The sequence below is a fragment of the Peromyscus leucopus genome, chromosome 5, assembly GCF_004664715.2.
Source record: "Peromyscus leucopus breed LL Stock chromosome 5, UCI_PerLeu_2.1, whole genome shotgun sequence".
NCBI lineage: Eukaryota > Metazoa > Chordata > Mammalia > Rodentia > Cricetidae > Peromyscus > Peromyscus leucopus.
Window position 1 is genome coordinate 123,660,756 of NC_051067.1, and position 70,106 is coordinate 123,730,861.

Here is a 70,106-nt window from a genome sequence, read left to right on the forward strand (position 1 = left end):
AAACTCTAAAATAATAAAACTGGGTTTCCAGAAAAGTGGCTGAAAAGGATGCTGAGAATGAGACAGGTGGGATGTGGGTGGGAGTGTGCACACCCTGCACACCCTGCACACTGTGCACAGGCACACATCCACAGTGTATTGGTTATTGTCTCTTTGCTATGACAGAACTCTTGACAAAAGCAACTTCAAGAAGGAAGGATTTATTGTGGCTCACAGTTCGAGGGCGCAGAGTCCATCATGGCAGGGAAAGGCACAGTGACAGGAGCGTCAGGCAGCCGGTCACGTCACATCCGCAGTCAGGAAGCAGAGAAAGATGAACGCTGGTGTTCAGCTCACTTCCTCCTTTACTCAGCCCAGGACCCAAGACCAGGAGATGGTGCTGCCAACCTTCAGGGTGGATCTTCCCACTTTGGTGACCACAACCTAGAAACTTCCTGGCAGGCATACTCAGAGACTTTGTTTCCATGGTGATTGTGAATCCCATCGTGTTGACCCTCAATAGAGACCTTCCCAGGGATAGACACACGTTACATGACTAGAGCTGTTTAAATCCCACCCTCAGCTGATGGAATAAATGAGCAAGATAAACCAGTCAAATCATGAGGCTGACACGGTCCTGCCCATTGTCCTGACCTCAGGGAATTCACAGAGGAACCACCCAGCAGTTGTAGATGCCTCGTTCTTTCTGAGTACCTAAGAAGCCTACGCCAAGACAGAGCACCTTCTGGGTGGTAGGACATTATCATGTGTCACAGGGAGCTGAATGTGCAGCTGGTTCTCTGGCTGCGAGGGGGCTGTCTAGAGAATTTCAGGATAGCTGCAAGTGAAGGAACAAAGGCAAAGCAAGACCTACCGCTGGTGTGATAGTGGCAGGGCAGCCATGGGGTAAACCAACTGTTTCCCGGTGGGATCTGAGGTCTGCTTCATAGGAAGGGATCCAAGTCAAGTACACCTGGTCAAAAGCTGGAGGTCAGGAGGTCACAGGTCATGCTGTTGTTTTGTTAAATGGACATGTTATCAAACTGCTTTAGAAATATTTCTGTTTGTATCCACAAACTAGCTCTGCTCTCAACCTTGGTCAGAGAAGCTTCTCTTTGCAGTGTAGTGGTTAGCGCAGAGAGAGACGCGTGACTTGTTAGAGTGCTGAGGATAAGTGACTGCTGAATTCTCACCCTCAATGGGACATCTACATCCATCCTTTCCCTGCAGGACTCAGGGAACATCGGGGAAAAGGAATCAGGAAGAATGAAAGAGTGGCGGGCTGGGGGAGGGCTGTGACATGCTGTCTTCTGGACACAACACGGCCATTGCACTCATCAACTCACAGCAGCTGTGGTGACCTCCACAGGACCAAGCCATTCAGCATCCCAGCATGGATAGGAGAGGGGCTCATAAAAGCCCGTCCCTAGGTGAGAACCCATTGACAACTGATGGCTGCTAGAAAAGGAGGGCCAATTTTCCTCAAAGGTGTGGCTGCTGGTAGGGTGCCCATGCCCCTTGGATGGCTCAATACTCATGTACATTTTAAAGAAGACTCTGCTATTTTAAAGAAGAGTGGGAGAAGAAGGAAGAAGAGGAGGAGGAAGAGGAAGTACTGAGAACACCTGGGGGAGTGAGAGGGGTGTTGACATGGATATGATCAACATACTTTGTGTACACATATGGAACTGTCAAAGAATAAAAAAAAAAATTCTTTAGAAAGAAGGCAAAAGTCCTCACAGCTCACAGAAGCAAGCACATGAGAGAGGTCGTCCCAAGACCCCTGGCAGCAGAGAAGAGCAAATTCTAATTTGCTGTGTGACTAACATGATCCCTGGAGAGAGAGGGCTCTGGTTGACATGCATGTCAGCTACGAACGACTTTCAAGTGGGTGGTGTTCTCAGCATCTGTGTTATGGAAGAGAAGAGGGAAGCAAGGTCAACACAAGGTCAAAGGAAGGGAGAGCACAGGAGAGAAAATAGTGAAGGGCCTGCAAGGTGGGGCAGCAGGAAAGGGGGCTTGACACGAAGACTGATGACCTGGGTTCAATCCCTGACTGACTCCACAAAGCTGCCCTCTCATCTCCACATGCATGTGCTGGCATGTAAACAAACAGACACACATAATAAAGAAGATATTAAAAAATAAGAAAATCAAGGAAAGAGAGAGGAAAAGAGAAAAAGAACAAAAGCCCAGGGCAGCATCTTTGAAGGAGTTGATACAGGTGATATATCTCTAAATTGAATGACCAAAAAAGAAACAGAAAAAAAAAAAAAAAAAAAAAAAAAACACAAGTCATGCACAGTGGGACAAAGAACGAGACATCACTACAGATCTTACGGGCAGCCTTTTTTTTAATGACCTGCAAAACATGGGAGCAGGTTTGCATTAATAAATTCAATGAGAGATTAAACTGTAGAAACTCTTCACACATACACTTGTATAAAGCAACAAGAGACAGAATCTCTCAACAGCTCCGAGTCTACTGAGATTAGACACAGCCTCCACCCTTCCTTGGCTCTCAGGCCTTGGGCAAGCCTGGGTCCCAACACTCACACCTACCGGGTGACAGCTGTAGCTGACGCACACGGGGCTCTCAGCAGACACCCCCGGGACATACCCTCTTTCCATCCTTACCTCATCCTCATGGAGCCAAGGAGACAACAGAGGCCTGAGAGGGAAGGAGACTCTCCCAGAGCCACACATCTGTTATCAGGGCAGCCTGTCGAGCTTGGAGAGTCCCAGGGCAGCATATGCTCTATCCACCAAATTTTATAGTCTCTTTCCTTCTTCTACATAGGATTCTAGCTAGCTGGCCAGACCTACAGCATAAATCAGTCCTACAGGAGTCCTGCTGGTCAGCAAAAGACACATGTCAGATAGATTAAGTGACTCACTCCCCGCAACACAGGCAGGATCTACATCCTGGTTGTGGAGACTGTCCTTTTTGTAACAATCTATCAAGTTATCCAAGACAGTCAGGCACCTGGCCCTGTACTGAGGATCACTGGGTTCATGGTAGGTACTGGCCCTGGCATCACGATTCCTTGAGAGATGAAAATAAAATAAATTGTCCCAGATGGACAATGGCAGCATCTGCTGACCTGGCTCTACTACCCAGTCCCCAGCAAGTCGCACGTCACCCACACAAGCTGCCCAACAGTGCCAAGTACCATTCTGTTACTGCTGCCCCTCAAAAGCAGCTCAGAGAATTTAATTAACTTGCCTGAGGCACACAGCCACAAGGGAACAATTTTATAAAAGTACTTTAGGAAGCTGGAATGTGTGTCAAACCTCACCAGTCTTGTGAAGGAGCAGAATCCAGCCCACACTCCTTTCACATTCTTTCCAGTCCCTCCTGGAGTGGGTCTTATATCTTCTGTGGTGGTGTGAAAGAAAATGGCCCCCAAAGGGAATGGTAGTATTAGGAGGTGTGGCTTTGTTGGAGTAGGTGTGGCCTTGTTGGAGGAAGTGTGTCACTGTGGAGGTGGGCTTTGAGGTCTCCTATGCTCAAGCTATGCCCAGTGAGACAGTTCACTTCCTGTTGCCTGCAGATCAATATGTCAGACTCTCAGCTCCTTCTCCAGCACCATGTCTGCCTGCATGCTGCCATGTCCAGTCATGATGATAATGGACTAAACCTCTGAACTGTAAGCCACCCAGTTAAGAGTTTGTAAGAGTTGCCATGGCCATGGTGTCTCCTCACAGCAATAGGAATCCTAATAAGACATCTCCTATGTGGCTTCCTGGGTAGAACCATGAAGCGACTTCACGCTGGGCCACTCCCCAGGCAGCCTATGCTCCAAAGGGAATATTCCACCTCCACCCTACTACTTGAGTAGTTTGGATATTTGGAGTAATTTCTGTTCATCTTAGAGGTGCCAAAGTGGGCCAGACAGCAGGGATATGTGATATGGAATGCTGCCTCTGGCCAGAGCACTTTTCTGGGGTGGTGAAACACAGTTCAGTCACCACACTTTGAGGACATCCTCTTCTCTCCCACCCTCCATCTTTCTCTCCTTCCCAGAAACCACCAGTCCGAGCAAGCATCTTGCCAAGGCAGTGGGAAGGCTGCCCTTCCTCCTGGTCTGGGAGCCATTTTGTATGGGAAGCAGAAGCAGCGCTTTTGTTCAAGGGACAGGACGGAGTAAACACCAAGGGCTCAAAATCACTTCTGTGCTGGGAGCCTCCAGCACCCAGGTAACTACGCAGCGGGCCATGCTCTGCAGAAAGCAATTACACAGTGGAGCTTCCCCCAGAGCGCACTCCAGCACACAGAGAACCCAAACTCGGGGGGTTCCAAGCCTCCTCTCATCCCAGGTGCCTGTCCTCCCTCTACCAGGAGCGTGTGTCTGGCTCTTTTCAGGGTGAAGGAGTATTTTGATGGACGACTTGTCACATGACTGACTGGTCCAGAGTCCACAGGCCAGGGGGCCACATTTCTTGCCCCTAATTTGTCCATCTCCACAAATGAACTGGGAGCTCAGAGGCTGGCAGCCTTACTTGTACCTTTCAGGAATCCAGTCGTACCATCTACCCATCCTACGAGGTCCTACAAGGAAATAGCTTTCTAACAGAGAAATCTGTTGGTGCTCTGTTTTATCCCAGTTTACAAGGAATACACAAACCCGCAGCTCCTTGTCCCCAGCATACACATGTGCATGCACACACACATGCATACACATGTGCATGCATGCACTCATGTGCACACATTCATACACATGGGCACATACATGTGTGCACACATGCACAAACACACACTCATACACATGCACACACGAATGCACATGTACACACACATACACATGAACAGACACACACACGCACACACTCATGCACAGACACGCACACACATGCAGCTCCCAGTGCACATAGAAGATAGGGCATGTTCCCAGGAGCCCAGGCCGCTGGGGTCCTGCCCACCCCATCAGCTTCTCTGAAAGGCCCCTCTGTGACAGGAGGGCTTTGACCCTACACAATGCTCTCTTGTCCACTGGCCTCCAGAGAAGGAAGGCAGTAATTTCGCAGCGGTTTCCCCAGCGCTGAATTCTGCTGGAGACTCACGTTTCCCAGACTGATCTGCAACGCAGACTCTGTCCCCAAGGAGACCCAGCCTGAGCCTGGAGAAGGCCAGCAGGGTGGAACACAGGCGCTCATGCCGTCGTCCTCCCTGGGATGCTGAAAAGCCCACACTCTGGCAGGACACTGGAAGCAAGGTACCCAGAGGGAACGCCCAGCCAGCAGGCCAGGCGGCACACCTTTCTTCCTGTGCTCTGAAAGAGGAGCTTTGCATGTTTGAGATTAAACACTGGATGCTCTGTGGTGGGAGTGGACTTCTCATCTCTGCAGCGTCAATCACAGAAACTGCATCCGGGTTACCGCCTGCAGGTGCACTTGGGGACAGGCTGCACCCTCACTGTGGGGCTAGACATGGTTCACTGCTTTAGAACTCCTACCTCAGCCCAGCATTCCCCCCAGATGCCACTGGCCTGTGGTACCCAGAGAGATGGTATGAGCCCCCAAAACCCAACTGAGAGATGATTTGTGCTGGATCTGGCAGGAAGAAAGTCTGGGGTTTTACACTGTCTTTGGGAAAGCCCAAAGCCAACCTATAGCTGATTGAAGTAAACAAAACTGGCATTTAGGAAATTCTTCCCATGCTTCTCCAGAAGAGCAGCAAGAGTGACTTCTCAGAAAGTTCCAGGGAGGGAAGCCTGGGACCAAACTCTCCACTGGGTAAGATCTGCCCTCCTGATTGTAAGAAAAAGTTTGCGAACCCTTCCTGGCTGTCAGCACAGTGTGACACAGAGAAGTGACATTCCAAGATGGCATAGAGACTCACCTGCCTGACTGTGGGCTTCTCTGCATAATGGCTGTGTGACTCTGAGCAACGTGTGTAACAACTGCCCCTGGGTAAACATAAGGGAGTTAATACTTACAGTGGCTGAAGGCTGTTGGTGCATAATCAATGCTCAGCATGTCACTGTGGCTGTCTCCATTCTCTGCACGTGCCATGGCCCCACTATCATCCCATATGCGGGACTCAGCTCTACCAGAAGGGCACAAGAGCCAGTGGTGGAGGCTGGGACTCTGTCCCTATGGCAAGCTCTGTCCTGGAGAACATCAACACAAACTCTAATCAACAACACATATAAGTACACGGGCTGAGGAGCCAGGGGCCAGGCCTGATGGCTGACACAGGCCTGCCCAGTGGCACAAGACTGGGCCTATAGGGCAGAGGAACAGCAACACCCCATGCCTGCAAACATTGGCTCCATGCTTCTGCAGATCCAGGAAGGTCTAGCCAGAAATCATCAGTCACCACCATCTTCCAGCACCTCTCCCCCAATATTGGCCCCTCAAATGATATCTGGTCTGATTCTGGTCACTCTGGATCCTGTTCACCTGTTGGTCTGTCTTGCCATTTTCCTTCCTGTGTGCGATGTCTGGTATGCCGGATAGAGAAGCTGCTGGACATGGGCATGAATGAAAGGGCTGTGCCCTGTGAGCAGGTCTCCAGACTCCCAGAAGACTATGCCTGGACTATGTGTGTCCCATATGTTTCTTGATTCTGTTTCTGTCCCTGACTTCTGCCCTTACGTGGACAGGAAGGCTGAGGCCCCGGAGTTGATACTTCCCTTCCTCCAGGCTCACGTGATGGAGGCTCAGTCCTCTATGTGACAGAACTGGGATACGGCAGAGCCTTTAATAGACGGGTCCTAGAGAAAGGTGACTGGGTCACTGAGAGCATGGCATCCAGAGAAGAGCCACAAGAAAGCACGTTACAACCAAGCGAGACGGCCCCTCTTGGCCTCCATCTGCTGTCCAGCCTTGCCACACCTCCCCCCCACCACTGCCACCTCGATGCCATTAGTCACATCACGGCACAGCCAGGGCTTTAACCGCACCACACTCCATGCTGGTTGGTTTTCTTTTGTCAACCTAATCCAGGCTGGAGTCATCTGAGGAGCGGGAGCCTCCACTGAGGGTTTACCTCTACCACACTGTCTACTGACAAGTCTGTGCAGCATTTTCTTGGTTGATGATTGATGAGGAGGGCCCAGCTCACTACGGGCGGGGCCACCCCTGGGCTAATGATCCTGAGTTATCTAAGAAAGCAGGATGAGCAAGCCAGCAAGCAGCATGCCTCCATGGTCTCTGCATCAGCTCCTGCCTCCAGGTTCCTGCCTCGAGCTCCTGCCCTGACTTCCCTCGATGACAGACTTTCACCTGGGATGTATAAGCCAAATAATGCCTTTTTCTTCCCAAACTGCTTTTGGTAGTGGTGTTTATCACAGAAACAGGGGGCAAACTAGGACACGGACGGACACACACACACACACACACACACACACACACACACTGCCATCAACCTCTTCTCTTTATAAAGCGCCAAGCCTCTGGTGTTTTATCATATCAACAGCAGACACACGAGCGCCCACTGCAGGTGGGAAATCTGTCCCTAAACTCACAAGCAGACTCTAGGGGAGCAACATTTGCATGAACTTGCTGGGCTAGCCATATCAGCCAGGGCAGGAACAACATGGTGGCTATGGCACAGTACCATAGGGCTCATTTCTCGGAAAGGCTCCACGCCCATGCCTCAAAGGAACAAAACCCCAAACCCCATAGACCTGCCCCCAGGAAGCTCTGCCTCCTGCTCTCTCCACAGTGCTTGGAAGCTCATCACTGAAGTGGGTTGAACCCTTTCTGTTGGTTTGAAGAAAAATAACTTCTCTTGTTTGTTATAGCCACATTTGTTATTTAAAGGGATGAAATAATTAAAACAAGTGGCCCCATGCAGTCGGGTTTTATCTCCACCATCACATTTGACGTAATAATCGTACTGTAACCGGGGTCCATGAACTCTATCTGTCACCCTTGACTTACAATACAGATCTTTTATTTAACAATACATGGAAATCAGGTTCTTCACTGTAGCCAGCTTCCTGGGACCAGCTTCTCCATTTCTCTCTAAGAGTCTTAGACAACACAGACTATTTTCTCTCTGCTCTCAAGGCCAGGACCTGGAAGGTGAGGGCACACCTGGTCCTTTGGTCGACTCTGAGACTGTTCTACCTCACACCAGCATCCTGTGTCCCCAGCCACCCTAGGCATTCCTCACTGAGATGACCCCTCCAATGTCCACTTCTCTAAAAAAGGGGTGGGGGACTGGATAAATGGCTCAGCAGTTAAATGTGCTTGATACCAAGCGTTTGACCCCTGGACCCTATATGGTAGAAAGAGAGAACCAGCTGGGCATGATAGCACGTGTCTCTAATCCCAGTACTCGGGAGGCAGGGGCAGGTTGAGGCCAGCCTAGTCTATATAGTGAGTTCTGGGATAACCAGAGCTACATAGTAAGACCCTGTCTCAAAAAGAAAGAAGTTTAAATTTTTGTTTTATTTTTATTTTAAAGAACACCATGTGAAATCTTTATTTTTACACTTTTCTTTAAGTCAGAGTTTCATTCTGTAGCCCAGGCTGGCCTCAAACTTACAGTGATCCTCCTGCCTCTGCCTCCTTCCCTTCTTCCCCATATGTTGCATGAATCTTAAAAGTTCTTATCAATAAAATCAAACCTGAGGCCAGTTATTGGGGTGAATGCTGGAAGATCAGAGAAGCAGAACAAGCCACAGCTACCTTACCTTGCCAATTCCTCAGCTGATCCTGCTTCCTCAGACTGAAAACCTCTGAGTCCTCATCCAGAATGAATCTCAGCTGAACTGCTGCTCAAAAGTCTGAAAGCTTAACCAGTCAAATGCTTCTCTTCTAGTTTCTGGTCCTCATGCCTTATATATCTTTCTGCCATCACTCCCTGGGATTAAAGACTCTCTTTCGGCTATTATGTAGAACTGAATAGTATTGTAAAATTTAAAAAAAGAAAAAAAAGACTCTCTTTCTGGGATTAAAGGCATGAATCACTATGCCTGGCTGTTTCCAATGTGGCCTTGAACTCACAGAGATCCAGAGGGATTTCTGCCTCTGGAATGCTGGGATTAAAGGTGTGTGCTACCCCTGCCTAACCTCTATGTTTAATATTGTGGCTGTTCTGTCTCTGACCCCAGATAAGTTTATTAGGGTGCACAATGTTTTGGGGAACACAATACCACCACACCCACAAACAGTTACCCCCTCCTGTTTTCTGGCCTCATACATTCGAGAATGCAGAGAGCATGAAAAGCTACCCAAGATCCCAGGCAGTGGATGAACTCTTGGCTCCAGGTCTCCGAGGTGGCCCCTCTGCCCTGGCTCCATGTTGGGGCATGTCTACATCTCAGTCACTCCTGCCTGCTGCACTGTGCCCTCCTCTGCCTCCATTCCCTGAGCTGAGGGGGCGTGTGACCCTGGCCGGTTACCCAGGGGTGTGCGGTCCTGCACTGGTGGCAGGGCATTCCCAGAAGAGTGGCTCAGTGAGGCCCCTGTGCTGCCTCAGGGACTCCAGCCCAAGCAAGCCTCTAGAGGTGACATTACATGGCACAGAGGGATGCTCTGCCCCATCAGTCCAGAGAACCCGATTTGTGGAGGTGGTCTGTGAAACCCAACTCCATCCACACAGAAATGTGCAGACGGGCACCCAAGGCTCTCCTGTCCCATGGGGTACTACATGAGATGAAATGAAGGAACTACACCTCTGTGTAGAGGCCTGGGGGATTCTTGCTCCCAATACAGGGTGTCCGGCATCAGCACACTCGTCTGTCAGCTTCTACGTACACACGACAGCAGGCCTGTCTCTGGATCTTCACGTCTAGAGGGGTCACCTGTGGGTGGCAGGGTAGGTCTAGAATCAAAATAGAATGTAGACAAACTACATTTCCCAGAATCCTTTGCAACGGGTGCACCGCTGGAGAGGGTTAAGGTCAGTGGTCGCCCCTGGACGTTTTATGTAAAGAGTTCCGACCTCCAGCTGGGTGGTGTGCTGGTGTGGTCTTGAAGTCAACAGTCCCCACGGCCATGTCCTGGTTCTCTTCAGAATTCTTTTTGGAGCCAGCTACAGAGTTCATGCCTCCGGTCTACACGCCTGTATTAAATCCCATCTGGGCAATCCATGTCAGGAAAGATGAAGAGGAAGTGGTGTGTGCACCTACCTGGAGGCTTTGAGTGACCCAAGTATCTGGCTGGACACCCCAGGCTCTGGCACCAGCTCCAGAAACATCCAGACACTTCCATGTGAGGCCCGATTGGTCCAGCAGTCCACCCAGGGTGCTGTGAGTGGTGTATCCCTCCAAATGGCCACATGAGCCAGACGTCCGTGTTCCCTAACCCAGGCGTCCACAAAGAAACCCTCAAGCTCCAGTGATGGCATCGGATGGGGGGGCCTCTAGAAGGAGCCCTGTGGTGGCCCAAGGGCCCCCACGAAAAGAACAGGAAGCAACTTTGTCCCCTTTCTGCCTCGTGGGGAGGTGACCGAGCAACGGGGCCCCTGGAAAGGGGCCTACCATGCACCTGGGCCTGAACCTCCCACCCTCCCAGAACTACAGAGAATGTGTCTGTTTTCAAGTCACTGGCCACTGCCAATGGCACTGTGCTCAGGCAGTGTTGACTGTGAGCAGGGTTAACACGGTCCTCTTCTGGGAGGCCAGATTTCAATATAACAACAACAACAATAACAACAACAACAATAGAAAACTGGGCATCTGCATCAGTTGACCAGCTACAGGATCAGAAAAGCTCCCAGCCTTTCTGCTCTCCCCTTCTGGCCCACTTACCACACACACACACACACACACACACACACACACGTGCACAAGCAGTATTTGGTTTTGTTCCAATGCGGGTGCATGTGGAGCCTCGAGGTTGACGCCGGCATCTTCCTCAGCCGCTCTCCACCTTCTTCTTCAGACAGGGTCTCTCCCTGAACCTGGGGACGATCAGCTAGGCTGCCCGGCCAGCAGCTCAGACCCTCTGGTTTCCACCTCCCTCCTCAGTGCCCAGTACCGGGGCTGTAGGCAGGCACCACATCTGGTTTTTATGTGGGTGCTGGGGATCAGCACACCAGGACTCATGGGGTCCCTATGTTTATACAGCAGGCACTTCACTCACTGAGGCATCTGTCTCCCCTGGCCTTCCTGAAGCTCTAAGTGCCTGGGATTTCTTCACCCGGAGGGCGGCTTTTTTTTTTTTTTTTTTTTTTAAGCATCCTTTTGATCAATGTACTCTGTAGTTCCCGGTTTTCTTCTGCGGTGGTCTGAATGAGAATGGCCCCCGCAGCCTCATGTATGTGAGTGCTTTGTCTCCGGCTAGTGGAACTGTTTAGGATTAGAAGGTGTGGCCTTGTTGGAGGGGGTGTGTCACGGTGGGGAGGGGTGAGATTGGAGGTCTCAAAAGACCACGCCATTCCCAGTGTGCTCTCTGCTTCCTCCTTAGGGATCCAGATGTGAGCTCCCGGCTGTTCCTGCTGCTGTGCCTTTGCTCGGGCATCGTGGGCTGAAACCGTAAACTCAATCAAATGCTTTCTTTCGAGATGCCTTGGTCATGGTGTTTTGCCACACAGCAGAAAAGAAACCAAAGTCACACGTGGTGGCGCACGCCTTTAATCCCAGCACTCGGGAGGCAGAGGCAGGTAGATCTCTGTGAGTTCGAGGCCAGCCTGGTCTACAGTGAGTTCCAGGATATCCAGGGCTTCACAGAAAAACCCTGTCTCAAAAACCAAGAAACAAAAGAAAAGAAACTAAGTCACCTCCCCAGTTCGCCCTGCATGGGACCAGCTCACAAAGACAATCTTAGGCTGTGCATGGTGGTGCATGCCTTTAATCCCAGCACTTGGGAGGCAGAAGCAGACAGGCCTTTGTAAGACCAGCCTGTAGCAAGTCCAGATGAGCTGGAGCTGCATAATGAAACTCTGTTTCAAAAAAGTAAAAGAAAGAAAAAGACAACTGTATCCCTTTTTAATCACAGAAAAATAAATCATAACAACGTGATCATGGTATTCAACCTCCATACCCTGAGCCCAGCATCAGCTGCACCACCCCAGGCCTGTCTTGCTCCTTTTTGCCTTGCCTACATTCTCACCCCTCCCATTAGGCTGGGGTTCACCCTGTATCTGCGGATGGGACTGGCTTCCCTGACAATGCAACTGCTGGTCAAATGTGGGTCACATTCTGACATATCCTGTTTGGAAAAGTGTCCTCTATGAGAGACAGAGGCCTTAATTTCTCAGAAAAAAAAATCACAGGTAGGAACACACGCATTCACTGTGCATACACATGTGTGCATACACATCTACACAGGCATGCAGAAAAGGCATGCAGACACACGCCACATGCACTCATGTTTGTGCACACACAGGCATACAAACATACACACAGGTATGCGGAATGGGCATGCATGCACATGCACACTGTGACTCTAGGTGCTAGGAAGCCTTCGGTCCCCGGGTGTACGAATTAAGGACTCACTTTAGCACCCACACACCCTGGGCCCAATTCCTCCAGAGCCTTTCTGTGAGAAGTCAACTCCAAGGCTCAAGCTCAACCCCTGAAGATCACGTAATTAAAAACACCAGAGACACTGAGCCTCCAGCTCAGCCCCTGGTCTGGATCCAGGTTCCATCACTCCCTGGTGTGAGACCCTGGGGAACCCTCTACCTCCCCCATGTTCTCATCCAATTCCTCTCCCATCAACTAGCCTGGGCCAGCCTGTCTGATGCTCGGAGATGACCCCTAGACATGAAGTCACAGTAGCCAAACTGGCCAGATGCCCTCCTCCTCAGCCCCCTGGGGGTCAGCTGAGATGATCCTGGAAAGCCAGGAGAATGGGCCAAATCCAATCCCAGAAGGGTACAGTCTGCCTGGGGGAGCCTAATCCTGAGTCTTCTGAGTGTTCGTGGGCCAGTCTCCCAGAAAGTCCCACTCTCAGAGGGAAGGAAACATGGGAAACAAAAACCCCTTTGGAACAGAAAGCCCAGGCTCCATCCTGAGGCCTTGATGCTGCATTGGGCACAACACTGCCTTCTTGATGGAACAGCCAGAGGCGAAACAGCTCTGCAAAAGTCACGGTGAGCAAATCTGTCATCTCAGACCTAAAGAGAGAGACCTTCCCTGCCACCCCACAGCCCAAGTGGTAGTGAGGATGCGGAGGTGCTGGCTTCTGATACAAGGAGCGGGTGGCCCAAGGCCAGTGCCTGGACTCAGAGCCTGGTAACAAGGTATGGAATTCTTCAGCAGAGCTGTCACCCACAGCCCGGCCGCGTCTTCAGTTCCTGCCTCACCCCCTTGGAGGTCCTGAGCAATTCAGGACCAGCCTGGTAATCTGGACCACTTCCTGCTCATGACTTCACAGCAATAATCCACATATCCACACCAGCCACTGAAAGATGCATCTGATAACGTGACTTAGCACAAACTCTGACACAGATGAGCGTGTGGAGAGATGATTAAAGCCACCAGAGACTTTGCACCTGGTTCTCCTGAGAACAAACGCTCCGTTCTGATCCCTGACCACCAACCAGCAGGAGCCACACAGGCTGCGGAGGTGACAGGCCTTCTCTCCGAGCAGAAAGCCGTGTGCCCTCCAGCTTACCTCTTAAGTTCTTTCATCCTCAGTTGTACCATCTGAGAAACAGAGAGAATACAGACACCTGCTGCCTCCAAGGCTGTGGGGACTGACCACCTGTGCGGAACCTAGCACTCACTTCCCAGGCTCACACAGTATCGCTACCTCAGAGCTGCCAGTGACCCACCCTGGAAATGCGTGAGGTGTGTGTGTGCCTGTGTGTGTGTGTGTGTGTGTGTGTGTGTGTGTGTGTGTGTGTGTGTAAAGGTGGCAAATCTGCCTCCCCTCACCAAGGCTGGGGTTCAGGCACAGCCCCATCTCTGGTTTTGAATGGGTGCTAAGGAAGGGAATGCATGAACTTTCTGGAGGCCAAGAGGCTGTGTACATGTGTCCACAAGTGTATGAGACACGTGTGCGTGGTGTGTGTGTGCTCCAGCAGGCAGGACCTAGAAGGCCTGCCCTCTAGCCAACACAGCCCACACCACTGAGGCATTCAGAATTCCCAGGAAGGATGGTGGGGTGTTAGCAGAAGATCTGGGATCGTGCCTGGCCTGGAAGCTGAAAGCTGAACCATGGCTAGCAGGGCCAGGGGACGACCTGGCCCACGTTCCTCTAGATCCCAGCTGCTGTGTTGGGGGAGGGGGCTCAGCCTCATGACTAATCTGCCCTCCAAGACCTCAGGCAAACATTTAGACTGGGGACTCCCTCCTCTCCTCCGATATGTCCAAATATTTGTAGCTTGTGGGTCACCCAAGCCACTTCCTGAGAGGCAGGATTTAGGATGCTCCTGCCCACACAATCTGGGTCCCTCAGAGTGAGGCTGAGAACCTTCAGTGTGTCTGGAAGGTTCTGGTTCCACTGGGGCCACCTGTGCCCAGGATGGTGAGGAAGGGGGTGGTAGGTTGAGGAGGAAGCTGGGAGGAGGTGACTTAGAGCGTCTTTTGCTGAGTCCAGGCTTGAGCTGACAGATGGAAACCTGGGGCGTGGACTGGGAGCTGAAGTCCAGCCCTCTACCCTGAACCCTAGTTCTCCACCCTCCTCTCACGAGAGGCTCTGCTCACTCCTTCACTCCTCCCAGCAGCCCAGAGTTGCCCTCTACTCCCTCCCCCTACCTCCTCTCATCTTCCCCTCCTCCACTCCCCCCACCTCTCCTCTCCTTTGTGATGGGATCCAGCCTAGGGCGTCAGGCTTTCCCACTGAGCTGCACCCCCCAATATGACTGACCTCCCTGCCTGCTTCTGGAACTCTCCCCCTGGCCTGCAGCCTTCACTGAGTTCTCTGCCTTAATTCCCCTCAGGGGTCCTGGGAAGAGACTGGCTTCTCCCTCATTTCACAGATGAGGCTGGGTAACCCACCCAAGACAGCCCGGCTGCAGGGGCCTGCAGACCTGGCCCACTCTTACACTGTTGCTGATGTCCCTGTGTACAGCCCTCTGGGGGCTCCCCACAGCAGGCCCAGGGGGCATTTGTCAGACCACCAGCTCCTGCTCCATAGTGGTACAGCAACTCAGAGGCAATGCCAGGCCTGTGGTGGGTACAGGCAATGCCAGAAAGAGCCTGGAAGCCGGCTGCTCCTGCCTGGGTCTCCTGGAAAGCCCAGCCTGTACTTAGCTCTCGCGGTAAATAACAGTCCTGGTTTCTGCTAAAAGGATTCATTCCCAGAATGCAGTCATTTCCATCCCCTGCTTGCTACAACCCCTATTTTATGGCTAAATATACGCCATAATGAGGCTCTGGCCTGATAGCGTTGTTAAGGAGATATTTGACCTTGGGTTTAATTGCAGGATGGAAGAAATGGCTGGGGCGCACACAAGGGACCATGCCAGCGCATTCAGGACTCGGCATCTGGTGTCTCTGGCCCAGGAGAAAGTGGAGAGACTGTGCCTGAGGCCAGTGATGCTCAGCCAGGACCCACCCTGGAGTCCCCAGATCGGCCACATGAGGGCCACCCTAATCCTGAGGGGCTCAATCTCTTAGTCCTTCTTTATGTCTGACCCTGGCCTCTCTGAAGCTACCAGGTGGGGGAAAAGATGCCACTGCACTCCAGGAGCCAAGGAAAAAGTTGGCCACTGTTGGGATAGACTGTACCAGCGTTCAGTATCGTTTGAAGGGGCACAGAAAGTGGCATGCACCTGCTACAGGTCAGGCAGAGATGGACGCAGAACCTGACAATTGAGTTAAGAGGAAAGCCTGGCTGGAAGGTGGGGGCGGAGCTATAACCTAGCTCGCCTGGAGGGCGGGGTCAAGGCCTGCAGCTGCAGAGGGGCTCCCCCCAGCCGCAGAGGGGCTCCCCCCTTCCCACCCCCTTGCTCTGCACCTCTGCACACTCAGCTGCTTCTCTAGGCTGCTCAGTGTCAATGGGGGGGGGGGAGTGACAGTGAAGGCATGACCTTAAAGAATGTCTTTGAGAGACATTAGCTGGCTGCTGCTAACTGTGACTTATGCCCACTTTGTTCTGTTCTGGTGGATTAGGAACCATAAGTATCTGGGGAAGGTCAGGGTGCTGCTGTTCCCCCAATACAACCACACACCTACCTTGCTACCCAAGATCTTTTGATAACCAATTAAGAAAAAAACCAACAAGCCGGGCATGGTGTCATAGACCTCTGAGTTCTAGGCCACCATGGTCTATAGAGCAAGATCCAGTCCAGCTATGGGCCACACAGAGAAACCCTTCCTAAAAAAGCAAAACAAAAACCAAACAAACAGCCGGGCAGTGGTGGCGCACGCCTTTAATCCCAGCACTCGGGAGGCAGAGGCAGGCGGATCTCTGTGAGTTCGAGGCCAGCCTGGGCTACCAAGTGAGTTCCAGGAAAAGGTGCAAAGCTACATAGAGAAACCCTGTCTCCAAAAACCAAAACCAAAACCAAAAAAAGAAAAAGAAAAAAAAAAAAAAAAAGAAAAGAAAAGCCCAACAGTGTCACTGGCTCCATTACAGAAGGTAAGGACACTGAGGGGGCAGCCAGTCCCCAGGAGCTCAGCACTCAGCCCTGAGGTGGCTGAGCAGAGCAGTGGGACCAAGTCCTCAAGTGTTTTCCTGAGTGTGTGAGCATGCTGGATGCCTAACCCTAGATTGGTAATTCCTTCTGGCCTGTAGTCCGAGCCTTCACAAAATGAGGCAAGAGAATCCCAGTGGGTTTAAAGCCAGTGCTCAGGGCCCAGTTAGGCTATAGAGCGAGACCCTGTCTCAAAAGTAAATCCATCCTTTTCCCCGAGACAGGGGTTTCTCTGTGTAACAGCTCTGGCTCTCCTGGAACCCACTTTGTAGACCAGCCAGACTAGCCTCGAACTCACAGTAATCCACCTGCTGCTGTTGGGATTAAAGGCATGTGCCACCACCACCCGTCTCTGCATATATATATATATATATATATATATATATATATATATATATGTGTGTGTGTGTGTGTGTGTGTGTGTGTGTGTGTGTGTGTATACATATATATGTGTGTGTATATATATATACATATATATATGTGTGTGTGTGTATATATATTGGTTTTTTGAGACAGGGTTTCTCTGTAGCTTTGGAGCCTGTCCTGGACCAGCTCTGTAGACCAGGCTGGCCTCGAATTCACAGAGATCCACCTGCCTCTGCCTCCCGAGTGCTGGGATTACTGGCGTGTGCCACCACCACCACCCAGCCTCATAAATATATTTTTAAACCCAAACCTCTCCTCTTGAGCCCTCCACCAGGACAAGGTCATGACAGAACTTCTTATAGCGTCCCCTCTCCCCTTTGGGAAGGTTGTCTGCTGAGCTCAGTTGGACTCCTCTCCTTCGGGCTAAGCTGGCTGGGTCCCCAAGGCCTGCTGAAGTTATTGTGTAGGTGTGTTTTACAAGTGAGAAGACTCAAAGGCCCCCAAATTATGAGGAGATTGTGGCACCCCAAAATTGACCTGAGGCCCAGCTCTCTATGTGGGAAGCCAACCGGGCACCTCCGCCCTGCAGGCATGGGAAGCAGAGCTGAACGGAGGCCATGCCCATCTGGTCTGCACAAACAGCCGTATAAAGATTGAGGAGGTATGTCAGATAACCACCACCCAGTCCAGCCCAGTCCACTGTGTGCCAGGAAAGATTAGACAAGGCTCAGAGCTGAGCAGCTGGGTGGACAGTCCCTGAGTGGGTCTGGCTTCATGGTGTGGCCAAAGTGCTTATCTGGAAAGGGGCTGGGGACACCTTTCCAAAAGCCGTTCCTTCAGCCCTCTGTCCTGGTTCAGGCAGCCACCCCTTGCCTACCCTAGCTAAATCACCACCCACTGCCCAGAGGAACCCTGAGGATCCTGGTATTATTATTATTATTATTATTATTATTATTATTATTATTATTTTGGTTTTTCGAGACAGGGTTTCTCTGTGTAGCTTTGCGCCTTTCCTGGAACTCACTTGGTAGACCAGGCTGGCCTCGAACTCACAGAGATCCGCCTGCCTCTGCCTCCCGAGTGCTGGGATTAAAGGCGTGCGCCACCACTGCCCGGCTATTTTTTTTTTAATCCTGGGTTCTCCTTGACAGAAGAAAATGAGGGGTCAGAAGCCTGCTCCACCGCCACCCATTGGGCTTTTTTTTTTGGGGGGGGGGCAAGGAGGCAGACCAACTGGGTATGTGTTTGGAAAGACCAAGTGCTCTTGGGAAGGGAGGGATCTGGGGGGGGGGGGACAGGAGTCAACCCCCTGGCAAATTCTATTACAAAAAGAAAGGGAAAGTTGGGCAGGGAAGGGTGATCGGCCCTCCCAGGGCCATTCTGGAAAGAGTCCTTTTTCTTCAGCAAACCCAATTGTATGGCCGCTTCGGACACCATGGTTTTCCGGTTGGGAGGGTCGGAGAGTTGGACTGGAGGGTGCACACGTTGGAGTGGGGGTTCCTGCAGCAGCACCCCAGGCTGGGGCGGAGTTCCTGCTAAGTCTCCCAAGGCGAAGCGAGAGCCCTTTCGGCAGAGAGTCCCCAGCGGCCCCTAACTGGGATCGTGTGCTGTTTGTAACCTCATCCTTTTTCCATTAACGTAAACACCACTTGAACAAAAATACACAGGGCCACCTACTTCGCTGGGAAGATGGTCCAGCGCCCACCGACCCGGCTTCTGTCCAGGAGGCGCTCAGGGACGCCAGGTCCCTCTCCCCACCCCACCCCCCAGGCCACCGCACCTCAAGCGGCTTTGAAGCCTGGAACTCCAACCTCCCGAGTCTCACCCCCACGGGCTGGTGGAGTCCGGGTGGCTGGCGGTGGGGAAGAGTCAGCTCAAATTCCTGATTAAACCACTTGCTGATAACACTGGGTAAGCCAGCTCCTCTCTACTGGCCCGCCAGGACACTCCCTGCCCTGCCCTGCCCTGCGGCACAGGCCCTGGTGCCCACCGGCACCTTGCAAGGAGTTGTGTGAGTTAGAGCCGGCCAGACCTTCCTTCAACTGGAGGAAGAGGGGGAAGGGGGTGGGGATAAGGCCGGGCCTGGGACCTCAGCTAGGCATTGGCCACTGGACCTTTTGGTGGAGACAGATCAAATATATGCAGGGGTGAGGGGTGTCTGCAGTCCCGGGTAACTGAAGGCTGTGGCCATTTAGGGGCTCCCTGGCTTCCACTTGGGCCCTGTGATTGCTGAAAACTGAAAACTGAAAGGTACTGGAAAATCAGCCAGACCCCACCAACTTCCAAGGCAGGTCTACAGAGGCCCAAGCAGGTGGAGGAGTTTGAAGCTGGCTTTGCCAGCACCTTAGGGGCTAAGCTTCGATTGACAACACAACGCTTCTTAGCCTAACTTCTAAGAATATTTTCATCACTGGCATCACTGTCTCCCAATTTAAGAACATCTCTTACTTAGTTTTTCATGGGCAAAATCAGACAGAAGCACACCCAATTCACAGACATAGTCACCTCAGAGGCAGCCTGGGTTGCAGAGTCCAGCAGGGAAGCCTTCACCCCTGGCTCATTTCGCACCTCCTGGCCTCAGAGTGGAGGTGGCCTGTACCCCGGGTTGGGCAGACACTCAGACCATGGCCAAAGGGGCAGAAGGTGCTGAACTGGGTTCCCCCTTCCTCAAAAGGTGGCTGATGTGTGCCCCTGTGTCCCGGCTCCTTGGTCCCCCTACTCCAAGGGCTTGAGGCAAGAAAGGCTGAAACCTACCCTAAGCCAGACAGGCGATGCCCTGCTGGTATGTGTGGAGAGGGGATGCATTAGGAGAGTGCCTAAGCCAGTTTCCCAGCAGAACGGTGGGATTTGGGGCCCGAGGGTCCTTCCCCGGATTGCACTCCTCCCCCGGCTGGTGGAGCGAAAATAAACACCAAGTTCACAAAATCAGGACCCGTCATTAGCCCAACCGCAGTAAAAGAACTCTCTTCACAGAGCAACAGAAACCAGCCCGGACTGCCAGGGACCCTCCTGCTGCCTTGCCCCAGGGGACTGGATCCCGCTGCAGCTGGGGCCACCAGGTCAGAATCGAGCAGGACTCAGTCAGCTACTAACGGCACGGCACTTTCTCTGCCTCCTCCAGCATCCAGATCACCGACATAACCGCCTCGGCCGAAGGCCAGCCGGAGTTTTTTGTTTTGTTTTGTTTTTCCTGGGAGACTACGATGGGAAAAAAAAAAAAAAATGTTCCAGACAGACTCACAGAATCGAGGGAGCCTCCACTGCAAAAAAAGGAGAGAGAGAACTTAGGAGCAGGTAGGAGGCGGCCAAGGGCAGCACGGCTCTCACCTCGTCGGAAGGGACTTCGCAAGCTAGCAGAAACCGGGCTAAGCTGGGAGGGAGGGAGGAGAGAGTGCTCGTTCAAGCCCACGAAAGAGCCAATTCGATTCCTAATTAGGTTGGTTTTCATGGTGAATTAAATAGGTCTCGGCCCAATTTGCAGGAAAAATAATGACCCCCTCCGAGGGCATCAGTAGGAGACCGTCTTCAGTTCTTCATAGAGCGAAGGGAGGCAAAAGGGAAGATGACAAATGGAGCTGACCCAGGGATATAACGAAGTATTTGAAATATGTTTGGGTTTCTATTTTCCCAAAACAGCTAATTGTGAACATCGCCCTAAGCCCGGGACAGAATTTTCGCAGGCAATTAATTGAGAACTACTAGAAACACGGGTGTGGGAGCGTCCTCGCGCTGGGAGAGGGAGTGAAGTGCTGCGAGCAAGGCGGGGAAATTCCTCTTCAAATGAACAGGCGTTAGGGGCTGGAAGTGATCGAACTGTAAAGGACTGGGGTACTTCTGAGCTTTGAGAAAACACATTCAAAAATAAAAGGATGAGAAGGCTGGACCACTCTGTCCTGCTTCGGACTCCTTTTGTTTCTTTTGTTAATTTGCAGGGTAGAAAGCGGCTGGCTAGGCTGGGGGTGTGGTGGTGGTAAATATTGCTATCTGGGAACAGGGTGAAAGTTGAGTGGGTACCAAATAATAATAATAGTAGTAGTAATAATAATGATGATGATGATGATGATGATGATAGCTGTAAACAAAGAAAGAGAGGAGGCACGAGAGAGAGAGAGAGAGAGAGAGAGAGAGAGAGAGAGAGAGAGAGAGAGAGAGAGAGAGAGAGAATCTTAAATTGCAAGGGACTAAGGGGCTATCTGTGTGTACTCGTAGGTTTCTGCAAAGGCGCCAGAAGGAGAGCCCGGTTCATAAGCAACCCCTCCTGGGTCTGTTTATGAAGCCAGAGGGAGCTCTGGCCTCAAAGAAGCTAAGCCCGGGTCCCTTCAAGCGCCTCTGCTCAAAGCCCTTCTCTTCCAAGCCCATACCTCGACAGCAGCCTCCACATTAGGGACTCCCTTAACTCCCCAGAAGGGGAGGCCAGAGGGTGAGTCCCCTACTCAGCAAGACCACCAGAGCGACTCTGGGGACGCTGCTGCCCCCAAGGTGTCCAGCCAGCCCCACCCCACCCCGCCCGGGCACTTCTCAGGAGAGAGTGGTGCCGGGAAACCGTTGCTCCCCCAGCCTGCCGGCTCTGCTCCCTTGCCAAGTGAGAAGGCGGGGAAACCAGTGAGGCTTGGGGGGGGGGGGAGGCTGGAGGTGTGATTTGGTTAAGAAATGTCGTGAAAAGCTAGAACAACCAGCACCAAGCTTGCCTTACACCCTGGCAGAGTCCGGGACACCGCACCTCCCAGGTCCTCCTCACTCGCACCGCTGCTGAAGGGATCCGTCCGGCTGCCGGTTCCATCCAGAAGGGAAGCCCCTTCCAACAGCTCTCGGGGTACTGAGACTCTTCTGTTCACCCCTGGGTGACCTGTGCTATCCTGCCCTGAAACGGGGCTCAGAGCTGGCAGGTGCTCAGAGCTTCTCCAGGGTCAAGGCTGTCCTCCAGAAGTCTTCAGAACCCTAAGGGGAAGCCAAGCCGGCTGCGGTGATTCCGCCTCTCAGCCCCCTGGAAATCGCAGCCTCTGAACGGAGAAGAAGCCTGCTCCAAGAGAACACCCTGACACACACACACACACACACACACACACACACACACACACACACACACACACACACACACCCCAAGTGAGGAACTCATCCAGTCTGAGGCCAGGACTAGCTCTGTAGAAGGGGGTACCTGAGATGGCCCCAGCTCTCTTTCCTCAGAAACCAGGCAGGGATACTTGTCCCTGAGAACCCCTCACCTGTCTTCCCACCTCCAATTCTCCTTCCTACTAGCCCATAAGGCCAGGCTAAGACTCCACAGACTTTGGGAAGCTGCCTCAAAGCAGCAAGGCTCCAGGGATCTCTGCACCTTGGGAAGAACAACCCCACCCAACAATTACTATCGTATCTGCTCCTCCAAACCACTCAGAAGAGAGGTGGTATCCTTATTCTTGTTTGCACAGAGAGGCAAGGCCACTGGCTCTGGGCCACAGAGCAGTGGAACCAAATTGTAACCATAAATCGTTACTACGGGACCCAAGTGGTTATGTTTGTTTGTTCGTTTAACGATTTGACATGGTTTGAGTTTACAGTGTCTTTCCTCCCCGACCCACCAGGCTCCTTGAACACTGGTTCTGATGTTTCTCTTCTTATCCATAGGTCAGCTCAGGGATGAGCACGAACAGTATTCTGTTGGCAAGATGAAGAAACTGAGGCACCAGGAGGAAGAAGGGAGCACCTTGACGGGCCTGAAATGTTTGCCTCTGTGTGCCAACAGTGGATACTCAAAGCAAAGTTTTTTACCAATAGGCGCGCGCGCGCGCGCGCGCACACACACACACACACACACACACACACACACACACACACTTCTTCTCCCTCAGGACCCCACCCAGCAGAGGTACAGAATCTTCCTGTGGGTTCTCAGTCAGCCTAGGTTTCAAGCCTCTCTGTGGACACTTTACTCTTTGCTGCTGCTCTAGATGAGCCTTAGTCCTCAGGAGAACCTCACCCCCTGTCCCTGTCTGGAGCAAGCACCCCCATTCTCTCCAGGCGACTCCACTGACTTCCCATCCAAATTTATTTTCTTCATCACACTCCTGAGGATCCTTCTGCCTCAGCCTTCTGAAACTGCAGGTGCCAGCCATCACCCCCCCTTACAACCTCATTTCTTCTCTTGCCACCCTCCCCCAGGCTACTAGTTCATTCTTCAAGGACCCCCCCCCCCCCTGGATCTCGCTCTGTAGACCAGGCTGGCCTTGAACTCACAGAGATTCGCCTGGCTCTGCCAGGGATTAATCTGCTGGGATTAAAGGCGTGCGCCACCACTGCCTGCTCATTCTTTTATCTGAATGCACAAAGCAGGTCTGACCACAAACCCAAATATAAATCCTTCTAACCCGGCTGGGACAAAACAAAAGAAGAGGAGGAGGAGGAGGAGGAGGAGGAGGAGGAGGAGGAGGAGGAGGAGGAAGAAGAAGAAGAAGAAGAAGAAGAAGAAGAAGAAGAAGAAGAAGAAGAAGAAGAAGGATAAGAATCCACACTGTAGCTGGCAGGAGGAATGGGAAGAGGGTGTAACCCCCACTCTCTCAGCCAAGCCTGGGTGGGTGGGCCTCTGCTGGGAGCTGGCAGGTGAGCCCCCTCCTCCCCTGATGGCCTACTAGGCTGGGTGGAGTCTGTTTCTCTCTGCAAAGGCAGTTTCCACCCTTTCCAGTGCCCTCTAATGCGGCACACTGGTGAATGTGCCCAGGCTGAGGGAACCTTGGGAGTGAGTCCGCACAGGAGCAGGTTCCTGGCAGCAAATTGTTGGATTTCAAAAAAAAAAAAAAAAAAACCAAAACCAAATCTGAGCCTGTTCCCTTGTTCCGACTATTTCAGCAAGAGGGCCGTGGCCTCTCCTTTGGGGTGTTCACGCAGACTGTGTGTGCGTGGGCTCTGTTGTTAATGCAGACTGTTATGTGTGGGTTCTGTCTTACTATATACCTCTTAAACCTGAAAAAACATAAAAATAAAAATATCTGATGCTTGACATTTAATGTGTGTTTTCATGTTGGCTTGTTTGGGAAGCTCATTCTCATCTTTCTCTCCCTTTGCCCTCCGACTCAGTCCTACTTTCTCTAGAAAACCTCAAGCCCCTCTCCATCCTCACCTCTGTGATCAGTGATCCTCTGCTCAGATCCGTCCTCAGAAACCCGCTCTGGTGGTCTCAGTCTCTCTCTGTCTGTCTGTCTCTCTGTCTCTGTCACACACACACACACACACACACACACGGCAGCAACATTCTACCTTTCTAAGTACAAATGCTCGGGCTGCCAGAATAAAAAACATTTGGAGATATGTGGGGTGCCTCTGTGGGAGGAAAGAGCTGCCTAGGAACCAGGTGTCAGAAGTCAGCCTGCAGGAGACTGAGTATCCCTGGAACCTTCTCTTTCTTGGAGTAGTGCATCTGATCCATTCAGGAAAGCTCCATTTCTCAGGGAAGAGCTGTGAATTCCGGAGCTGCAATGCCATCAAGTATTTCACTGAGGGAATCGAGCTCAGGCTTTGGCACGGAGTGCTAACCTTATTTACTTGCTTAGACAGAGTTTTCTGTAGCCCAGGCTACCCTTAAACTCACTGTGTAGCTCAGGATGACCTTGAACTTCTGGTCCTCCTATCTCTACCTCTGAAGTGATGGGATTACGGGCTTGTATCAAGCCTGATTGATTTATCTGGTTCTGAGTACCACACCCTGGGTAAGGCAAGTGGGTGTTTTGTTTTCATTTTACTAATTGAGCTATATCCGAAGCCTTTTTTTTTTTAAAAAAAAAAAAAAAGGAAATTATTAACCCATTCTCAAGGTAAAGGGCATTATTGGAGATATAGGTTCTAGAAGCTGGTGATGGCACTTGGCAGGCCACAGACACCGTGAGCCCGCTGTTCCCCTCCTTCCCCAAGTAAGTCCCTTAATGCTTGGCTAGGCAGGCAGAACACCCAGCAGATTCCTGTCCTTACTGCGAGGCGCATCCCAACACCAGTGGCAGCAGCATGCCTTCTCTCAAAGGCACCATACACGTCTGACAGAACCGGCACACAGCACTCTGTATACCTGAGAGCCCTTTTTTCTGTGACCTGCAGAGTTACAATATTCTGCCTCCTGGGCACATGTTTAGAACACACTCCAGAACATTCCACCTGTAACCTGCAGTCCTGACCACATCTCACCACCGAGTATAAAGCAGTTACATTTTGCAGGCTCTTTATAGCCCTCATCTCACGTTCCAGCATTCTGCACACACAACTGTTTGTAATGTCCATATTGTTATTTATTTAGGGGGATGGAGTCTTGGATATCCCAGGCTGGTCCCCAACTTGCTAAATTCAAGGATGACCTTGAACTTCTGATTCTCTTGCCTCCACAACCTGAGTGCTGGAATTACAGACCACTGCTGCCCTGGTTTGCCAGTGCCGAGGATGGAATTGAGTGTTTCTGTACACACTTTAGTTGGTCACTCTACTAACTAAGCCGGTTGATGGATTAAAAAGGAGCCCTGCCCAGTTAGAATCTTCAAATCTGATGGCATGTGAAGCCACACCAGACCCAGGTCCTCCAGTCGTGGGCAGGGATGAATAGATGGTATTTGTTTGTTTGCCTTTTGCCCCGTTACATCCACCTCCCACTCTCCAGTTTTCAGGGTCGTCCTTGGTGCCTGCCCCACGCGCTCACTTTGTCCACAGGTCAGCCTCCGGAGGCAGGCGGTACTCTGGATCCCGGTGCCCAAAGGCTGATTTTCTACCCACGTTCCCTCCCGTTGCCACCCCTGAACTTCGGCCCGCGTGCCCCGTGCTCCCTCCAGATGCCCCGGGATGCGCAATCTCTCGTGGGGTCCTGGCCGTGCTAATGCGCAGCAGGGCGGCCGGCCTCGCTGTGGGTGGTCGGCGGCGCCCGCGGCCCCATGGCCGAAGCAGGATCTGGTTCCGCGCTCGGGTTTCGCCGGGCGCGCTCTCGGCCGGCGGCTTCACTTAAGCAATTAGCCAATGCAGATACCTGGGGCCCCGAGAGTGGGGAGGGGGCGTCCTCCCCGAAACGGGGGCATTCCTGGGGCCAGTGCTGAGTGTAGGGGTTTGATTTGAGATGGGGAAGGCGTCTTGTGAATGTTCAGCTAAGTGCAAGTATCTTCCTACCGACCCGGACCCTGCCTCCCTGGGGACTTTGATATCGTCCTTTCCGGTAGTCCCGACTGATTGCTGCCGCAAACCTAAGAACTCATTGCTGCAGTTGGAGCCCGTATAAAGGAAGAAACTTGGTACGGTACAAAACGGCCTAGTGAGCATCCAAAGTTGTGAGTTCAAGTCCTACACTAGGAATATTGGGGAGAGCGGCTCCCGGAGTCTCTCAGGAAGCGTTCCAAGTCTGCTCCCTGCAGTCAGACTGGATCCCAGTTACACGAAATGACCAAGGGCCTGGCATGGCCTCCCCAGTCCATCTGAAAAGGAACCGGTGGTGCAATTGGCACTTTTTAAAAAGCGTCGGTTGGCAGTAGTTTATGGGTCCAGCAAGGGGAGCCATTGATAGACCCTACCACTGAACCTCCGTTTCCCCTCTTCAAAAGCGTGAGATTTAGGAGTGTCTGAGAGCTAACTTTTCTCAGAACTCATAGGCAAGCTCCCCATTGCGATAAGCGTAGTTTAACTGCACAGAGGGTCCTCCACGCTACAGGACCCGGGCTTCCTAACCCTTCTGGTTCCCCACTTTCACCTCCCTCCTTAGTAGAAATAGGTATTGGGGTGAGCCTCAGGCTGGTGGGCCCCCTTTCTTTCCTGCCACCGGGACTGGCGACTGCTATCGGCCCCACCCTCACAGGCAGCTTTAGGGCCTAGGCCTGGGGACTGAAGGGTAAGGGGAGTCCCGACTTCAGTTTCCTCCCCAAGAAAGGAAACTACCTCACCCCAAACCTAAGGAGTCTCCAAGAGAGGGGTTCTGTGAAGGACTGTGGTCTGTGGCCGTTCCGGAAAGGAGGGAACAGAGCTGAAGGTCACCTATGGATAGAGTTTGTGCCTCTGTCTTTGGACTGCAGACGGAGGCATGGCTGCTACCACCTTCCTGGACCATCCCCCACCCCCAGTGCAAAAACGCAGCCTGTGCGGGCTCCGAAGTTGGCCACCTCCCTCAGCTCACCTCTAGCTAAAGGACAGATATGCAGCACCCTTCTGGAAACTTCCCTCCCTGTTATACAGTCCAAGTCCGTGGGACTGGGGTTGTCAGTGGAGATCAAAATGGAAAGAAAATGAAAAGAGAGGAAAGAAAAGGGGGAAAAGAGAGAGAGAGAGAGAGAGAGAGAGAGAGAGAGAGAGAGAGAGAGAGAGAGAGAAAGAAAAAAACGGGAGTATGGGAGTGAGTGGCTTGGGGTGGGGGCGTGCCCTGGCGTATAGGGCCCATTCTTGTGATAGTGTGGTTATGTGTGGGCGAAGGCACAGTCCAGTAACGTGCAAGCTACATGCAGTGTGTCCTCCCCAGGGTGGCGCCCCTGAATTGTACAGAAGTCCCCTGAGATGGTTCAGGCAGTCTGTGAATGGTGCCGAGGGATGCTGGCTAGGCCAGCTGTGTGAAGCAGAAGCCGTTCTCACAGGGCGTCTATGTGTGCGAACACATAACCACATATAAGCGCTCACATCCCCTTCCGCCCCTTTTCCCTGGTTGGGCCACAGAGTTCTCAAGCCCGTCCTGGAAAAAAGTTCCGGAAAGGCGACTCCAGTCTGCGAACTCGGCCCTACCAAAGGAGGCAGCGACAGAGCGGCAACCTAAGTCAGCAAGCCCCCAGCCTCTTGCACAGATGTGCCAGGCGCCTAGAAGGCGACAAGGCGCCTTCCACCAAAGCTGAAGGCGTGGGGGGTGGGGAGAAGATGGGGAACCAGGAATCCAAAGAAACTTGAGGCCGGCGGGCTTTGAAGGAGACCCGCACACACCTCTCCCTGCAGCTCGCGCCAGGGCGCAGCTGCCTGGCTCCTCTGTGCCTCGCACTGACTCGCTAAAACGTCCATCATCACCCTCCCTGCCAACAAGGACCCGCGCGCGCGCGTCTGTGCTGCGCGAGGCCCGCACTCACCTGGTTTCGGGCGCGCAGACTCCAGCCCGGTCTCGCGCGCGCTGCTGCGCCCCGCACCAGCTTTCCACGGCCGCGACCCTGCAGCCAGGGCCGCTCCCTGCCGCGCTCCCCGCCAGCGCCGCCCGCTTTCCGGAACCGGCCTGGCGTGCAGTGCCGGAGGCCCCGCGGCGGCGGCAGGCCGAGCCCATAGGGGCATCAGGCCAACTCCCCCCGCGCCCGCAGGCTTCTCTACTCTTATTATTAAAGGATCCCCCGGAACGTGTTTACGTTGAGCCTTGTAAACTTCCTGCCCCGGACTTTGCCATCTCTCAGGAAATCAGAACCTGCGCTTGTAAAAGGGGACTCGGGGCCGCGGGGCCAACTAAGCGGATTTCAGAGTTCAGCAGGGGGGAGGGGGCTCCGAGGAGACTTCGCTGTTTGAGTCCAGATCTGAGAGTGGCGTGTGTGTGATTGAGGGCGATCGCAATGGCAGCTCCTGTGGGACCATGGGGTACGTGAGTGGGGTGCGCACTGGGTGCAAGTTTGTATGTCTGAGTTGGTGATTTGGGAATTCGCTTGGGGCATCACTGCGTGTGCGCTCCGAGCGCGCGTTAAAGCACGCGTGTGTGTTTGTGCGCCTTCATGAATGAGTGAGCCGGCCGTCCTGCTGGGGAACCTGCGCGGTTCGTGGCGCTGCAAGAACTGAAGCCACTCGCCGGGTCCCGCTTGCAGCGCTGGAGACAAAAGCGCCCGCGAAGCGGCCTGCGGTTTCGTTTTCCGCCCGCGATCGGCCGGGGCAGTGGCTGCAGCGCGGCTGGGCGAGTCGGAGGACCGCCGGGCGCCGGCGCAGCGCTTCCCGGGGCGGGGAGTGAGGGGAGGCGGTCCCTCTCGGGAACTTACGCCGTCCTGCCTCGAGGGCCGGGAACCCAGTCGCTTGCTCTGCCCACGCTGGTCACGACCCAAGGCCTTCGCCACCGCCGCAGCCCAGTGTGCTGGAAAGACCGGGGCCCCGGGCGCGTGTCCAGCCCAGTCGTCCGGGCCTAGGAGGCGGGAGCCGGCGCACCGGGTCCAGGTCGGCAGAGGCGGGGCGGGCTGTGCAGATCGGGCAGGGCGGGGGCCGAGGGGGCGCGCGGGGAGGGACCTGGGGGGCCTCGCGCTGGCTGAGTAACGGCGGGGGGATCGGACGCTGAAGGCTGCGGGGGCGCAAAGGCGTGCAGCCCCCCGGGGGGGGGGGCGGTGCCGGGCCCCCTAACGCGCGTGGCCTCCCGCAAGGAGGAGGAGGAGAATCGCGAGCCAGGGGAGGGCGGGCACGCGGGGGAGGCGCGCTCGGGAGCCGCAGTGACGGCAGAGGTGCAGCCGCCCCGCGCAGCCCCCTCCCCTCCCTCCCCTCCTGCTCCTCCTCCTCCCGGCTCGGCGGCGCAGAGCAGCGGCGGCAGCGGCGGCGGCAGCAGCCACCCGATGTCCGCGCCCGACAAGCAGCAGCCGCCGCACGGCGGGGGCACAGGAGGAGGCGGCGGCGCGGGCGGCCAGGCCATGGACCCCGCGGCGACGGGCCCCACCAAGGCCAAGAAGACCAACGCCGGCGTGCGGCGGCCGGAGAAGCCGCCCTACTCGTACATCGCGCTCATCGTCATGGCCATCCAGAGCTCGCCCAGCAAGCGCCTGACGCTCAGCGAGATCTACCAGTTCCTGCAGGCGCGCTTCCCCTTCTTCCGAGGCGCCTACCAGGGCTGGAAGAACTCGGTGCGCCACAACCTGTCACTGAACGAGTGCTTCATCAAGCTGCCCAAGGGCCTCGGGCGGCCCGGCAAGGGCCACTACTGGACCATCGACCCAGCCAGCGAGTTCATGTTCGAGGAGGGCTCGTTCCGCCGGCGGCCGCGCGGCTTCCGAAGGAAATGCCAGGCGCTCAAGCCTGTGTACAGTATGGTCAACGGGCTGGGCTTCAACCACCTCCCCGATACCTACGGCTTCCAGGGCTCCGGAGGCCTCTCCTGTGCTCCCAACAGCCTGGCGCTGGAGGGCGGCTTGGGCATGATGAATGGCCACTTGGCGGGCAACGTGGACGGCATGGCTTTGCCCAGCCACTCGGTGCCACACCTGCCCTCCAACGGCGGCCACTCGTACATGGGCGGCTGCGGTGGCTCTGCGGCCGGAGAATACCCGCACCACGACAGCTCGGTGCCCGCTTCCCCGCTGCTGCCGGCCGGCGCCGGCGGGGTCATGGAGCCGCACGCTGTCTACTCGAGTTCCGCGGCAGCCTGGCCGCCCTCGGCCTCCGCAGCTCTCAACAGCGGGACCTCCTACATCAAGCAACAGCCTCTATCCCCTTGTAACCCAGCGGCCAACCCCCTGTCGGGCAGCCTCTCCACGCACTCCCTGGACCAGCCGTACCTGCACCAAAACAGTCACAACGGGCCGGCAGAACTGCAAGGTGAGTGAGTGCAAGGGTCCCCAACCCCAGACCCCTGACAGCCTGTGAACCAGTCCAGCTCCCAGAGCGCTAGCCCCAACTCTGAGGGGGAGACAGCACTCCACGAGGATGCCTTTGGGTACCACTGCTCTCTCTGACGAGTGGGTGTAGTTTGATACCCTCCCGGTTTAGGCTGGTTTAGTTTCTATTCTGGCTTCTCTTTGCTGGCTGCCCTAAGCCTGTCCAGGTAGGCCCCATTCTCACCCGCAGAGAGTCAGAGCCCAGTACTCTTAAGCCCATTAGGGCATGTGGGTTCCTTCACATCTAGCAAAAGGTCCGCCCTGTGTGTAATCAGAGGCCTAACCCTGGCCAGTAGGCCCACCTTTCTGATGGAAGTCCCCATGGAAGGAGTCTGTGTTGGGCAAGAGCTGAAGAGTTAGGCCCAAAGTAAGAGCTAGGCCCAAAGCGGCCTGGGCCCAACACTAAGAGGCTCAGCCCAGGCTCTTCAGGAAACCTGGCCTGGTGAGTTCAGGGGCATTTTGTGCTGACAGAAGCTGGCCCATGTGGTGACCGGGTCTGGAGCTGAGGATCTGAGATAAAGGCCCCAGTGCTCTTTGTCTTTCTGGATCTAGGTTTCAAGGTCCCTCGGTGCCCACCCCAGACTCACCTCACTGAGACAGAAGATAGCCAGCACGTTCTACTCTTCGCCCTTTATGGGTAGCTTTCTCCTTCCGGGCCTAGTTCTGGAAGGAGAAATGGGTAGAGGGGTGGCCAGAAATAAGCTGTCACGAGCCCCTGGGGGGCAGAACACTAGGCAGGACATGGTGGGCCACCTCTCTTCAGGTCAATCTCCAACTTATGCCAAGTTAAAATCCCATTTCCACACATCCTGGGCACTGACTGTCCTTCAGGAGGGGGACCGTTCTGGGTTGAAGGTAATCGAACCTAGCCCATGGCTCTGAAGCTTGCTGACCCATGTTGGGCCTCTCCCTTCACCAGGGTGGAAGTGACAGCTGTAGAAACCTCAGTCTCCCAGGCTCTGGGGCATCAGAAGCCATAAGTGCTTCCTTTGCTGTCCTCTTCGGCTTCGAAGAAGCCCTCAGACAGGCACAGTGTCCAGGCTGGAGAGGCCTGGGGCAGTTGGAGCTTCCCCAAGCAAGACTTCTAGCCAAGTGTTCTAGTTTGGGGCCTGGGATGCACAGGGAGGGGCCATTCCTCTTCCCCAGTTCTGTCCCCACTGAGGGCTCGAAAATGCAGCCGCGGTGTGCCTGGTCAGCACAGGGCTTCTTTGCTCCGGACTCCCGCCTTAGAAGCTAATATCTTGCTCCCCACTCTTGCTACCACCTCACCCTCCAGGCATCCCTCGGTATCACTCACAGTCGCCCAGCATGTGTGACCGGAAGGAGTTCGTCTTCTCCTTCAATGCCATGGCGTCGTCTTCGATGCACTCAACCGGTGGGGGCTCCTACTACCACCAGCAGGTCACCTACCAAGACATCAAGCCGTGTGTGATGTGAAGCTGAGGCCGTGGGCCCTGCAGCCCAGCCTGGCCGGCCCAGGGACCAGGAGCCCACCGCCACAAACTGCTTTACTCCGGAGGTATAACCGTCAGCCAGAGACAAGGGCCCGTCCCCTTCCCTAACGGATTATTTGGAAAGACAACCCCAACACAGACCTGGCCCTGTGGTCGGCGACTCCACCCCCACTCCCTCACTAATTTCTAAAAACACAGTGGCCAGTGGGGCCAGATCGGACTGCAGCTGTCAATAAATAAATACTTATTTGCAGCCCCATTGAAAGCAGCCACGAAGGTGCTGTGTCGGGGATCGCCAGCTACATGGAAAGAATTCTGCCGAGGTCTCTCCACCCCTCCCACACCAAGGGACAGTTTTTAGAAGCACGAACATGTGAGACCCATCATTATCAAATACTTTTATTTTTGATTGAGTATTTATCTTTTAATTTTTAATTTTTTTGAAAGAATGTCTTGAAATGCACAGTTCTCCCCTCAGCCTTCTTTTTTTTTCTCCCCTCCTTGGGAGGAGGAAAGGACCAGGCGTGGCATCCCCCTCTCCCAACCTGGGGTCTCCTCCAAGCAGTCACAGGTGGATCTTCATGGGAATGACTCGGATACCCGGAGCCACTGTCTTTTAAAAAAGAAAACCGGCTGAGAAGCTGCCCCAGCCTCCTTCCGTCCCTTCCATTTTCTTCTTCCTCCAGCGTCTTTCACTTGGTTTGGAGCTACGTTTTGACCTCTTCGGTGGGTGTCTTTCTGTTTCCCAGTCTCTACTGTAACTCTGAAAGGAAACGAACACAAACGGAGGAGGTTTGCTCGATCAGGTGGTGTAATTCAGGATCTCTGACACCGTAGACAGGCTCAGCCTGTTATTTATTCTGCTTTCTTTTCCTAATCAAAACACCACGTAGCTCTGCCCTCTCAGTATTAATGGTGTGACTTGGTTGGCAATATTTGCCGTGTAGAGTTTTTTTTTTTATTTGATGCCCATTGTAAATTTGAAACAAAGACCAATCCGTGTAAAAACAAATTTCCATATGTTTTATATAAATATATATAAAATGAAGGACTGTCCCCCTTTTTAGTATTTCGGCCGCAGACGTGCGGCGTCTGTGACACATATTTTAAACCTTCTGCACTGTATAAAAGGACAATCCGAGAGTATGCTTTTTGTGTATTTTTTTCCTACAAAAAGAACAAAAATAAAAATGTGTAACATTTGTACATGGCCTCTTAAACTCTTGTTGCTAGAAATAAACTCAAGTGGCTACTTTGGTGGGGGTAATAGACCAACGCATTGCGGATCCTGGGAGCTTCAGCTCCCTGGACAAGACAAAAACAAAACAAAACTTGAAGTCTAGGTGAATCTCAACACCCACCCACCCCGTTAGTCCTCTGTTTCACTCTTCATTTCACACTGGAGTCAAACCTGGGTAGGGGTAACTTTTTTTCCTTCCGCTTCTAGTTTTTGAAGATGAGCCCTTGGTTGTCCTAAATGTCGTTTCTTGGTTTGAAGAAATAATCAAACATTTAGAGAAAAACTGTAGTCTTCCATTCTTGGGGAAAAGTGTGTGTGTGTGTGTGTGTGTGTGTGTGTGTACCCAGAGGCTTTAACATATATTTACGCATAACTTTTTTTTGTTTGTTTTTCAAGACAGGGTTTCTCTGTGTAGCAACTCAATCTGTAGCCCCAGGCTGACCTTGAACTCGCGGAGATCCGCCAGCCTCTGCCTCACGAGTGCTGAGATTAAGGGCGTGCACCACCACCGCCCAGGCTACAAACTTTCTCTGCTACCTTGAGCCCAGTTTACTCCAGGCATGAGCCTTGACCCGTCTTGCATTCTGTTGTAGATAATGAAGCAACTTCAAAGGTTTGTTGGTTTTATTTTGTCTATTTTTTAAAATTGCCTGATGCTCTTCTCCGATGGACTCCTGTAAAACCCAGCCAGGAAGAGACCTTCCATCCGTGGGTGCCCACGGCTACATCCATGTTTCCGCCCCTAGCATTATTTGCCTTCCAAATCGTATTTTAACCCCCTCTCCTGGAGACAACGAACAGCTAAGCTCTGGGCTCCCCCGACCACCATCTCCATCACCAACCGCCCACCTAGGAAAACAAACACAATAAGCCGCATTGTTGGTGCAGCGGTCCTGACCCACCGCAGTGTCTGTGCACTGTGGGGTCGCGCCTCAGAAGCTGCTTCTTCTCAGACTTGACATTCTGGACGGGAGGGTAATTTCTCCGGTGCTCTGTTACATCAAAATTATCAATAAACTCGTCCGGGCAATTAATGTCCCAAACTAACAGCTGTCTATAAAACCCAGATAAAGAGGACAGGAAAAGGCCGGAGCTGGGGCGTCTGCAGCATCGCGCGGGGGCTGCGGCCTCGCTGCTCTCACGGTCCTGCGGCCTGGAGCAGGTTCGAAGCCAGGGGGAGGCTCTGTCCTCCGCAGTCCGAGACCTCCACTCGGGCCGGAAAGCAGGTCCAGGGAAAAGTCTTTGGGCCCTAGAGCCGGGAACCTCCCTCCCCAGGGCTGATTGCGCCCCAGTGAGGACAGTGGAAACAAGGAGGCGGCCCGGTGCAGTGGCTTCTGCGCCCCGGATCCGTGCCCCGGCGGCGGCGAGCCCCGAACCCCAGCTTCCGGCTCATCACTAGGCTCCTGTGCGGGTTTCGCGGGATTTCCCAGCTCCCCCACATCAAGGCCAGCTGAGTGGAAGGGACCCAGAGTGGCTCCTGCAGAACTGGCCAGGGCCCGGGGGATGGCGGCCCGGACTCTCCCTTTGGCCTGAACGGACTGACGCTGGAGGGTGGGAGGGAAAGTCCGGCCTTCCCAGGAGGAGGGCCGGGCTCCAGGCAAGCTGTGAGGGCCGGATTCGGCCCGGCAAGATCGCCTAACCCGCTTTGGTTTCCCGCCGCCGCTTTGATGGCGCCAGGGTTTCCCCCGGGCTCATTCTGGCTTAGGTTCGTACAAGCTGGGAAGGGCCCGCCGCTGTGCCCACGAAAGCACTCGGGCACATGCAAGTCACAGGCCTAAAAATTGGAACAAGGGCCTCTGAGTGGCACGGAATTGTATGCGAGTGCTTACTTACTGTTAGCGCAGACTGAGCTGTGTTATCTCCAAGCACCCTTGCAGCACTGCCCAGAGGCCCCGTGTGTGTTTATGGCCTAAGGCAGAAGGCCGGGGATGGACAAGCCACCGCGAGGCACAGAGCTCAGCCCCGTAGGTGAATCACACAGTCTCCTCCACAGCTTCCTCTTGCGGACCTGGGTGCACAGCCTCCTAGGTCCCACAGACCTAGTCGGGAGGAACTGCCGTGGCCAGACCACGGGGACCGAACCCAGGCCCAGCCTGACCTCAGCTCCTAGGATCTAGGGACGGACGACAGGGTGTGAGCTGTGGTGTGCAGGTGCCTGTCCCGAAGAGGTGCGATCTATTGTCCTTTCTCTTTGGGACTGAAGGGTCTAGGGCAGGGAAGGGCTGGTGCTGCACCCAAACCTGGCCCCCTGTCTGTCAGATGCGCATCAGTGACTATTCCTAGGAGGGACTGGAAATTCTGACCCGGAGTCCTTGCCCTGGGGCCTTGGTATTGTGCAAACCAAGTCACCGCTCTCTGCTTTCCTCATCTGACAGTGTCCCAGTGAGATGGGACAGGGATGTGCTCAGGTGGAAGGGGACACAATGCCCTGGCACCCAGAAGGGAGAGGGGCGGCCTTCAGACCCCTGGTGTTTCTCACTGTGGGGATGGGGGGGGGCAGGTCGACAACATGTGTGCGCCAGCCAGTCCACACTGTCCGGGAGCTGCCTCTCGGGTGCTTCCTATGAGCACCCAGGTTGGAGATGGCTAAGCAGGAGGTTTGGGCCTGAGACTCCCACACAGACGACCAGAATATTCTGACACCCCAGGGCCTCGGGTGGGGAGAAGAAAGGATTTCATTCCTGCTGGTGGCTCTCAGCGACCCGCCACATCAGGGTTCTTTTATAGCATGTTGTTCTCTAGAAGAGGGACAGGGGGTCTCCACAACATGACAGGGGTCCTCCCCTCAGCTTGACAGCCGTCCTGGTAAGGAATGAAGTGTGAGCTCCTCCTCAGAGTCCTTCCAACCCCAGGCGACCCTGCTGAGGTGACTTGGTCTGCCCTCTGCTGCCCTCTCCTGCCCGCCCTGGCTCCCGTGGTAGTTAGGGAAAACTGGGTGCCCCGGGGAAATAGGCGGCATTCGGGAGACTCTCGCATCCTGGCGGCCCTCTCCAGAGGGGGCACCTCAGCCCACCCTCACAACACCCCTTAGGTGGCTCCCACCGCCCCTCCCCCCAGGCATGGAAGTCAAACTCAGAGGGGACGCAAAGGTGCTGGTGTAGACTAGGAGGGTGTGGGATTGGGGGCTCGGACCCTGGACTTTGTGACCCCCCAAAGCTCATGCCCTGTTTTCCTGGATAACCCATCATCGGTGGAGAGGAGAATGGTGAAGAGGTGTTTCTGACCCAGCCCGGGCTGGCCTCCACGCTACACGAGGGCCGCCAGACCCTGCCCAGCTTTCCCGCTGGGCCCAGGAAGGCTGCAGGCTCTCAGGGTACACGGTCAGACTGGGGACTCCAACTCTCCCCCCCCCCCCCCGCTGGAGTTACAGAAAGTGCCATTTCAATTTTCACCATGGCGCCCTGCCTACTCCCCTTTCTTCCTGCAACCCCTTGGTACAGTGGAAATAAACATCAAGCAAAAGTTGACACAAGACCAGAGAAGCTGTGGGCGGCAGTCGGGTGCGGCTGCCTGATTCTGTTTCTCCGGGTAAGGGGAGGAAGGGGCCTTCTTTCCTGCAAGGCCAGGTGGGGCCGCTGCCAGCCTCTGGCCTGTTGTAGAGATGAACAGACGGATCGTGGACCTTTAACAGTGAGCTTTTTTCCCGCCTGCATTTCTTCACCCCCTCTCCCTTTCTCCATTACTCCCTCTCCTCCTTTTCGGTACTGAGCTTCATCCCCAGGGTCTCCCTCTTAGGATGCTGTCTACCACAGAGCTCTGCTCCCACCCTTATAACAATTTCTGGTGTGCTTTGGCAGCCCAGAGAGGAATACAACCCGCGAGAAGCAACAGGATGGGTAAAGAGCGACCACAGCTGTTCAACCCACCCACACTGAGTACCTAAAGGGCCACACTGAGCAGCCGCGGATGCCTGGCAATAGACCTGTTCACAGTAGTCAGGTCGGCATAGCCCTGCCAGTGCCAGGGTGCCCGTGGTCACGGACTGGCCATAGGAAAGAAAGAAGCCCGCTCCGCAGAGAGCATGGTAGGAAGATGGGGTTACCCAGGCAGGGCTGCACACCTGTTCTGTTCAGAGCAGGTGCTGGGTCCTGTGGCTGTTTCTCCCACCAGGGGAGCTCATGGGACTCCCCCGAAGGGATGTCACTGGGCCTGGGCCACCCAAGGGACGGTTGGGTGGGGTAGTGTGAACAGAGCTGAAAGCTAGCCCTACTGAGCCCAGCCACAGTGCCTGCACAGCCCTCTCCGTGGGCCGTTTGCCTGGGCAAGGCAGACAGTACTGCTGGGACCCAGTCCATATTACTCTGTCATAGTTCTGGTGTTCCGTGCCCTCGTGGTGACACAGCATGGTCTGGGGGAGGACCGTGTGCTGAGCCTCTCTCGGCATCTTATTAAAACTAGTGACATCACGCCAGGGAGGGGGGGGGGGCCATGTTCCCTGACTGTCCGGGTCACGGCCATGTGGAAGAATGCCAGGTTCTTAGATGTCCCTGAAAAAGGACAAGTCGTCTGTCTTTGGGAATGTATCCCGAAAGCAAGTTCTAGATAGGCACACGGTGTCTCTGGGTTTCTGTGGGACAGGGGCTTGGCAGGACTGAGTCCTCACTGGACCCCCAGCATCGGCTCCAGTCGTCAGGCTGGGTCAAGAGAGCTAGGCCTGTGTGAAGGGAGGTAGCAACAGGGGGGCCCGAGGGGTAAACCCTGGGAGGGGAGGGTAGCGGATGGGCAGGGGGCGGCAGGCTGCACTCTATCTATCGTGGAGTCAGTACAGGAAGAGAGAGCTCAAGCTGCCCTGGGACTTTGCCCCTGGCTATGTCTAACGAGGAGACAGCGCCACCTGCTGTCCATTTCTCACCGTTCCTGCTAGAACTACAGAAAATGGATTTCACCAGCCCGCAGGCAGGCATGCATGTTCAGAGGAGTGGACTCTGTTTCAGACCCTTAGACCTCAGTTTGGGGGAGGTGGGTTATTTTCGTTTGGAGCTGAACTAACTATCTTCTCCTAGTTACATAAACGATAGGCCTTTAGGAAAATGGACTTCAGAAAAGTGGAGTGTAAAGTCACTTCCGGGCCCATCCCAGGTCCCTGAACACATGCCCTGGATACCGAGACCGTGTGGCCCCTGGAGAAGCAGATAATGGACATGCTGATTCGGGGCTCCTAGCCACAAGGTGTGGTTCCAGGCCTAATTCTGCCTCTTCCTCACTTTGCTTCCCTCCTGTGGTGGGTGGGTAGGGTGGGTGAGAAGTATGCTGCCAGTCTCAAAAGGGTTAACTCTGAAGAACTCGGGCACAGAGAGGGTGAGCCCTGTCTGAGGTCACACAGCTAGAGCACACTGCCCCCCCCCCCCCGGCCGTGTGTGACTTTGACTCCAAATTCTTCAACCACTCAATGTTCTCTGTGTTCTGACAAGTTGCTGTGGCTTCCAGTTGGCCTGGAGGCCCTGCTTGTGGTCAGGAGATGAGCAGGTCAGTGTTCCCCTGGGAACAGCCTTTTTGCATTCCACCGGGCCAGGATCCAGGGATCCAGACAGTGCTGGCCTGAGACCCTTATCTGGAAAGCTGCTACCGGTGGGTTTGTCTGAACCGCAGGTGGGAGCGATGTTGGATTTACCCACAGCTCAGCACCTCAAGACCGATGCTGACCGCTTCCAACCACCAAAGTATGGAACATCCACACCACACGGGCATGTGTCAGCTCCCATTTCAACCGCCATGATTTATGGCTCTGGAAAATAAAGGGCTCCATTCACAGGAGGCAGCCCTGCCTCTTCGAAGGAAAGAGTGCAGCTCCTCACCTAAGTCTGCTTGTCTGAACATCTGCAGCAGTTCCCAGTAAAAACCTTGGGTGACCCGGGCTCTCTGGGGCTTGGCAGCATGGAGGGATCAGAAGAGCTCCAGGGTCTTTGGAACCTTTGGTGTTGTCCACAGGAGCACCCGAGAGGCAGGGGCCACAACCTAGAGGGGAGAGGGTGGAAGGATGCAGGATGGACCCTGCACAGTGGGTGACCCTGACAGCCGCGCCACAGACCCAAGTCCACGTGTCCTCTGCTGCGGGAAGACCGAAGTCACCTCACCGGGGAGGGATGATTTTCTCTCCTGTCAAATGGCCTGACTTGAGCCTGACACTGGGGGTAAAGGGCAGCTCGGCTGAGCTCCTGGGACCTCAGCTGCCCGAGGAACCTGCATCTGCACAAATGATGGTTATGGTAAACCCTCCATCTACTCCTGTGAATTACCATTCTTTAGAGGAAATGTATATCTATACTTTAATATATGATTTATGTGTGCTTATCATTATCTGTGATGATAAGTGAAACTGCATGCCTGGTTACCAAGGAAGCATACACTTGCCCTAGGTTTACTGGCCTATAACAATAAGTCATCTCATGAGGTTACAGGGCTGCCTCTCTGGGACCAGTGAGGGCTCCATGCCCCCTTGGCCCGGGATCCCTTCCAAAACAGCACACCATCCTGGCAGTGCTGGATGCCTGGTCCTCTCCATAGGGCAGCCCAGCATCACCACTGCATGGAGCTGGTCCCCAGGTGACAAGCCAAACATGGTGTGACTTTAGCCAGCCGGTGGGGAGAGCTGACGTGCTCCCTTGGCACTGGGAGTCCTTGGAGAATAGAAGAGAGCTCCCCTCGCCCCACTAGCTGCAAGGAAAGGGAGTTCAGCGTGTAAGAAGGACGACAGCAGTACCCACTACAGAGTGCTGAGGACCACAGGCTGGGTGTCTCCTACATGTCAGCCCTTAGACAGGGGTCCTATGAAAGATCTACTTTGCAGAAAGGTTCAACTTTGAAGCTGGGTGTGGTGAGAGACAGAGGCGGGCAGATCTCTGTGAGTTTGAGGTCAGCCTGGTCTATGTAGCTAGTTCTAGGCCAGCCAGTGCTATACAGAGAGACCCTGTCTCAAAACACCAAAACAGAGCCAGGAGTAGTGGCACACGCCTTTAATCCCAGCACTCTGGAAGCAGAGGCAGAGGCAGGCAGGTCTCTGAGTTTGAGGCCAGCGTGGTCTACAGAGTGAGTTCCAGGACAGCCAGGGCCACATGGAGAAACCCGGTCTTAAGAAACAAAACATAAATTTTATTTGTATTGAAATGTGATTCTATTTGTATACTAATAAATAAAGTTGCCTGGGGGTCAGAGCTAATAGCAAGCCATAGCAGAAGTCTGGCAGTGGTAGCACACACCCTTAATCCTGATCACATGACAGGCAGATCTCTGTGTTCAAGGACATCACCAGCATGAAGACACACGCCTTTTTTTTCCATAAAATTTTTTTTTATTAAACATACTAGGTAGGATGTTTAATATCATATATAAAATGAACAAATTAATGGTGCTTGAATTTTGTTTATTTTTAACAAGAAATTCAATTTTTATAGTTTTTTTAAATACATAAAGGCTTTGGAGTATTATTTTTTTCTTAAGCACCAAATAAAAATATGAAAAGGGGCTTAAGAGATTGTTCAGCAGTTAAGAATACTCTTCCAGAACATCCAGATGGGGTGACTACCTGTAATCCAGCTCTGGGGAATCCAGTGCCCGGCTTCTTCAGCCACTGCTGTACATTACACACACACACACACACACACACACACACACACACACACACACACACACACACACAATTAAAAAGACAAAGAAGATCTGGGTTTAAAAATGTAGCATCATCTGACCTGTTGAGGGCTGGACTGTGTGACCCTGTTGAGGGCTGGACTGTGTGACCCTGTTGAGGGCTGGACTGTGTGACCCTGTTGAGGGCTGGACTGTGTGTGAGGCCCTGTTGAGGGCTGGACTGTGTGACCCTGTTGAGGGCTGGACTGTGTGACCCTGTTGAGGGCTGGACTGTGTGTGAGGCCCTGTTGAGGGCTGGACTGTGTGACCCTGTTGAGGGCTGGACTGTGTGACCCTGTTGAGGGCTGGACTGTGTGTGAGGCCCTGTTGAGGGCTGGACTGTGTGACCCTGTTGAGGGCTGGACTGTGTGAGACCCTGTTGAGGGCTGGACTGTGTGACCCTGTTGAGGGTTGGACTGTGTGACCCTGTTGAGGGTTGGACTGTGTGACCCTGTTGAGGGCTGGACTGTGTGACCCTGTTGAGGGCTGGATTGTGTGACCCTGTTGAGGGCTGGACTATGTGAGACCCTGTTGAGGGCTGGACTGTGTGACCCTGTTGAGGGTTGGACTGTGTGACCCTGTTGAGGGCTGGACTATGTGAGACCCTGTTGAGGGCTGGACTGTGTGAGACCCTACTGAGGGCTAGACTGGAGACACACGCCTTTAATCTCAATACCAACCATAGAAGACCTGGAGGTCTGTATAGATGGGCAGTGATGAGGTCATGTGGCTGGGTTTACAACCAATGAGAAGGCAGAACATAAAGTCTATAAAAGGACAGATACACAGGAAGTAGTGCTCTTGCTGAGAGGAAGGACAGCAGTGGCAGTGAAAGGTAAGCTCAGCTCTCAGCTACTGCTCTGACCTCTTGGGCTTTTAAGTCTGCAATTTGGCTCTGTGTTTCTTACTTAATAAGACTGTTCATCTACAATAAACAAACAAACAAACAAATAAATAAATAAATAAATAAAACTGATGTTCTCTTTATGTTCTACTTGGGATGCTAGTCATGGAGCCCAGATAAAGGTACACAAGCACAGACGCCTCCTTCATCGATTTTGCCAGAAGCTGGGGCTATGAGAACAGGAACCTCAGAGGCAGCATCACACACAGGGCAAGTGTCCAGGATCAGGGAAGTCTGCATCAGGCCCAGGTGTCCGTGTGTGTCCATGTCTCTGTGTCTGTGTCCGTGTGTGTTGGGGGGAATCAAGCCCAGGTGATGGGACCCAGAGGGCAGTATCAGACCAGGACTGGGAGGTGAGCCTGAGTGTTGGCTCCTACAAAGACAGAAAACTTCATCTCAGGCCACAGAAGACCAGCAGCCCCGTGCCTTTAAATGTGTTTCCATGGGCCTGACCATCCAGAGTGCTAGGACAGACTGTGAGTGTTTGTTGTGCATGCCTGATGGACAAACGTGCTTCACCTAGTGTGACAACTAGTTTTACATCAACTGGATACAAACTGGAGTCATTTTGGAAGGGGGAACCTCAACTAAGGAAATATCCCCACTAGACTGGCCTGTGGGCAAGTTTTTAGTGCATTTTGATTGATGACTGATGGGGTGGAGCTCACTGTAGGCAGTGCCACCCCTAGGTTGGCAGTCCTGGGTTAAGACACCTAAAGTGACCCCTAGGCTCAGCAACCTCTTCTCTGGCATTCTGTCCTTCAAGCCACCATCCGACTCCTCAAAATGATGACTGCTGCTGCTCTGGCCTTCCCCCCCCCCCCCCCGGGCATCCTGGTTTTTGTATTAAGTGTGGCTTCACCATAACTGCAGGACAGGGGGGAATAACAACAGCACCACCTGGAACTTTGACCCTTGTAACCCCAAACCTCATCTCCAATCCAGGGACTAGAACCACCTAGAAGCCAGCATTGGGAGGGTCGATGCCTTGTGGCGCCTCTGCCAGCCCACTTCATTCTGTTCCCATGTTCATATGTGTGTGTGCATACGGAGGAGACCAGAGGTCACCTTCTGCTGTCCTCTGCTCTTGCTGGTGACAGTTCCCAAGTATCTGCCTGCTGCTTAGTTCCCTGAGGAGCTTCTGCTAGGACCTTGCTGGACATGCTGGAACTGAAGCATCTCTCTGTGGCTCTGTAACCACTTCCTGTAAAACTCATCTCACCTACAGGAGCCTGAGCTGCGTATCAGCCACAGTCCCAACGACTTATGAGTTTTACCACTGTTATTGTGTGTGTGCCTGTGAGTGTATGCTGTGTGTTCAGTACCCATGGAGGTCAGATGAGGCTGTCAGATAACAATAGCTAAAGCTATGTGCTTGTGAGCTTTGTGACATGGGTGGTAGGGGCTGAACTCGTCTTCCAGAAGAGCAGAAAGGGCTCCTAACAACTGAGCATCTCTCTAGCCCCTGCTGCTACATTTCTAAAAGCCTCGATATAACAGATGTTGGGAAAGCCATTGGTTTGCATCTTCCTGCATTAGCTAGTTTCTCATCACTATGAAGATGCCCAGAGGGGTTTGGCTCAGCTTCAGGTATCAGTCCAAGTCATGGCAGGAGGCTGAGGCTCTGTTCTCATCAGAACAGCCAGGATACAGGGCAGGCAAGCACACACAGGAAGAGGCCAGTGTGCTGGCTAGTTTTATGTTGACCTGACACAGGCCAGAGTCATCTGAGAGGAGGGAACCTCAATTGAGAAAATGTCTCCAGAAGACTGGGTGGCAGACAAGCCTGTAGAACATTTTCTTAGTGACTAATGTGATAGGACCCAGACCATGGTGGGTAGTGCTACCCCTGGGCTAGTGGTCCTGGGTTTTCTATGTAAGCAGGCTGAGTAGAGTAAGCCATGTGGAACAAGCCACTTAACAGCACCCCTCCACGGCCTTCACATCAGTTCCTGACTCCAGGTTCCTGCCCTGCTTGAATTCCTACCCTCAGTGCTTTTGATGATCAACTGTTGTATCGAACTCTGAGCAAAATAAATCCTTTCCTTACTAAGCTGATTTTGATCATGGTGTTTCATCACAGCAGTAGTAATCCTAAGACGGTCAGGGTGAGATCCAGCCCAAAGGACCAATTTCTTCTCAACAGCCCAAACCATTGGTGAAGCCAAGTACCATGTGGGTGGGTACCATGGAGGGGCCCAGAATCATGCAACAACACTTACAGCGTCTTTGCCACCTCAGCACCTGACGAGAGTTATTTCTGTCCATTTTTTATTATGTGCTATACAATCACAGCAACAAAGGATGCAATGACTTTGTCACCTGTGGCTCACCAGCCACCCCGGGAACAAGACTTGAAGGCATCCTGAGACAGGGTATGCCCTTCAGCATCCACCAGGGCTGAGACCAGCACTGGCTTCAGTGCTGATGCCACTTTACACAAATACACAAGTGGCTCAGATTGTGTGTCATCACATCTGGATTATTCCGCCCCAAGTGACAAGAGGTCCATACCATTTGGGTGACCTGAGTGATCATTTGACTGGAGTCAGGCTTGGCTGATTTTTGGGTAAGGGTTATCTCCCCACTTCCCAGCTCTGAGGGACATGGGATTTCCTGAGTTGCTCATGCCCTGCTGGTCTGCAGCAAGAGAGTAAAGACAGCTCCATGCTGCTAACATGCAGCCGCAGTCCCACGGGGAACATCAATGCTAAAAGGGACACAAAGGGCAGGCGAGGACCCAAATGCAGGCAGAACAGGGAAAAGGATGGGATGGCCAGTGGTTGTGCTGGGGAGGGGGGGGACCAGGCCAGCAGGTGCAGGGCCAGAGGCCAGCACAGCTCGAGGCCTGCTTCCCATGTCCACTCCTCACAGCACCTGTGACAACCTGGAAGGGGTTACTGAACTAGCACAGTGTGCACGCTCGCTCTCGCTCGCTCTCGCTCTCTCTCACCCCCACCACCGTTTTTCCGAGATAGGGTTTCTCTATAGCTTTGGAGCCTGTCCTGGAACTCGCTCTGTAGACCAGGCTGGCCTTGAACTCATAGAAATCCACCTGTCTCTGCCTCCTGAGTGCTGGGATTAAAGGTGTGCACCACCATTGCCTAGCTCTAGCACAGTTTTTTTTCCCCCCAGAGCTGAGGACTGAACCTAGGGCCTTGCGCTTGCTAGGCAAGTGCTCTACCGCTGAGCTAATCCCCAACCCCCCACCCCTTTTTTTAAACATTTACTTATTTATTATGTATACAATGTTCTGCCTGCATGTATGTATGCCTGCAGGCCAGAAGAGGGCACCAGATCTCATTACAGATGGTTTTGAGCCACCATGTAGTTGCTGGGAATTGAACTCAGGACCTTTGGAAGAGCAGACAGTGAGCCATCTCTCCAGCCCCTCTAGCACAGTTTTCTAAGGCTGGGTCCCTGCAAGGAGACGTGTGTCACAGATTTTTTTTTTTTTTAATACATGAATAAGGCTGGGTAGTAATGGCTTATGCCTTTAATCCCAACACTCTAGAGGCAGAGACAGGCAGATCTCTGTGAGTTCAAGGCCATCCTGGGCTACAGAGCGAGATCCAGGACAGCCAGAGCTACACAGAGAAACCCTGTCTTGAAAAAACAAATAAATAAATGAACAAACAAAAAATATGGGAACAAGGCCTGCCCTTCTGGGGCAAAGGACAATGTTAATGGACACTGTGGAAGACCCATTGGTAAAAATAAGAAACTTCTCAGGCATGCACATTTGAATGAATCAAACTCTCTACATAAATGCTTATTTTGACTTCTGCCTAGGATCCACGGCACAAGTGCTCCCCCTCCTCCTTCCCCTCCTCACCTAGGGACAGTGAAGCCCTAAGCCTGTTGACTTAGAGCTGTGCAGCCTGGGTAGACGTGATCACACACGTGCACACTGTGGTGTTTCTGTGCTCCCTCCTCTCCTGTTCTGCTGGACTGGGGGGTCTGTGATGATCACAAGGACAGCCTTCTGGCTCTGCTGCCTGCCCTCGATCCCTGCCCTGGCCTCTTCTCTGCGGGCCTCTGTTACTTTCTCTCCTATCCTAAATCAGGTCTCCATTCTCTACCCCTTGCCCCTGCTGCTCAGTCCCTAACCCTTCTGCACCCAGAGAGCATCACATGGACTTCACAACCGGAACTGGAACGGGTCAGAATGAGTAAGAGCTCGCAGAATTCTGAGAGTTGTGACGTGTTGCTTGCTACACATCCCCACCCATCAGGAAAGTTTGGCTCTTCCCAGGAAGACGGCATAGGCTTCACAGAGCAGCAGGCTACCATCAATGGCAAACTGTCACATGCCAGGGACATCCCACAAACAGAGAGGGCATGGCTCTTCTGCTGAGGGCTGCTCACCAGGTCACGTATCCCTCTGCTGCCCCAGTGCCACCCTCAAGGTGTTGGCACCTAGATGTAGGCCCTGGAGGCGGGAGGCAGCCTGCCGGGCAGCAGCTGAGTCTGCATAGTGTAGAATGGCCCTATGCTGTGGCCCCTGCCAGGTGAGCCTCAGGGGCACTGCCCCCAGCTCCTGGAGTGCTCTCTTCAGCTCACGTACACGAGCACTGGAGGGCAGGTTTTCCACACGCACAGTGGCAGCCAGTTGGGTGTCCACCCCCTGCAGGGGGCTATGGGACCTTCCTAGGGCACCTGCTCGTGACTGTGGTATATCCTGGGGTCTCCTGATAGTGCCTGGAGCTGGGCACTGGCTGTCAGGCTCAGCTTGAAGAGTGACATCCTTCCCGGCCCGCTTCTCTCGCTCACGGAGGCTCCTGAGTACTGGGATTTTTGTAAGCATCTCACAACTGACCTGAAAAAGACAGTGACCTCAGTTGGTCTTGGGGTGTCCAGGGAGTAGTCACACCAAGTCACACTCAGGAGGAATTCTGGCAATGTAGCACACCATGTGAATGAAAGGATGCTGAAGGGCCCAGTGCAGTCTTTGGGGGAGGTAAGACTCCACTGCATGTTTCATTTATTTATTTCTGTGATGCTGGGGGTGAAGCACAGGGCCTCTCATAGGCTAGACAAGCATTCTACCTCTGCGCCACAGTCCAGCCATTTCTCTTTATTTTGAGACAAGTCTTCATCATATTGTCTAGGCTTGTCTGGATGTCAAGCTTGCCATCCTCCTGCCTCAGCATCCAGAGTGCCTGGATGATAAGCCTGCAATACCAGCCCAGGCCTAGATTCCATTCCTTAACAGAAAGTCACCAGCCTGTAGCTCTGACCCCACAGCAGCTGAAATGAAATCCTGACATCCTGAGGCTGCCCAGGTTGTCCCTTCATGTGCCACAGTGAGGATGGACTCGCCTCTATCTTCCTGGAGGAAAATGCTGGGGTTCCTTTGTGGGCCATTCACTCAGAAGAGACTCCTGCAGTCAATGGTATTAACACGGGCCACAGAGGGCAATCCCTGCCTACCTCCAGGAGAGTGAGGGCTCCTATGATACCTGAAGCTGGGATGGGGTCCTTTACATGCCCAGGAGCATCTCTTGGGTCAAACTGAGGCCTTGGCATACACACACAGTCAGGCAGGTACGACACTGAGTATGACTCATGCAGCACTCTCTAGCAGTGGGCCACCAAGTTGCTAAATGAACAGTTTGTTGAGCTTAGTGTCAGCCTGGGGCTTTTGCACAGGCCACCTGTGGTCCTGCCGAGTTGGTCTAGTTGGTCACCAACATCCCAACCACCTGCAGAGGCAATGGAAAGCAGATCAGCATGTGGGCACAGTGTGCCTTGCAGGATGAGCCAGGGGCCTGATCCGCGAGCACAGACGCGGCTGGGAACATGTGGACCTTCAGCAGCCGGTTTGCCAGTGGGCTGCCTGGCCTGAGCTGGCAGAGCAGCCTGACAGCAGAGTGCAGTGGGTCAGGAAGCAGACTTGTTCAGTCCTTTCTGACACGTCTCATCCATCAGAGACAATCTCTTCTTTAATTTTGGGGACACAATTGGTAAACAAGCAGTTACTGAACTGAGGGAACAGCTGCGGCTCCATGGCAGGATTTCTTTTTTTTTTTTTTTTTTTGATTTTTTTTTTGTCTTTTTTTGTTTGTTTGCTTGTTTTTGTAGTTGTTGCTGCTTTTTTGGGGGGGTGGGGTGGGGGGGTGATTCTCACTATATAGCTCTGGCTATCCAGGAACTCACTCTGTAGCCCAGGCTGGTCTCGAACTCACAGAGATCCACGTGCTTCTGTCTCCCAAGTGCTGGGATTTAAGGCTTGCACCACCACGCCCAGCTCAAGGCAGGGTCTTTACAGTGCACACACCACATCAGCACTCAGGTCTGGGGTTGCTTTCCTATGAAGCCAAGCAGCACAGGAGCCGTGATGATGGCATCTCCTGATGCACAGGCTGCCATGGAGCCAGGCGTCACTCCTTTGTGAACAGCCTGTTCTGAGTAGGGAGTGATGACACCCAGCATGGGGTGGGTCACGTCTCCACAAGTCCCAAGCACACTGGCACTGCCATTGTCTAGCTGCTTACATTTGGGCTAGCAGAACGGGGTTGGCGCCACTGCCCAGGCTGACAGGGCATTCTGTTTTTCCTAGCTGGCAATTAGGAATGGTCATTATGCTTTGTCAATGTGCTGCATGAAATGAAAATTCTACTTGTTAATTAAACAGAAAACAACATTTTTATGTTCTAAAACTAACCATTCCAGCCTCCAAAAATTATAACTCAGATTTGATTTTCATATGTCAATCACCTAGAAGTCTGCAATCCCTTGTGGGGGCTGGCAGTGTAGGCTTGTACTCCTCGATACTCGAGAGGCCTAGGCAGTGAACCCTGCCTCCAAAATAATAATCAGCAAAGGACTGGGAGGTAGCTCAGGAGCAGGGTGCTTACCCAGCAGCACAAGGCTGTAAGTCCAACCCCACAGAACTGCAAAACCAAGAAAAAATAAAAATCTCCAGGGCATGGTGGCACACACCCTGAGGAATGATATCCAAGGCTGACCTCTGGCCTCCACACATGCACACATGAACACAAATGCACACACATACATACACATATACACATAAACACACACACATAAACACACACACACTGAAAAACACTACCACAAGAGCCACCACAGTAGGCCATGCCAGCCACAGTAATGACCCACCTTGGACCAGATGATCCCTGTTGGCTTTGGGCGTGCACAGCCTGTAGCAATGACCCTGGTGGGAGTGATGATGTAGTCGACAGTGAGATCGTGGTCCTCCAGAAGAGCCTCAGGGATGTCAACGACCTGCACAGGGTAAGGAGGTGACCAGTCAAGGTTACAGCAGGGCCCTGAAGGAACTAAGCATCTGGAGAGAGGATCTTCAGTGCCTCATCAATCAATACCTCTCACAGCATGATGCAAGAATAGGTATTGTGGAATATTATTTAACTATGTAAATATGTGTTACATTTGTATATGTTGTGGCATAATACTTTAACTAGGCAAAGATGTGCTACATTTGTTTAACAATGTAAAGATGTGTTGCTGTTTCACCTTGCCTGCCTAAGGGGCCTGAGTAGTCTAATAAAAAGGTGGACGGCCAACAGCTAGGTAGAGGGACAGGTGGGGCAGAGAGGACAAGTGGGGGGAGGGATCCAGGCTCAAGAGGAGAGAGAAGAGAGAAAATGGAGAAAGAGAGGGAGATGCCTGGGGCCAGCCAGACAGACACGGAAGAAGCAGGAAACGCAGGACATAGAGAATGAAAGAAAGGTTAAAATAAGCTATGAGAGCTAGTGGGACAAGCGTAAGCTAAGGCTGAGCACTCATAACTAATAATAGGTCTTTGTGTCATGATTCAGGGGCTGGCAGTCTTAGAAGGCCTACTACAAATAGGCGTCTCTCACCCCCCTTCCCTGGAGCGGCTGAGAGGGGTGCCAGTGACATCTGCAGGACATACCTGGCAGTCATGGACAATGGTGACGACCGGGGTCCCTTCGTGGACAGCTCCCATCGACACCATCATGGCATATTCAAGATCGGCATAGCCTTCTCCCTTCCCAATTCGCCAGCCTACGAGACAAGGCGGGGCACAGCAGAAGTGGGTTCTTGTCAGGCCTCTGCGGAAAGGACGGGATCTAGTGTTCCTGTTGTCCACAGCAACCCACAAGCATCCCTGGAACATGAACCCACGGGCACCAAACAATCAAAGTGCACAGTGAATAGGGGAGTCTCCGAGGCCACAGCGGGGGTCAAGCTGGCACTTGTGTGCCCGTCTTGTCAGCAAGACCCAGTGAAGCGGCAGGTGCTTCAGCACAGCTGCAATCAGCACTGGGAGGCTAAGGTGGAAGGACAGAGAGCTAAAGTCAAGTTCTGAGATCAAAAACCAAGCCACGAAAGGTCAGCGTGTGAAGACACAGAAGAGAGGTCCACTCCAAAGGGCAGGGTGGAACTGCCTGCCTTAGGAAGAGAAGCCAGATGCAAAGAGGAGGCCAGCTCAGCGGGGCTGCATGGTCACAGGCCTGTGCAGGCAGAAGGACAAAGGACCACAGCAGTCAGCAAGCAGTAACAGTCTCTGGCTCCCAGTGCCCCTGGGTTCTCCTCGCCTGGAGTCTGGGTACCATCACAGCATCACCCCAGGAGGAAGCACACCACCAAGATGCCTCTCTAAGATAGGCCTGCCTGAGCTCCTCTGACGGAAATGCGCATGCGAAGGAACAAGACAAAGACAATGGGGCAGAAGGGCAGCAGACGGTATGTGCAGCCTACACAGCGGGGGGAGCTGAGAGGAGTCAAAAGTCGGGCAGGAGGCCCTACTGTCCATGTCAACTTGAGGATTATCCAGACTGCATTAGTTGAGGTACAAGACTCACTCACTAGTCTCCGGTACTCGTGAGATTCTGGACCGACTAGAACAGGACTACACAAGTGACCAGTGCAGGAGCTGGGGTCAGGCATACAGAGCCGAATGACTGTCAAGGGAGAGTGCACAGGACAGGTTTCAGGAACACCAACCGACCGACTGACCGACCGGAACAGCCTGTCTCTAGCTTACCTTTCTCAGACACAGCAACAGATCCCACCACAATTAAATCCACGAGGACACTGGAATCCAAGCTCACAGGGACACTGAAGTTCCGCACACCCTATAAAGGGAATGGGAGGCTGAGCTCATGGTCTCAGAGCAGTCAGAGTGGATGTGACTCCCACACTACCCTACAGGGGGCAGTATCCAGGACAGCCAGTTCCAGGAACAATTTGAGGGTGTGTCTTCTACAACTCCTATCCCAGGAAGATGGCCAGAACAGTAATGCCAAAAGAGCACCCCAGGTAGAATCAGGTGGGAGTCACACACAACCAGGCCAGACCCTGCTGCGTCACAGGGGCTTCATGGCACAGGCACACCAGGATGAAGGTTAGAATCAAGGACCGGGAGGTTATGCACTTAAGCTAGACATGGTCAGTACCCCTGTGTGGCCACAGCTTCATGCACGGCACTCTTGCTCCTGCATATGTTCCCCAAGTACCCCCACCACCCTGATGACCAGAGGCCTGCATACAAAGTGTGAAGGGACTGCACATGTGCAGCAGGCCAGAGACCTGGCAAGTCTCTTCTGGGATCAGTGCACAGCCAGGGTGGTCTCCCTGGAGCACATCACAGTGCATGCCCGAAGCATCCACCCTGTTGGAGCCTTGTGCCGTCCCTCTCAGTGGCCACAAAAATAGGTTTCTCTCCTCAGACCTCTGACCTGGCCGGTGTGAGTTGGGACTACACTTTTTAACTTACCCTCCCTCAACAGAAGATGATGGCCGGCTCCAGCGTGTGCTGCCGGCCAAGCCAGTGAGCCTGCAAGGAGGCGGCAGTCCCAGGAGGAAGTGAGATGAAACACACCCACCCCCCTGAGTGCTGCATAAGATGAGTACAGTATATATATTGTTAAGTGACCTGCCTCCCCCCTTCAAATCCAACATGCCCAAAGGCCTCAGGACCGACCTCCCTCTGCTCTGCAGACCCAGCGAGGTTCTGCTTGCAGTTCATCCCATTTCCGGGATCCCTGGCTTACCCCAAGGCCTTGTCCTATCAGTTTTCCAGCCTTTTTTTTTTTTTTTTTTTAAGAACTCAAAATAAAAGACTTCAAATGTAAAAAGAAAAAGGAAATAGGTTTCTCACTGCCTGAGTTGGGGCCGAGGACTGACCACTGCCCTGTCTCTGAGAATCCTGAGCTGTGGGCTTGGGATTGACCAGAACTATGGTTTTATCTTACTTTTCATCTTTTTTCTTTTTCTATTTCCTTCAGTGCTGGGATGGAATCTGGGGCTTCACACATGCTGGGGAAAAGCTCTAGTGAGCTGAATTCCACCTCATCCCAATATATTTTAATCTGTATTTTGAAATGCAGTCCTGCTATATGCAAGGCAGGTATGACTCAGCAGCCCACCTACCCCAGCTTCCCAAGAGGCTGATTCCAAATGTGCACCACCAAATCCAGCCCTCCCTAACTTGATCCTCTACACACACATATTTTATCTTTATAGCATACTGTATTTTTGTAAGCCATAGCCAATTCTATTTTTTTCAATAAGAAAAGTTATCAAAAAATAAAAAGTCAATCAACTTCAAGGTAAAATCCCTTTACAAGGGATAAGTAAAATGACATGTGGTTTATGGTTCTTAAAAAAAACAAAACAAACAAAAGAAAAACTATCAAATGTTATTTAACGTAAAATGCAAATCCTGGTTCTCTAACATATCAATGAATTTACAGACTCCAGTTTAGCTGGACTGTGAAGTATCTGATGACCTGCAATCATGCTCCTGTCATCAGTTACAACTGACAGGCACTTTCCAGCCTGCTCGGCAAAGAGGGCCCATCCTGCCCTCCACTGCATCATCTAAACAGGTGGGAGCAAGCACAAGTGCACAGCACCAAATCTACCACAAGAGGGCACCGGAGTGCCTGATGCTGGGTGTCACCAGCTCTTGAACAAGCGCTTCTAACTAGCTGAACCAGCTATTCAAATATCTACTGCATGGGCAGAACTGCTGAATACTTTAACACTGCTCTCGTGGCTTTGTATAAACTCCACAGTGTTCTATTTTACAGTAAGCTGACTCATGAGGACGGTCCTCCAGGGAGGGGGCTTCTAGCACTCACCTGAGAGGTGGCACATTTCCTTAGTATGTCTTTAGTGGCTCCAGGAGGTGGTGTGATTTTATTAAACAGCCCTGTCCTCAGTCGTGGTGTTGGGACCAGCAGGGTCTTTTTGCTCTTTGAGGGAAAAGACAATCAATTACACAGCAAATGCATGTTTTCCCCAGGAAGAAAGAGAATCTCAACTAAGGAACCTGAGCACAGGTGGGCCACTGGGGGACTGCTGGTGACAGTACAGTGTCCATCCCCAGTGTCCCCTTCCATCAGCAATGGCTCCCGACGCTCCTGCTGTCCTCGCTGCTGTTGTGGGGTGTCGCTCAAGTTCAAACACCATCTCACTGCCTGGGACGTGAGGCTGACACTTCTGTGCCTCCAGGAAGCCGCCTTGAATCTCACGGGCCAGATCCTGCTCAGCTCAGAGCACCAGAGTAGGAGTTCCACACCACTGGTCCTCTCAGCACAAAGGCCTCATGACCTTCCTTAGCGCACAGTGTGGAAGGCGTCCTATAGCTGAGGCTTCTGCCACGTAATGTGACAGCAATGGGGGACCAGCAAGTCACTCCACGGCATCGGGCAGTCCCAGGCTGGTTCCCAAAGCCCCTGTGCCTGACATTCAGTGCCAAAAGCAGCAGCAGACTTGGTTCAGCAAAGCTATGCCAGTCATCACATTACATTAGCTGTGTCGTTCAGAGAAACCTTTGTGGCTCTGCCTGTATTCACTTTATCTGCTTTCGTTATTATAATTGATTAAGAGCTATGAGCATTAAAATGCACACCAAGCTCTCTTCTCATACTAAATGAGATGACATAAAGTAGTTTGAATCAATGCTGGGGGTGCTCTCTTTTCTTCGAGAAGTGGTCTATACATTTGTTTGTTTGCATTTTCAAGACAGGGTTTCTCTGTGTTGCGCTGTTTGTCCTGGAACTCCCTTTGTAGACCAGGCTCCCTTCCAAGTGCTGGGATTAAAGGTGTGTGCCACTACCACCTAACTACCACCAAAGCAGTATTATATTTATAACTGAGTTTTTTGTTTCAAGGAATTAGAACACTACAAATTAAAATTGCAGTCACAGCATTTTACCTAGATACACTGCACGCACTCAGCAGTCACCTGGAGTGAGCCCTCATGACTGAGGGCAGCTTGGGAACCTGGAGTTACCTGCAGTGCCAGCAACCGGACGCCTTCCAGGGGCTTATCAGGGTCCACTTTCACTTCCTGAGTCCCAGCAAAGACTTCCAGATCTTTGATGCTTTGGCAAGCCAGGTAAGAGCCCTAGTTAGGCAAAGACAGTGCTGTACTCACCTCCAGCACGAGGAAGCGGGCATTTCTCTGAGGAGCATCAGGATTGACTTTAATGGTTCTCGCCACACTGAAAGCATGCAGGTGTGGGAAATGTTCTGCAGCACGAGAAGCACCCTGTGTGAACGTGACTACATGTCACCGTGAGGACACGGGCCAGCTACAGCTTAGGGATCATAGCCCAGCATCTACCCAGATACAGGAGCCCACATTCGCCCAAGGAGACACCTCAGAAAGAGCACAGGATGGAAAGGGACTAACCCAGAACTCAGCTTTTTGTTTGTTTTTTATTTTTTAAAGATTTATTTATTTTATGTGTATGTGTGCTTTATCAACTTTATGCCAGAAGAGGGCATCAGATCCCACTATGAATGATTGTGAGCCACTATGTGGTTGCTAGGAACTGAACTCAGGACCTCTAGAAGAGCAGCCAGTGCTCTTAACCACTGAGCCATCTCTCTAGCCCCAGAACTCAGTTTTTAAGGGAAGAAAACTCTAAAAAAGCACAAATCCCAAGAACAGAGTCTGAGGGATTGCCACAGAACGGAGCTCATGTAAGCACCACCCAGTCAAGGAGTAGGATGCCCAGGGACCTCCTTCGCCAGCATCATTCACTCCAGAGACCATGAGCTCATCCTGAGCTTCCTGTGCCCTCTTCTCTGCATTCCATGTCCATCTGTCTCCCACAAAGCATAGAAACAACTAACACCACAGGGAGGGATGGTCTCCAGGGGCCCTGCAGTCTGAAGCCAGTTCACCCAGAACCAGAGCTAGGCCAGCGTAGGGAGAAGGTCCAGGCAACATGGGGTGCTAGTGGGTACCAGGTCCTAGGTCTATCTTCACAAAGCACTTCAGTTCTTTTAAAAAAGACAAAGCAAAGACCACAAACCATTTATGCTGCAGGCCCCCCTCCCCCCGGCTCCAATCTGTCTGTCTGACTCTCTGAGACAGGGTCTCATGTAGCCCAGTCAGACTTCCAACTCACAATGTAGCTGTGGATGACCTTAAACTCCTGATCCTCCTCCTCTTCTGTCTTCCCAGTGCTGGGATAGCCAGGCTGAGCCAGCACCTGGCTTACATTGCCTCTTTCAGGCAAATTATTTTCCATGCAAACTATCAGCAATAGTTATCTTTGATTGACTTATATTTTGAACAGTTAAGAAACTGAGGCCCAGTATGGGGATTTCGCTCAGTGATAGAGCGCTTGCCTAGCAAGCACAAGGCCCTGGGTTTGGTCCTCAGCTGGGGGAGGGGGGGAGAAAAAAGAAACTGAGGCCCAGGGCTTCAGGTCATATGATGCTTCTCTGGGCACTAAAGGCTGGGCTTCCTTCTGGGGGTTCCATAAGCCCCTCCATAAGTGGCTGAGGGAGGCCAGCTCTGTGAAAAGCACTGGTAGCACCTACAACCTAACCCCTCCACTTCCACAGAGAGGCTGTGCCCCACTGGGTGATGGAGGGAATGTGTCAAAACACAAAGAGCCCTCCAAGCCCTCTTCTGCCTCTGCTCACTGTGCCTCTAAAATCAACCCTAGCAGAAAGCAGAGGGGCTGTGTCACTGACTTTACTCTCTCAGGGAAAGCCTGGCCCCCTTCTAACAACACCAGGAACACTTCTGTACCTTAAAGTTGGGAATCCTGTGATGAACAGGTCTGGGAAAGTCAGCTAAATCATGTGATTCCATATAGTCCCAAATTTGTTCACGGATGCCTTGCTTGGAGACACCTATGACAAAAAAGGTCTGTGACTTACTGATAAAAAGCAATCCACAGTGCACGCGGCCACTTGTATACCTGTCCTTGTGACAACACCCGCTCAGGCGTTTGTGTCCACACCAGACCAGCTTACGGAGCCAAGTCTCTCTTCAGGACAATGGAAACATTAGTTTCCCTCAAGCTCCCTCACCAGTTGAGAGAAGAGCTCCTACTCAGCCTCCATTTCTGCCAGGAAACGGGAGCATGCTGTAAAGCACAGCTGTGAAGTCATTTGTATTTTCTCTGCAGTACTAGGGGCTCCAGCATAAAGCACCCTACTGATGAGCTACAGACCTTTTTGATGAAGGGTGACACTCGGTTGCACAGACAGGCCTTGAGCCTGAAGTGCTCTTGCTTCAGCCTCCCAAGTAGCAAGAGGTACGAGTGTGTACCACCAGGTTTGGCTAGAATGTAGCCTTTTTAATTATTTAGTGGTCCAGTGGGTCAAATTCAGGGCTTTAAGTGCATTAAGCAAGCACACTATCACTGAGCCACACCCCCAACCTATTTTTTTAAATTGTTAAACTTCACAAGACTGGTGTGTAGAAAGCATATTTGTCTTTTCTTTTTTTTTTCCCCTGAGACAGGGTTTCTCTGTGTAGCTTTGGTTCCTGTCCTGTATCTCGCTCTGCAGACCAGGCTGGCCTTGAACTCACAGAGATCCACCTGCCTCTGCCTCCCGAGTGCTGGGATTAAAGGTGTGCGCCACCACCGCCCGTTGTCTTTCTTTTTAAAAAGATTTATTATCTATGTGTGTCCGCGTTTGTTTACGTGTTTATGTGCATAACCAGCAACTGCAGGGGGTGGGGGCACGCAGTGTGCCAACGGAGGCCAGGGGCCAGAGGTCACGGGGTCCCCTCATTGTGAGCTATCTCATATGCTTGCTGGGACTGAACTCCAGTCCTCTGTAAGAGCAGCAAGCGCTCTTAACCACAGAGCTCTCTCTCCAGCCCCAACTATTGTCCTTTGTAAACTCCGTGGCGTCACAGCCTTTGCGAGGGCAGATTCCACATTGGCAAGCGGATGCATTCCAAACTTTCGCTGCTCGGTGCATATGCTTCCTCGTTTAAAATGCTTCGTAGCGCGGGGCAGTAAAAACGCTGCGCGGGTACCCGACGCTGAATGATCCCACCTGCCATCCTCACCCCCGCTCTGGCTAGTTTAAACCCGTCTAACCCCACAGGGTGAGCGTCGGACTGGTTCTCCCTCGCGGCTGTCAGCCTGGGCATCACAGCCCTAACAGGCCGAGTCGCACCCTCCACACGCCACGTTCGGAAACCACGTCCCAGCCTCGGGTTCCCCCACGGCTCTCAGCCTTCCTCACCCGTCAGTGCCTCCATGGCCAACAAACGTCACAGCGCGACGCCTCTCGCCGCTCAAGCTGGCGCTTTCAGTGACGTCAATCGCCTGCGCTTCGAACCGCGCCTGTGCAGACGGGCTGGGGGGGGGGGCACGCATGCGCAGTCGACGCAGCGGGCGGGGTTCCCGCTCTGGGGTCGCGTTCTTCTCTAACTTTCCACTTGCCAAACTCTGCAGTAGCGCTCCACGCCTCAGTGGATTCGAGGTCGCCACTGAACAAGGATGCCCGGGACTTCCCGAGGACACATAAGCACACAGCACGCATGCATTCGTATTGTGTGGAACATATATAACACATATAGGGCTGGCAAAATGGCTCAGCTGGTAAAGGCGCTTGCTGCCAAGCCGAACATCGTAAGTTCCATCCCCTGGGCGCACTGTAAGAGACTGGTATTGACCCAGGACCCCCAAGACCAAGTTCGCAGCACAAAGGAGATTTATTTGCCCCAGGGGGATGGAGGCAGGGAATAAGAGACAAGCACAGGAGATTGAGGACGAGAGAGAAGGACTTGGAAGGGACCAAGGGAGAAGGGGCAGGGGTGTTTGCGGAGGGGCGGGGCATACAAAGGACTGAGACAGCCGTAGCATATAGGACAATGGTGGTTTTGTAAAGGCACAAGGGGAAACCGTGTTAGGAGGGGGTGTTTAATTTTAACTGGGCATGTTAATTAGGTGAGCCGAAGGGGGCTTTTGACCGCTGGACTTCAATACTTTGATAGCTGGACCCTGGTAGTCAGCCTCAGGGGGAGGAAGTGGCCAAATAAGGGAACAGACCTTGCTGGCTAGCTTTAGGGTTGCAATCTAACGGTTTTTAGAAAGGCAGGAGGATGGGGGAGAAGGGCAAGGCCTGACAGAGCCATGTCTGCGATGCTCCAGCTGGCCAGAGTCCCTTCACCCACATAGTGGAAGGAGAAAAAACCTGACTCCCTAAAGTTGTCCTCTGATCTCCACAAACGGTGCTGTATTACGAATCCATACACACATATCATGCGCATACACAAAGAATACGTGGAACATACATACATATCTTGTGTGTACATCTGTAGAGACGTCGCTTGAAATTCAAAGTTAGCAAGGAAACATGTATATAGGAATGGATCTGAGACGGGGAACGCCCGCTACGATTTCCAGCTTCCTGTGTCTCAGAACAAAGAATAGTCCTAGGGACACGTGGTTAGATGTAGAAATAGAGTGTTTATTAAGGAAAGGAAAGACACTCTTGACATGGAGAGGGCGGTAAACTGGGGACAGATAGAAGCTCAAAAGTGCTGGGCCCGAAGGTTTCTGACTCCTTATGGGTCATTTATATACACCCACTTCAGCCTTTATCCATTTCAGGCTTTTTGGGTCATGATGTGTTTCATGCTTGTGACCAGGTAGAGAAGGATTTCCAGGATTTTGTATCAGCTGGTCTCTTTCATATGGTGTGTGTGTGTGTGTGTGTGTGTGTGTGTGTGTGTGTGTGTGTGTCCCTGAGCATGTGTGTGCAGGTAGAGGTCAGGGACAGCCTGGGGTTTTTCACTCTTCCTTCTTAAGCCACTATAGCCTTACCTGCTGGCTTCTGCTGCATGTTTAAAGGTGACAATAAAGAAATAGACTGGTTCCCAATGCAAGGAGGCATGGAGGTGCCTTAGAGGATAACCAAAGCTGCTCTATTTTTGCATGTAGTCAGCATACTGTGCATCTGGAGCATCTGAGTGGCTAGGGATGTCAGTTCCAGTCTGTGGTGGCTGCCCAGCTCTCACCCACCCCAGCCTCTGCTGGAGGATTCTGTTGTTTGCTTTGCAGGTTACCTTTGTTTGTGCCTTGAAGAAATAAGGCTCCCCTGAACTGTTCCCTCCTTGTGAAATGTGGCCTCATGGCTGCCATCTCCACCAATTCCCCAGTTGGTCAGAGTTTGTTAGCACTCTGCCCTTCCTGCCTACTGATCACCCGAATGATTGGTGCATTTTTTTTTTTTTGAGACAGGATTTCTCTGTGTAGTTTTGGAGCCTGTCCTGGAACTCACTCTGTAGCCCAGGCTAGCCTCGAACTCACAGAGATCTGCCTGCCTCTGCCTCCCGAGTGCTGGGATTAAAGGCATGTGCCACCACCGCCCGGCCATTTTTTTGAGACTGGATCACACTATGCAGCCCTTACTGGCCTGCAACTCCATCATGTAAACCACGCTGGCCTTGAAATCACAGATCCACTTGTCTCAGCCTCCTGGGTGAAAGACCCTAGCCCTTCAGGCTTACACCCCCAAGCCTCAGGAAAAGAGAAACTTTAAGCACCAGGAAATGAGAAACTAAAAATCTAGTTCCAAGGACAACCTGATTTAGCCATTGTTCAATCTCCCTGCAACCATATAACAATGTAAAAAGATTTCTGTTAAGAGATGTGCTCCAACAATTAATAAACGGGACCTCTCGAAACTGAGAAGCTTTTGCAGGGCAAAAGACACAGTCAATAAGACAAAAAGACAGCCAACAGAATGGGAAAAGATCTTCACCAACCCCACATCTGACAGAGGATTGATCTCCACAATATATAAAGAATTCAAGAAACTAGACATCAAAGTAGTGAACAGTCCAATTAAAAAATGGGCTAAGCTGGGCGGTGGTGGCGCACGCCTTTAATCCCAGCACTCGGGAGGCAGAGCCAGGCGGATCTCTGTGAGTTCGAGGCCAGCCTGGGCTACCAAGTGAGTCCCAGGAAAGGCGCAAAGCTACACAGAGAAACCCTGTCTCGAAAAAACAAAACAAAACAAAACAAAACAAAAAAAAAGGGGCTAAAGAGCTAAACAGAATTCACAAAACAAGAACTACAAATGGCTGAAAGACATTTAAAGAAATGCTCAACATCCTTAATCATCAGAGAAATGCAAATCAAAACAACTCTGAGATACCACCTTACACCTGTTAGAATGGCTACGATCAAAAACACCAATGACAACCAATGTTGGAGAGGATGTGGAGCAAAGGGAACACTCCTCCACTGTTGGTGGGAATGTAAACTTGTACAACCACTGTGGGAATCAGTATGGCGGTTTCTCAGAAAATTAGGAATCGAACTACCTCAAGACCCAGCCATCCCACTCTTGGGCATATACCCAAGGAATGCTGATTCATACCATAAAGATACATGCTCAGCTATGTTCATAGCAGCACTATTTGTAATAGCCAGAACCTGGAAACAACCTAGATGCCCATCAGCGGAAGAATGGATGAAAAAAATGTGGTACATATACACAATGGAGTACTACTCAGCAGAGAAAAACAATGAAAGCATGAAATTTGCAGGCAAATGGATGGAACTAGAAAAAATCATCCTGAGTGAGGTAACCCAAACCCAGAAAGACAGTTATGGTATGTACTCACTCATTGGTGGATTCTAGATATAAAATGAACAATCAGACCACAACCCATAGAACCATAGAGGCTATATATATAGCATGGAGGTCCCTAGGACGACTGTGGCATATAATAAATTTCAGTTTTACTCAATTATTGAAAAATAATAGCCAAATGAATGGAAACACATGAACTATGAACCAAAGGCTGAGGGGCCCCCAGCTGGATCAGGCCCTCTGAATAGGTAAGACAGTTGATTGGCTTGATCAATTTGGGAGGCTACTAGGCAGTGGTACCAAGTCCTGTGCTCATTGCATGAGTTGACTGTTTGAAACCTGGAGCTTATGCAGGGACACTTGTCTCAGTCTGGGAGGAAGGGACTGGACCTCCCTGGACTGAGTCTACCAGGATGATTGCAGTCCTCGGGGGAGGACTTGTCCTGGAGGAGGTGGGAATGGAGGGTAGGCTGGGGGTAAGGGGAGGGGGTGGGAGAGGGGAGAATAGGGGAACCCATGGCTGATATGTAGAACTGAATGGTATTGTAAAATAAAATATATATATACATATATACATATATATATATATATATATATATAATAAAAAAAGAATACCAGAAAAAAAAAAAAGAGATGTGCTCAACTGTGACTGGGATAGTTGCAGGTGTTCCAGGAAGGACCACTGTGACCTGTGTGTAAACTCCACTCCCACCTTGATAGCCCCCCTCTTGAGGTTTCAGGAAGAATGTACCTGTTGACATAACTGTACCCCCTCTGTGATCACTCTGTGATCAGACCATGATCTTGTGAAACGAAATTGTATGGGAATTGTAATCTTATGGCTTTTGTGGGTTTTTCCTTTAAAAACCCCCATGTGGCTGCAGTAAGATGTGGCTCTTGCTCTTAGGAGCAGAGTTTGCCCTTCTATATAGAAGCTTAATAAATCTTCCTGCTATTGCATCAATTGGACTGGAGTCTGGGTTCTTGGGGCGCCCACTTGAGACCCTAAATTTTGGGGTCCAACACTGAGTACTGGGATCAAAGGTGTGCACAGGATTTAAATGCAGGGTTTAATTTTTACTGTTTATCGGGTTTTTTTTTTTTATCACATCTAGGGTTTTAACTAATTAATCTATTTATTTATTTATTTATTTATTTATTTATTTATTTATTTTTATGTGCATTGGTGTTTTGCCATGGGTGTCAGGTCCCCTGGAACTGAAATTACGGACAGTTGTGAGTTGCCATGTGGGTGCTGGGAATTGAACCTGGGTCCTCTGGAAGAGCAGTCAGTGCTCTTAACCACTGAGCCATCTCTCCAGGCCCCGGTTATCTTTTTTTTTTTTTTCTGAAGTTTTAGGTTCACAGCAAAAGCCACAGGGAGTCCTCTATGCTCCTTCCCCAGTGTCACACCTCTGCCAGAGTGGGAAAGCTGTCACAGGAGCAGCCCACACAGTCAACTCACGGTCACCCTGGTACACAGCACTCTGGGTGGGGTACTCTAGTTTCCTGTGAAAGATGGGAGTGGGGGAGGGGACAGTGTTTCAGGGATGGGAAATGGGGACAAAATGAGAAGGGAAGAGAGTAAACTTGAATTTGGATCCAGCAGAGACGTGTTGTGGCTGAGAGCTGAGGGTGTGTCTGGACATTGGGATGAATCAGGGTCACGGCTGCTCATGGAAGATCACCAACAGGAAGCTGCTAAGTCATAGCTAGAAGGTCTATACAGGGTGTGCAGGCAGGTGGAGGGGCGGGGAAACAAAGTCAGGAGAAAGGAGAAGGAGAGTGGTGGCCTTAGGAGGCTGATAGACTAAGGGGTGTTACTACTCGGGCTGGCTGACGGCAGCAAGAATGTCTAGGAATCTTCGTGATGCTTCAGGATTCCTGGTCTTGCCAAAATGTGCAGTCTCCCATGGCAGGCCAGGCACTGATGGCTGCTGCCCCGAGCCCAGGAGAAGGACATCATGAAGAACAGAATGGGGGACGGGGGGGGGGGAGGAGTGCCCAAGAGGAACATCCTAGTCTCAGGAACTGGGCTTGCTGTTAGAATTCCCCAAGACTAAGTGTTTTCCCTTCTCCTCCTCCTGTTCCTCCTCCTCCTTTTTCTTCTTCTTCCTCCTCATCTTCCTTTTCTTTTTTTCTTTCTTTTTTTTTAAAGATTTATTTATTTATTATGTATAGTATACAATATTCTGTCTGCATGTATGTCTGCAGGCCAGAAGAGGGCACCAGCTCTCATTACAGATGGTTGTGAGCCACCATGTGGTTGCTGGGAATTGAACTCAGGAACTCTGGAAGAGCAGTCAGTGCTCTTAACCTCTGAGCCATCTCTCCATCTCTCTTTATTGAGACAAGATATCTCTACATAGTCCTGGATATTCTGGAACTCACTAAGTAGACCAGGCTGGACTTGAGCTCAGAGATCCATTGTACCAGGCTTTCTTTTGGGCCACCAACCAGTTCCCAATACATGGAGATGTATTAGTTATGAATGCTAGGCTTTAGCTTAGGCTCGTTTTTCACTAGCTCTTATAACTTAACCTGTTTCTATTCATCTGTCTGCCTTGGGGATGTTTACCTTCCTTTCCTTCTGCATATCTTACTTTCACCACTTCTGCATGTCTGGCTGGTGGCTGCCTGGCTTCGGGCTCCGGTGTGTCCCTCTCTTTCTCCCTCATTCTATTCTCCTCTCCTCTCCTCTTCTCTTCTCTATTGAGCCTAGATTCCTCCTCCTATTTATTCTCTCTGCCCAACAGCCATGCCTGTCCCTCTCCTGCCTAGCTATTGGCTGTTCAGCTTTATTAGACCAGTCAGGTGCCTTAGGCAGGCAAGGTGAAACAAATGCAGCACATCTTTACATAATTAAACAAATGCAGCACAAACAAATGTAACAATTCTTACATTATGGAACAATGCAGCAGAAACAAGTATAATACACCTTTACATAGTTAAAGTAATATTCCACAGCATAAACACATGTAACACATCTTTACATAGTTAAGTATTCCACAACAATCCATCTGATTCTACCTCTCAAGCGCTGGAATTAAAGGTGTCTGCCATGTCTTCCATCATGCCTGGCTAATGGTTTCTTTTCTGCCCCTCCCTATTCTGGTCTTCCTCTTTCTCTTCCTCTTCCTCCCCCTTTTCCTCCTTTTCTTCTGCCTCTTCCTGCTCCTTAAGGGTTTTGAGACAGGGTCTTATCCTGTCCTGACCTTGAATTCACAATCTTCCTGCCTCAGCCTCCCAACCTCCCAAGTGCTGGCATTACAGGCCTATACACCACACCTCAGTTTGCATTTTCTTTCTGCTTTCGAGTGTGTGTGTGTGTGTGTGTGTGTGTGTGTGTGTGTGTGTGTGTGTGTTGGTATTTCCTTTGTGTGCACATGAGGAAGCCGTTGCCATCCTCATGAGCCATCCAGCCTGTTTTTTGATTGTCCGGAGGAATCTGCCTGTATCCACCTCCTGATGGATTTCCAAATCCTGCTGGATTTCCAAGAGCACACTACCACACCCAGATATTTATTTTTATTTTTTAACATGGTTGCTGCTTACAAGGCAAGAATTTTACCAACTGAGCCAATTTCTTACTCCAGATACCTTCTAACTGGAACATGTGTCATGAAGGAGGGAATGACCGTGTCCTGTCTAGTGTCCTCTGGTTTCTAGGATTGTCATTTACTATGGGTGACATGTGAGACTGTCCCCTGAGAAAAGACTGGGACCTGGGCTGTTGACCAGCACCCCTCTGTACAGACATCTGGTTACCTGGCCTTCCAGGACCAGCTCACTCTCCTGAAACACTCTTACATGAAACGTATTTCCCTGGAAGTGGGGGAGGACACCTCTCCAGCAGATTTTAGCAGCCATTCATTTATTTATTCTGGATTGTGAGGCAGGACCTCAGAGCCCAGGACCTACATGGTGGAAACACAGAACTGACTTCTGATGCCTGAAAGTTGCCCTTCGACCTCCACACAGTCACCGGGCCCACATTCCCCTGCCCCACATACATAAATGCAACACATTTTTAATTACAAAAGGAAGAGATCCTAAGATGGGGGATCTAGGTTGCCCTGCCCCCACTGCCTTCTGCTGTGTGTGTGGCCTGTCAACGAATGCAAGCAGATCCTACCAGCCTGACTGGTGTGGCTGAGAAATGGAACAGGGTCAGAGGTGTGTGTGTGTGTGTGGAGGGGGAAGTAGGCAAGTGGTCCTCACTGGAGGCTTCAGAGGAGGAAGCTGGGGAGCAGACACCTGAACTTGAGGGACAGCCAAAGGCTCAGCAGGTGCTGTGGGCCTAAAGAGGGTCCTGGAGGAAGCAGGGTGAGGGCAACCCTAGCTTTGTCACCCCTAAAGGTAAGGGGGAATCCCGTGGTACAGGACAAGGGTCCACTCTGCCCCTGCCCTACTCAGCCCATGAGCATCCCGTTGTTCCTGTGAGGTCTTTTTTTTTTTTTTTTTTTTGGTTTTTCGAGACAGGGTTTCTCTGTGTAGCTTTGCGCCTTTCCTGGGACTCACTTGGTAGTCCAGGCTGGCCTCGAACTCACAGAGATCCGCCTGGCTCTGCCTCCCGAGTGCTGGGATTAAAGGCGTGCGCCACCACCGCCCGGCTCTCCTGTGAGGTCTTAATGACCACTTTGAGTCACTGGTCCAAACTGGGCCATCTGAGTCCAGCTCAAGCTCGGAGCTAGGAATGTCAATCTGGTAGGCTGCAAAGCCCATAGAGACCGAATGTCCACCTCCTTACCCTTTTCTCTCCCTGCCCCTGGAGATGGTCAAGTTCCTTTCTGACCTCCCAGTGCAGGCCCCCACGGGGGTCCACAACATCACAGCCATTCATGGCTGGAGTTTTAGAAAACCCCAAAACAGTGGCAGAGGAGAAACTTGGTGATTCTTGATAAGCAGTCTCCATTCACTGCTGTGGAAAGATCTTTGTTTTCTGTCATTATTTTATTCTGCTTTCAGAGTTATAATCATGTTTTGATTTTTATTCCCCCCAGAGCTGAGGACCAAACCCAGGGCCTTGAGCTTGCTAGGCAAGCACACTACCACTGAGCTAAATCCCCAACCCTGATGTTTTGATTTTGAAAATTTCCAAGAAAAATTTCCAGAATGCTACAATGGAGGGCCTAAGTTTAAAAACTGCCATTTTGTTACATATGTAGGACTCTTTCCAATTCCTGTCACCTGTGTTAGTGTTGATTGTCAATTTGACAGAATCTATGCTCACTTGGGAGTATATCTTTTTTCTTTCTTTCTTTTTTTCTTTCTTTCTTTCTTTCTTTTTTTTTTTTTGTTTTTTTGTTTTTTGAGACAGGGTTTCTCTGTGTTGTTTTGGTGCCTGTCCTGGTTCTCGCTCTGTAGACGAGACTGGCCTTGAACTCACAGATCAGATCAGAGATCCGCCTGGTTCTGCCTCCCAAGTACAGGGATTAAAGGCGTGTGCCATCATCTCTGGGCTGTGGGGTGATTATCTTGATGGCCTTAACTGAGGTGGGAGGATCCAACACTGTAGACAGCTGCATTCCCTGACTGGAGTTCTGGACTGTATGAAACATAATGGAGCTGAACACTCGAACTGTGGCCACCTCAAGTCCCTGCATGGTGACACGCTCTCCCTCCCCCTGCAAGACGAGGAACTGTGAGCTGAAATAAACTCTTTCCCCCTTAAATTACCTTTGTCAGAGTATTTTATCCTGGGCACAGAAACCAGGCTAAGATGCCATCATCAGGGAGTATTTACCTCCCCCTCCCTTCGCTCCTCCTCCCTCCTCTCCCCTCCCCTGCCCTCCCTTCCTCCTCTCCCTCCCTCCATCTGTCCTCTCTCCCTCTGCAATGCTGGGATGGAACTCAAGGCCTTGTATGCCAGGCAATCACTCTCTTTGCAGCACACCCCCTTTCAAATCTTTCCAGAGTTGCAGAGCCTAGACCTCAGCCCTAAATATGCCATGTGCCAGCTGCAGGCAGGACGCCTTCTTACCTGAGCACAGCCCTACCTCACTCAGGGATCTTAACCTGGGGAAGATGGCTGCACTACACACACTCTGGATTCCGATTCCCTTGGACCTGTCCTTTATTTGTTTTAAACTTTCTACCACCTAGCATCAAACATTGCATATAGCTGTTGAGTTTCCTTAATGCCCTCTGACCAGAGAGAACGGAGTAGATGCCATAAGAAGCTGCTCAGTTTTCTCTTAGAGACCAGGCCTCAATGTCGGTTTCCTGAGACTGAGTAAGCAGTTTCTGAGGGAGTCATGAACAAAGGACAATCAATCTCCAACATCCCCGGCAGCAAGGATGAGGAGGCCTGGTACATGCAATACCAGGCCAGGCCAGACCAGGCCTGAGCCCTAGTCAGCAGATAAGCAAATAAGGACAAAGCTTGGGACTTGTCCAGGCCTGCCCCCAAATGGAAAAACTGTAGCCTTAACCAACCCCTACTAGCCCTGACCAATTAGAACGTACTAATATGACTGCCACTTGCTTAACCCCACTGCTCTAGGAACTCCCCTTGGTTATACTTAACAAGGGCCTGCGAGCTCCTCTGGGGTCATGGCCATTTTGCTTTTGTGTGGGATGGTCGGCTCCAGCATGCTGGGATGAAAAGCACCTCTTGCATCATTGCTTGCGTGGATCTTTTGTGGGACTTCTCCCAGGACCCTAACAGACCCTCCCACCTTCACCCCTGCCCCCTTTCTTCACCATCTCAACTCCTGAAAAAGTCATTCTCAGTAAAATGAGTTTGAATCCACCAAGGGCTGAAACTTCTGTCCTGAAAAGGGTAATTTCTAGAAGCCAACTCACAGGGCTGTTTAAAAAGTAGCTCTGAGGCTGGGCAGTGGTGTTCTACACCTTTAATCCCAGCACTCTGGAGGCAGAGGCAGGTGAATCTCTGAGTTCGAGGCCAACCTGGTCTACAGAGTGAGTTCCAGGATGGCCAGGGCTACACAGAGAAATCCTGCCCAGATAAAACAAAATAAATAAAAAGATAAATAAATAAATAGCAGCTCTGATGGGCCACGATGTACACCTTTAATGCCAGCACTCAGGTCAGGCAACAGAAACAGGTATATCTCTGTGAATTCCAGGCCAGCCTGGTCTATATAGTGAGACCCTGTCTTGAAAAGGGAGGATGGCTCTCCATCTTTTATTTTTTTAAATGAAGTACAGATGACTAATGCAATGGAATGTACTTTTGAAAATTACTTCATATATATATATATACATATACACACAATATATATACATATACATACACACCCACTATATATATATATATATATATATATATATATATATATATATATATATATATAGTGTGTGTGTGTGTGTGTGTGTGTGTGTGTGTGCGCGCGCGCGCATGCGCGCGCAGGTTTGGATACACGTGGAGCAGAGAACAACTTGTAGGAGTTGGTTCTTCCCTTCCATGTGGGCTCCAAGAATAAAAGATGGAGAGCTACAGAGGAAAACACCAAATGTTGACTGTGCTGGCTGGTTTCACGTCAACTTGATGCAATCTAGAGTCATTACAGAAAGGTGCCTCAGTTGAAATGCCTCCATGAGATCCAGCTGTAAGGCATTTTCTCATTTAGTGATCAATGAGGGAGGGCCCAGTCCATGGTGGGTGGTGCCATCCCTGAGCTGGTGATCCTAGGTTCTATAAGAAGGTGGACTGAGCAAGCCATGGAGAGCAAGCTAGTAAGCAGCACCCATCCATGGCTCTGCATCAGCTCCTGCCTCCAGGTTCCTGCCTGCTGTGGGATGTTCTGTATGTTAAATTGCTCTGACTGGTCAATAAATAAAACACTGATTGGCCAGTGGCCAGGCAGGAAGTATAGGCGGGACTAACAGAGAGGAGAATTGAGGGAACAGAAAGGCAGAGAGAGACACTGCCAGCCGCCACCATGACAAGCAGCATGTGAAGACACCGGTAAGCCACAAGCCACATGGCAAGGTATAGATTTATAGAAATGGATTAATTTAAGATGTAAGAACAGTTAGCAAGAAGCCTGCCACGGCCATACAGTTTGTAAGCAATATAAGTCTCTGTGTTTGCTTGGTTGGGTCTGAGCGGCTGTGGGACTGGCAGGTGACAGAGATTTGTCCTGACTGTGGGCAAGGCAGAAAACTCTAGCTACACCTGCCCTGAATGAGTTCCTGTCCTGACTTCCTTCAGTGATGAACAGCAAGGTTGAAGTGTAAGCTGAATGTAATGTGTAACCCCCGACACACACAAAAAGAAAGAAAGAAAGAAAGAAAGAAAGAAAGAAAGAAAGAAAGAAAGAAAGAAAGAAAGAAAGAAAAGAAAAGGGGGGGATGGTTCTCTGCTCATGTCTAACCCACAGGTCAGTTTCCAAGTAGCCTAGGAACCTGGGACTCTTCTGCTATCTCGTTCCTAAAACTGAAGGCATCTCCTGAGGCCAAAAGATGCTAAGCAAAGAACTGAAAACAAAATCAGCTTCCAGCTTTTCTGCATTGGTCCACGCTGAGCCTGGAAGGCAGAAGTCTCTGGACCCTCCAGACCCTGCCTGTCATCACACATCCCAATAGTCAGCTCTCTGCTCAACTTCCCAGCCCTCCTACAACACATCTCCAAGGGCAGGCAATTTGTTCAACAGCCCTGTGGGATGAATCCAGCCTTCTAGCCAGCTAGGATGTGCAGAGCCTCCTTGCTTCCCTGGAAACTTCCAGAAGTCTCAAAAGATGTTTTTGTCGTTCAGCAGCCTTGACACATGGCAAAGCTATGGAAAAATGACTTTTTGTAAGCTAAGTACCAGGCACAGTTGACTTAATCTGAGTTTTGCTGGTTTTATTCTCGCAGTGCAGGGCGTCCTGGCGTCCACGAGATGTCAGCACTTTCATTAGAACTAAACCTGTCTGGCTTTCCTCGCTTCTTTTTTTTTTTTTTTTTTTTTTTTTTTTCCTCCCCGCGTTGTAGTTCCCCAGTTAGCCTCAGGATGGCACCATCACCCACAGAGTGCGTGTCTCCAGGTGATGGAGCCCTGGCGCCTGCAGAGGAAGAAGGGCCTTTGGGAGGAGGAGGAGAGGCACCTCTCCGCCCTTTTCATCGCTTATTATTCGACTAACACACGAGGCCCCCATGGGGTCTGTTTTGCTTTCCTCTCGCTGACAAGACAAGGAAGAGAAGGAACAGACAATAAGCAAGAATGTAGCAACTCTTAGAGGACTGCCTCGAGGCCTCTGCAGGCTTCCGGAGCCGCGTGACGTGGTTTTTGCCAAGTCCAGGTGTGTGCACTGTTGCTTTAAGATTCCCCAGTTGGCCTCACGATGGCACCATCACCCACAGAGTGCGTGTCTCCAGGTGATGGAGCCCTGGCGCCTGCAGAGGAAGAAGGGCCTTTGGGAGGAGGAGGAGGAGAGGCACCTCTCCGCCCTTTCTCATCGCTTATTATTCGACTAACACACGAGGCCCACTGGGGTCTGATTTACTTTCCACTCGCTGACAAGACAAGGAAGAGAAGGAACAGGCAATAAGCAAGAATGTAGCAACTCTTAGAGGGCTGCCTCGAGGCCTCTGCAGGCTGCCGGAGCCCCGTGACGTGACGTGGTTACTGCCAAGTCCAGGTGTGTGCAGTGTTGTTTTAGAAACCGGAACAAACAGATCTCTCATTGCTCCATGTAAGTTGGAGAAGCTCAGGTCGAGTGGAGGAACGCCACTACCACCTCTGAGCCTCCT

The 70,106-nt window shown here is 51.9% G+C and overlaps 2 protein-coding genes and 1 long non-coding RNA gene across 6 annotated transcripts; 1 reads left to right on the top strand and 2 right to left on the bottom strand.

Annotated features, from left to right (window-relative positions):
- Window positions 1–184: 184 nt before the first annotated feature.
- LOC119088089 lies at window positions 185–2,079 on the bottom strand. Its single transcript, XR_005091678.1, has 2 exons — window positions 854–2,079; window positions 185–506 (listed from the first exon to the last, which is right to left on the bottom strand). It is a non-coding gene; the product is annotated as an uncharacterized LOC119088089 (long non-coding RNA).
- Window positions 2,080–29,296: 27,217 nt separating this feature from the next.
- Foxf1 (forkhead box F1) lies at window positions 29,297–33,014 on the top strand. Its single transcript, XM_028880773.2, has 2 exons — window positions 29,297–30,295; window positions 31,631–33,014. Exons 1-2 carry the CDS (start codon window positions 29,320–29,322, stop codon window positions 31,789–31,791), a joined length of 1,137 nt encoding a protein of 378 aa, XP_028736606.1. The 5' UTR covers window positions 29,297–29,319; the 3' UTR covers window positions 31,792–33,014.
- A 12,133-nt stretch (window positions 33,015–45,147) lies between these two features.
- On the bottom strand, window positions 45,148–57,118 carry Mthfsd (methenyltetrahydrofolate synthetase domain containing). 4 transcript variants are annotated; one of them, XM_037206313.1, is made up of 9 exons: window positions 57,044–57,118; window positions 55,587–55,690; window positions 53,829–53,942; window positions 52,672–52,785; window positions 50,571–50,661; window positions 50,389–50,487; window positions 49,476–49,588; window positions 48,698–48,823; window positions 45,148–46,394 (listed from the first exon to the last, which is right to left on the bottom strand). In XM_037206313.1, exons 1-9 carry the CDS (start codon window positions 57,057–57,059, stop codon window positions 45,948–45,950), a joined length of 1,224 nt encoding a protein of 407 aa, XP_037062208.1. In that variant the 5' UTR covers window positions 57,060–57,118; the 3' UTR covers window positions 45,148–45,947. The 4 variants fall into 4 exon arrangements, with proteins under 4 accessions (XP_037062208.1, XP_037062209.1, XP_028736641.1 ...); XM_037206314.1 differs by lacking the exon at window positions 53,829–53,942 and adding an exon at window positions 53,973–54,086; XM_028880808.2 differs by lacking the exon at window positions 50,389–50,487.
- Window positions 57,119–70,106: the final 12,988 nt, after the last annotated feature.

Coding starts and splice junctions, on each gene's coding strand:
- Foxf1 (XM_028880773.2), top strand. CDS start 29,320: ATGTCCGCGCCCGACAAGCAGCAGCCGCCGCACGGCGGGGGCACAGGA. Junction 30,296..31,630: donor CGGGCCGGCAGAACTGCAAG/GTGAGTGAGTGC, acceptor CTCACCCTCCAG/GCATCCCTCGGTATCACTCA.
- Mthfsd (XM_037206313.1), bottom strand. Junction 48,824..49,475: donor CCATTGTCCATGACTGCCAG/GTATGTCCTGCA, acceptor TACCCTGTGCAG/GTCGTTGACATCCCTGAGGC. Junction 46,395..48,697: donor CAGGGATCATCTGGTCCAAG/GTGGGTCATTAC, acceptor TGTCTTTTTCAG/GTCAGTTGTGAGATGCTTAC.